The sequence below is a fragment of the Myodes glareolus genome, chromosome 19 (genome assembly GCF_982192425.1).
Source record: "Myodes glareolus chromosome 19, mMyoGla1.1, whole genome shotgun sequence".
NCBI lineage: Eukaryota > Metazoa > Chordata > Mammalia > Rodentia > Cricetidae > Myodes > Myodes glareolus.
The window spans coordinates 3507162-3577586 of record NC_142044.1 but is presented as its reverse complement, the minus strand read 5'-3'; the positions used below and the strand labels follow the sequence as shown (position 1 = coordinate 3577586).

The 70425-nt window shown below is 46.6% G+C and overlaps 2 protein-coding genes and 2 long non-coding RNA genes across 8 annotated transcripts in view; 3 read left to right on the top strand and 1 right to left on the bottom strand.

The window, feature by feature from the left end:
- LOC146891130 (uncharacterized) overlaps positions 1 to 1166 on the top strand; it is a 5272-nt gene extending 4106 nt beyond the window's left edge. Inside the window, exons 2-3 of the long non-coding RNA XR_014998107.2 lie at positions 133 to 290; positions 684 to 1166. This is a non-coding gene — a long non-coding RNA (uncharacterized LOC146891130). The remainder of the gene's footprint in view (positions 1 to 132; positions 291 to 683) is intronic.
- Positions 1167 to 17566: 16400 nt separating this feature from the next.
- LOC125415229 (uncharacterized) lies at positions 17567 to 29617 on the bottom strand. Its single transcript, XM_087898816.1, has 4 exons — positions 29579 to 29617; positions 28949 to 29459; positions 28218 to 28872; positions 17567 to 17807 (listed from the first exon to the last, which is right to left on the bottom strand). Coding segments are annotated over exons 1-4 (1206 nt in total). The 3' UTR covers positions 17567 to 17806.
- On the top strand, positions 28582 to 52540 carry Ywhaz (tyrosine 3-monooxygenase/tryptophan 5-monooxygenase activation protein zeta). The gene is made up of 6 exons (XM_085679096.2): positions 28582 to 28718; positions 31225 to 31529; positions 47207 to 47330; positions 47928 to 48091; positions 48176 to 48271; positions 49976 to 52540. The coding sequence occupies exons 2-6, from the start codon at positions 31236 to 31238 to the stop codon at positions 50033 to 50035; spliced, it is 738 nt and encodes a 245-aa protein (XP_085535222.1). The 5' UTR covers positions 28582 to 28718; positions 31225 to 31235; the 3' UTR covers positions 50036 to 52540.
- A 10668-nt stretch (positions 52541 to 63208) lies between these two features.
- Positions 63209 to 70425, top strand: part of LOC125415253 (uncharacterized) — a 16034-nt gene continuing 8817 nt past the window's right edge. For 3 of the 5 annotated variants that reach the window (XR_014998112.2, XR_014998111.2, XR_014998109.2), the window contains exons 1-3: positions 63209 to 64625; positions 68801 to 68900; positions 68989 to 69756. This is a non-coding gene — a long non-coding RNA (uncharacterized LOC125415253). The remainder of the gene's footprint in view (positions 64626 to 68800; positions 68901 to 68988; positions 69757 to 70425) is intronic. The other 2 variants (XR_014998113.2, XR_007236583.3) reach the window with 2 other exon arrangements.

Genomic DNA, 70425 nt, shown 5'->3' with positions numbered 1-70425 from the left:
TAGTGGCCTGGATGACATCATCGCTGGCTCCCCCTCCATTGCTGCAGAAAAAGCTCTTAGCAGAAACACTTAGACCATTTTACGAGCTGCCCAAGCCATCTACTTAATGTATCTCTTTCTTCTTTGCCACAGGAATATATTTTTAAGTATATGAAATGAACACCTTTTCTCTATGGGAGAGGAAAAGAACAAAAAGACACATAGCCAAACAGAAAGAGACAAGTCGCTGTTCCGCCAAACAGTGGCAGGATCTGCTGAGCAGGAGAGGGCTCCCTGGGGCCCGAGTGAAGGTATATGAGGACAGATGGAGGGAGGGAATGGGTTCCCGAGTCCACGGGTGCATCCTGGTCTTCAATTTTCATGTTAGGCCAACTTGAATCCTAGACAAAGTCTGGAACTCCTGAGACTAATCCTGGGGCTCTAGCAGAGTTTGGGGGACTTTTATTTGCGTCTCTGTGCACTCCTCTAGTGAGGGTGGGACCTGGTTGAGTGACGCTGATAAGTGAGGCAGACCAAAATCTCCTGCAATAGCCAACTTTATTCAGAACATCAGGCAATCTGTACTCAGAGGGTTAAGAGGAGTCACGTGAATAATGTGTACACTCACAAGGGTAAGTCACGTGTAGCAGGCAAGCTACAGGTGACAGGCAAGGTACACATGACAAAAACATGTTTTTCCACAGAGGCATATAAACAAACAGCAACAGCCAGTTATAATGAATACTCTGAAGTAAACTCACTCCTATCTGCTGCGCCTGGGAGAGCCATGAAAACACATTCCAAGAACAAGTTCATGTTCTGAGTGAATGAGATCACAAGACTCTTGTTTGCTTGCAGTTTTCTCACAAACACTCAGAATTCTCATCACGTGGCCTGTGTTCTTACAACTGATGTTACCATGGGCAAGCCTGGAACTGGTGCTGCTGTCCCTGTAAAGAATTACATATGCTGGGCCTGAAAGATGACCTGCAGGTAAAGGAGTCTGCTGCCAAGCCTGGCGCCTGAGTTCAGTGCTCTGAACCTTTGAGAGAAGAGAACGTTGACTCCGGCTGCCTGTCCTCGGACTGCCACATCTGCACCATGGCACATTTGTGCATGCGTGCGTGCGCGCGTGCGCATACACATGCACACAAAATAAATAAATAAACAAATAAATAAAATCCATAGACAGATAGATGATGAACTAATTTTTAAAACTTAATTATGTGTGAAGTTACTACTTGAGATTGGAAAAGTATACCCCTGGATACAGCCATAAGTACCCAGATCAGAATATGGATTTTCCCCCTTATGCAATGTTGCGGATCCTACTCAGGATCTCAACATAGTAGGCAAGGGTCTACCACTGAGCTGTAGCCACAGCCTGAGATACCAAACAGTTTTAATTCCTCAGAAAGTCTCCTTATCAAAACACACCATTAATCCCATTGATTGAGACTAAAACTACTACCACAGTTTAAAGCCAAATTCGAAATAAGCTTTAAACTGGCCAAGTGGATGGGCTCTGGCCAGAACTAGCTTCTAGCTTCCCTGGAAATGACCCCAAATCAAGTACGGCAAGGGTTTAAGAAGCAAATCCTGCCAGAAGGTGGTGGCACAGGCCTTTAATCCCAGCATTCAGGAGGCAGAGGCAGGTGGATCTCTGTATGATCAAGGCGAGCCTGGTCTATAGGGCGAATACCAGGGTCAGGTTCCAAAGCTACACAGAGAAACTGACTAGAAAAACAAAACTGAAAACACCCCCTCCAAAGGAAAACTCACAATTTATTGCATTTACATTTCCCATCAGGGGAAAGCATACATCCTGACCTATTTCCTGCCTCAGAACCTCTGCCCATGTGTGATCAAGCACATCCCACGGTGCAGACGGGTCAAACAGACTTGTTTAGGGACCTAAAAACAAACGGTTTGTTATCTCCCATAAACAACAGCCTCCAGCATTTCAGAAACTGTCTGTCCTTGGACAAGGGCCTTGCAAAGCAGAGGCATTTTTGTTTCCTGGCTCTCTAAGGCATAGTAATTAAAATTTAAAATGTAACTTTGGTTTTCACAACACCCAAGTCTTCTTAAATCCAAACACACACACCCCCACCCCAGAAAACCACTGCTGACTTCTTCACGTCAGTCCGTCTTGTCTACCCTTCACCTTTGACAATGCCGGACCTCACAACAGGTATTCATCTGGATGAGACCCTCTCGCACAGTGTCAAGTTGCTACATATAAAAGAAGTTTGTTCTCTTCTTTGTTGCTACATAGTATCCCACAGGATGAATGGCTTATCTATTCCTAGTTGTTGACATTTGGGTGTTTTCCAGCTTGAAATTGTTAGGAATATTTGTTAAATGTCTCAGGTAGATTTACCCATGTATGTCTTTCCTTACTGGGGGAATTCCTCGCTTGTAAACAAGACCCACATTCAATTTTTACTAGACTCTAATGAACAGATTTTTTTAAAGTGTTTGCATTATTTTGTATTCACAACAGAGCTCTGGGCTACTTCCTGTCTCAAAGCGGCAGGGCTATGCTTTGGTTGTAAAAGGAAACACATTCCTTTGATGGCTGTGCATACTTGGCCCTTGTACGTAAGCCAAGGCTTTCCCAATGACTAATGATGATTGGGACCTGAAGGTCTTTCTGTCTGTCTGGACCAGTCTGTCACTGTTTAGTCCCAAGCAGTTCCTTTCTGTCATCTAAGTTAGAATACCTCTCCACTCTGTCACTTGCTAAGGCTTCGCTTTCTAGAGCTTACCTTGTTCATATGCCAGTTCAGCTATTGCTCAACTGTTCTTCATTAGGAAAGGGCCTAGGAGATCTGAGTCCTTATTTATCACAGGGTTCACTAGGGAATCCTGTCAGTCTCCGAGAACAGTGTCTGGACGCGCTGGGGCAGTGTGGTAGCCAGGTCGCAAGAATTCCCCGTGATTCTTCAGCTTCTTATTCTTTACCTGTCTTACATGCTATGGTGTTCCAGGAAGCCAGTGAAATACTGCAGGGGGCGACATCCAAGACACAGTGATTAAAATATCAGGCTCAGGGGCTGGAGAGGGCTCAGCAATTAAGAGGACTTGTTCTTGCCAAGGACCAGGGTTTGATTCCCACAACCTACAAGGTGGCTCACATCAGTCAGTAACTCCAGCCCCAATGGATCTGATGCCCTCTTCTGACCTCCCCAAGCACCAGGCACCCACATTATACACATCCATCCATCCAAGCATGGTGTGGGAGGTCCTTCTGTCTATGTGTTGCTTTTATTGATTAATGAATAAAGAACTGGATTGGGCTATAGCATGGGAGGAGGAAAGCGGAGTCAGAGAGAAGCCATGGAGCTTCCAGAGATAGATGCTAGGAACTTTACCCAGTAAGCCACAGCCACGTGGCCGTATACAGATTAATAGAAGTGGGTTAAATTAATATGTAAGAACTAGCCAATAAGAAGCTACAGCTAGCCGGGCGGTGGTGGCACACACCTTTAATCCAAGCACTTGGGAGGCAGAGGCAGGTAGATCTCTGTGGGTTCAAGGCCAGCCTGGTCTACAAAAGCTAGTTCTAGGACAGGCACTAAAACTACAGAGAAACCTTGTCTCAAAAAAACCAAAAAAGAAAGAAAGAAAGAGAAGAAGAAGAAGAAGAAGAAGAAGAAGAAGAAGAAGAAGAAGAAGAAGAAGAAGCAGCTAGAGTTAATGGGCCAAGCAGTGATTTAATTAATACAGTTTCTGTGTGATTATTTCAGATCTAAGCTAGCCGGGTGGCCAGGAACCAACAAGTGGCCTCCTCCTACACAAGCAAAACCCTCATACACATATTTTTTTTTTTTAAAAAAAAAAAAGGTCAGGTTTTGCCTTGCTTTCTTGTGGATCAACTGCTGTGAGAAAAGCAGCCTTAGAAGGGAGCCTCATGTAAGATGAGAGGTCATTTACCCAGACACTGCTCCTCTGCTGTGTGAGGCCCTACCTGGGACCCAGAGCCCCACCCCACCCAGAACCAACCGGCTGAACTGCTCCCTAAACCCTGACCCACAGAAACTAGGAAGAAAATTCGTGTTGGCTGTGGTCTTGAGCCAGTGGGTGCTTGACTATTCACACACAGTCACATTTTAAAAATATTAACATCGGGTAAATACTTGGTAAACAGGTAGGCGAGGAAATGAGTCTATTAGCTTAAGATTAACGTAAAATACAGCCTTCACATCCTTGGTGTTAGCTTGCTTGAAGAAATGGGCCACAGACTTCAGTTCTGTCCCTTAGGTTCCGGCTAAGGCTAAGGGTCAAGCAGGGCTCTCAACCACGATGCATTGTCCGTTGGCACAGAATCATTCGTTTAAGGACAGTCTCATTTACTGCCAAAGAATGGTAAGCACCCCATCTCCCACACCCCCACTTGACACCCTCCTCACCCCTCACCCCTCACCTCTACCCCACCCCCATTCCTCGGATGCCAGGAGCAGCTCCTCCCCCTCTAGTAAAGCTGTTATATGGCAAATTGCTTCCAGACAGAGTCACGTGTCTGATAGAGATCAAAATCACCCTGTTTACGACCATGGTTTTGATCTCTTCATTTGAAGAGCAATTAGAGGGGCTCTGGCTGGGTCCAAAGCTGGTACAAAACTTTATAAAGCTTATAAAATATTTTATCAAAAATCCAAGCAGTAAATAGATTTTTTAAAAACATGTACTTGGTTATGCAAAGTACACCTATATATAAGATAATACTTTGATATCTCTCTCTGCTCCCCCTCACCTTTGCTGGGACCTGAACTCATGACTTCCTGTAAGCTGGGTAAGTTCTCTACTGAGCTAACTCTCTCTCCCAGCTGTATTGGGTATCTCTTCTTCCGCTCATTTGCTGTGCATATCTCTTCTTTGAAGAAATATCATTGCAGTTGGGGTTTTTGTTGTTTTTTGTTTTGTTTTGTTTTAAATTTGGGGGGCCTGCCATCCAGCTCCCAAATAAACCAAAGAGACATACTTTACTTCCGAATGCCCAGGCTTAGCTTGGCTTTCTTCTAGCCAGCTTTTCTAACCTAAATTATTCCATTTCTTTTTAACTACATTTTGACTCTGGGCTTTTTACCTTTCTTTATTCTCTATATATTTCTTTCCATCTTACTCTGTGACTGGGTGTGTGACTGGGTGGCTGGATGGCTGGGTGGCTGGGTGTCAGGGTGACTGGGTGTCTGGCTGGGTAACTAGGTGTCAGGGTGACTGGCTGACTGGGTGGCTGGGTGACTGGGTGTCAGGGTGACTGGCTGACTGGGTGGCTGGGTGTCAGGGTGACTGGCTGACTGGGTGGCTGGGTGGCTGGGTGTCAGGGTGACTGGCTGACGACTAGGTGACTGGGTGTCAGGGTGGCTGGGTGGCTGGGTGTCAGGGTGACTGGCTGACGACTAGGTGACTGGGTGTCAGGGTGGCTGGGTGACTGGGTGTCAGGGTGACTGGGTGGCTGGGTGTCAGGGTGGCTGTGTGGCTGGGTTACTAGCCCCAGACATTGTCCTCTCCTCCTTTCCCCATTCCTCCCATTTCCTTCCTTCCAGCCTAGGTTTCTCCTCTTATTTATTCTCTCTGCCTGGCAGCCCCACCCATTTCTCTCTCCTACATAGCTAGTGGCTGTTCAGCTCTTTATTAATCTAATGAGGTATGGTATAGGCAGGCAAAGTACCACAGCTTTACAGTGTTAAACAAATGCAACCTAAAGGAATGCAACACATCTTGGCATCATTAAACAAACGTTCCACCTCATACACAAATATTCCACAACAGTGTGTTATGGGGTCGGGGACAGCACTCAGCTGGTAGAATATTTGCCTAGCCTTCATGAAGCCCCGGGTTTGATTGACGAGTACCTGTAGTTACAGCACTCAGGAGGTGTTGGTGGTTCCAGTCCCTGGAGCAATCAGAAGTTCAAGGTCATCCTCAGCTACAAGGGAGTTCAAGGCCAACTGGCCTCACAAGTCTCCGACTAAAGGGAGAAAACTCTAAGACTTTTAGTGCACATTTAGATCAGTCCATTTTCTTACTCCTGAGTTTGAAGTGTTACATTTTGGAGAATGGTCCTTTATTGAGTATGATTTGTTGTTGTTTCTCAATTATCTTCTAGTCTGTGACTGATCTCCTCATCCTGCTAACAGCGTTGTTCCTTTCATGGAGCACACATGTTCATTTTAGTGACCTTCTGATTTATCAATCCTTCCTTCGTGGATTGTGCCTTTGATCTTGCATCTAAAAAGCCATTGCCGGGCCCCCAAACCTTTAAATTGTGTTCCATGTTCTCTTCTATGAGTTTCATGGTTTTGTATTTTATATGTTGATCTGTAATCTGCTCTGAGCCTACTCTGACAAGACGTGGAAAGCCTGTATGGTCTACGTTCTTTTCTCTTTTTCGCACAAGGGCGCTGAGTTGTTTAAAATGCCCTCTGTTGAAAAGACTGTCTTTCTTCATACGCCTTTCTTTTCTGTCTTTTTATTTTTGTAGTTTATTTAGTGAAGCCATCTTCTCCCACAAGCAAAGAGGTGGAGGATTCATATAACAGCCACCGTGTGACTCAAGAAGAGCTGAACTCAAGGACACCTATGCTTCTCTGGTCTACACATTGGGTGACAGCGCCAAGCAGCGCTGCCCGGGCCAAGGTCCAGGTTCATTTCACTCATCTTCACAGCCGGTCTAAAGAGGTTGGAAGAGGGTGTAGTTACCATCTCCATCTCCCCTGGGAAAGGTCTTGGGCCTGATGTGGAGACCCCCGTAGGTGACAAACTCAGGTCTCTTGTGCTCTCCACATTGTGACTTCAGGAAAACATTGAGCAAGCTCACTCCATGCCAGGCTGTGCCACAAAATAGGTGAGGGCCTTCGACAGGCGAGCTAAGCCCTGCTGGAACAGGCACCACGGGGCATGGGCAGCCCCAGGAGACACCCACAACACACATTTCACCCCCGAAATACCCACCATGCTCACACCACCACCACCGTCTTGAGCCCAAGCCCCTGGGCTTCATAGAGGTTTCACGCCTCGTTTAAGATCAGTTGACATTTTTTATGTGACTCCATTTCTAGGGAGAGAGGTCTTTCACTACATTATATATTCTATTTTATCTTTTAGCTTTGAATTATGTAAAAACAATAACCACTTCAGATAAACAGAAAGGAAAACACAACCAGTTTTGGCAGTAACGCTTGCTTCACCATTGTCTCAGTTAGGGTTTTCATTGCTGTGAAATGGCTACAGCAACTCTTATAAAGAAAACATTTAATTGGGGTGGCTGTCTTACAGTTTCAGAGGTTCAGCCATTATCATCCTGGCAGGGAGCATGGCAGCGTGCAGGCAGACATGGTGCTGGAGCTGAGACTGCTACATCTTGCTGGCAACGGGAAGTTAACTGACTGTCACACTGGGAAGTTTGAGCAAAAGAGACTTCAAAGCCCACCTCCACAGTGACACACTTCCTCCAGCAAGGCCACACCTCCTATTAGTGTGACTCCCTTTGGGGCCCTTTTTCTCTCAAACCACCGCAACCATCTCAGTATTTCTTTTTTTTTAAATATTTATTTATTATGTATACAATATTCTGTCTGTGTGTATGCCTGAAGGCCAGAAGAGGACACCAGATCTCATTACGATGGTTGTGAACCACCCTGTGGTTGCTGGGAATTGAACTCAGGACCTTTGGGAGAGCAGGCAATGCTCTTAACCTCTAAGCCATCTCTCCAGCACCATTCTTTCAGTATTTCTTTCCATAACTAAGATACTCAGAAGCTGTGCTAACTCTTCTCTTTGGTAAAAAGCTTTTTATCATTATCACTTGTGTAGCATAAAATAATAGGTCCTTAGGACGCACGTGCCTTAGTCTCAGGGTCAGTTAAGTTAGACCTCGATGATTTCTCGGTCTTTTTAAGGTATTTCAAGACACACATACTAGCTCTAGTTCACACCGATACACGCTTCACTTTTTATTGTTCCGGTTGTCTGTGGTCAAATGAGAAACTACAGACACGGTCCCACAGCAGGTCCCCACTGCCAGGACAGAGACAAAGCTCGGAGCAGGAAGCAGCTCCCCAAGGAGTACAGGCACAAGAGTGCTTGCTAGTCAGATAGACTCAAAACATCTGGGGATTTAGGATCTCTGTACTATCCAGAAGGGTAAGCCAACACTGGAGGCACGCCTGCGACAACCCCAGATGATCACGCATGCTGGCCTGTGTACAGACTTGCCTACAGTTCTCTAAGAATGGTGTGTGTACTCGAAACAAAATAACGAGGTCCTGCAGTGTGCACCGAATGAACTGCTGAGAAATTTGACTGGAATTGGTGTTTGCAGTTAAGGCGGAGGAATGGAGAAAGGGTGGGGGAGCAAACACACAAGATCGACCTTCAAACAAAGGGTTCGAAAGGCCAGAGAGAGCCACGAGGAAGGTGAGGCAAGGTTTATGCCTGAGAGCAAAGTTAGTTCATTAAAGTCCCTTGCGGGAAGTAGGGATAATGAAGGTGTTGTGCCCAAGAAAATGGATCCAGGTTGACCAACTTTGCCCGGTGAGACTTAGAAAGATTAAGTTTTCTTGTGTTTCTGGCTGAAGAGGTAAAAGATCTTAAGGACAGTCCTGGATAAAGGATCTCTGGAAGAACAATGGAACTATTTAGTATGCCAGGGGACAGTTCATTTGGAGTTCGTTACTTAAAGATGCCTAACTCCCTGCAGGAGGGCAGGACCTCTCTGCCCATTGCAGTAGAAGGACCCCTGCCTATTGAACAATGTTTCTGGCATTCAGGGTAGGCCTTTTCTTTTCAGTTAACCATTTCTGGAAACACTCTCAGAGACACACCAGATGTGCACCATGAGAAACTCCTAGGTGCTTTTCAGTACAGTCAAGTTGACAGCGAGACCAACCAACACATTGAAGATGGCTTTGAGTCTCTTCTGCTGGATCCCACCTATGGATGATGCTCAGAGGGGCAGAAGTGCCTGCTCTTCTCTCATCAGTGAGAAAAATTGTGAATAGCTCTTCCCCAGTGTGTCTGCCTGCACCCCTCTGGAGGAGAGACCCCATTGCCCTGCGTGAATCGCAGGCTCCATTCACTGAACCCACTCCTGAACTCGCTGTCAGGACAAGGGGACCAGATCCCCCTTTAAACCCTCACTACCCAGGTAACTCAGGTCTGGGTCCTCTCACATGGCCTCAGGGGAAGAAATGTCCAGGCTAACATAATTGGTATCTTCACTTGTCACATTTAGTCTGAATTGCTTAAAGGTTCAGTGTTGAGTTCAGAAAAACAGAAGCTTGCTTTGATTATTTATTCTGGCTTTTTTCAGGACTGGGTCTCACGTAGCTCAAGATAGCTGGGGTCAACCCTGGTCTTGCTGTGTAGCAAAGGCTGGCCTTGAACTCCTGATCTTCCTTCCTCGGCCTTCTGAGTGCAGGCCTCATCAGTGTGTGTCACAAAGTCTGGCAGAGTTGTGCTGGTTGCTTCTTTTGTAAAATTCTCTTTCTCCTTGTTTGTTTTTGGTCTCTGTATATTGCCAGGAAAGCTTTGAACTCCTGGACCCAAATAATCCTGTCTCAGTGTCCTGAGTGGCAAGGATGCATGTGCTGTTTCACGTCTTTGTTGTCTTGCTGCATAGGCCAGGCTGGCCCTGTTTCATAGACCAGGCTGGCCTTGCTGTGTAGACCAGGCTGGCCTTGAACTCTCAGTGATCTTCCTGCATCTGCTTCTCGAGCACTGAGGTTGTAAGTATTGCACCACATCCGGTTCTTTTTGTTCTTGAGACAGAGTCTCACTGTGTAGCTGAGAACTCACATTGTAGACCAGGCTGGCCTTGAGCTCACAGAGATCCTCTAGCCTCTGCTTCCTGGTTATTAGGATTAAAGGTGTGTGCCTCCAAAACAGAAAAAGAAAAGAAAAGAAAAGAAAAAGAAAAACTACAGACACAAACAATTTGTCAGTTTTAAATTGTGTTATCATTCTGAGTAGTATGGATATCAGCCCCGGAGTGTGAACTGAATCTTTGTCCAGTATTTCCATGCTGTGATAGTATGGATATCAGCCCTGGAGTGTGAACTGAATCTTTGTCCAGTATTTCCATGCTGTGATAGTATGGATATCAGCCCTGGAGTGTGAACTGAATCTTTGTCCAGTATTTCCATGCTGTACCTGCTGCTTGTCACTTAGTAACCAACTCAGTTATCTGATCCCCTGTCATGGTATTCAGTGTGTGTGCTTGCCTATCGCTCATCTCACTAGAGATCTTCTGTTGACAGGGTGTCATCTCACACCATCACAAGAAGAGAAAAGGGGGACCATGAGAGGGGCCGTGCTCGTACAATCTCCATTACAGCTCGTTGTTAATCGTTATATTTTATTAGTGATTATTGCTAATCTCCTACCATACCTACTTCATTGATTGAGCTTTCTTGTGGGTGTTTACGTGCAGAAAAACACAGCACACAAAGAGTTTGGTGGTACAGGCGCACATGGGGGTGCGGGGTTGGGACTGTACCCTCCCTGGAGAAGGTGAGACTTACCGCGTAAGAAAAAACAGGAAGGCAGAGCCACACTCCATGTGTGATCTACAGTTCTGCAGAACAATGTGTTTTGGAGACGGAGTCTGAGTAGCCCAAGCTGCCCCAGACACTGCTGACTAAGGATGGCCTTGAACACAGAACAAGTATTTTAGGGCCTGTTACGTCTATTTCACTCAGTGGCTACTTTTTGAGGAGGGTCACCTGTAAATCCTCATGGTAAAAAGCCAAGTACTTAAGTGCATCATGGAGAAAATGCTAAATTGAAAACTTGTATTTGAATTTAAAAGAATTCTCAGCAAAGCAAGCAATTCTCCCTTATCCTCTCCTGTTCATCTTGCTCATCTTATTCGCGTTATACACTAGTATAGAATCTCACCTTTTGAACGTCTGGGGTCATTATATACAGCCATGACTAACACCAAGAGCCTCACTCATGGGGTCAAGGCTGGATGAAGAAGCAAAAGAGTGGAGTCAGCCCTTATCAGGGCTGTTCTGTGACGAAGCAAAATTAGGAATCCACTTCCTGCCATCCATCTCTTTGGAACTGCATGGAAGGAAGCTAAATGATGCAGGGAAAAAAATTATTAATTTTAAGGAAAATCTTTCTGTAGGCTACTTTGAGTATCCTAGCTGAATTTTAGAATGCCAAGAAAATGCGACAGACAGATAAACCTTCCATTAAAATTAGAGAGGTGTCCATCGTGGCGGGCAGAGCAGCCAGGGAAATGCAGGGCAAGCTAGATACTTAAGAAGGCTGCCCGGCAGCTGGGTGCGGTGGAAGAGCCTGGATACCTCAGTACTTGGGAGGCTGAGGCAGGAGGATTATGGATTCCAGCTCTGCTTAGGCTACCTAAGGAAAACCCAGACTTGAAAAGAAAACTAAACAAACTGCAAGGATCGGTTTCAGAGGCCAGTGCTTTTGTAGGAAAGAAATGACGTTATTGTTTTCAAACTCACAGGACAGCGTTTCTGAAGGAAGTGATGTCCCAGATCCCCAGTGGAGGATGCTGTCTATTGCAAGAGCTTTCTGGGGAGCAAATAATTCAGCTCTTCTACCCGGGACTTGCTGTGTGCACAGCTCAGGGAAGGAGGGCCGTCTAGTATCTGCCAGAACACAGCCTGAGTACACGTTTAGCCTCTGATTTGTGTGTCTGAGTCTTCCAGAAATGTCGAGTCTCTCCATCCCTGTCAGAAGACATCTCTACATCAATCCACCTCCAGGCTGCATGTGGGGGCCTGTGTCTGTGGGTTCCCTGGCAAGGCCCCTCAGCTGCAGCCGAGGAAGGCAGTTGGTCCATCACCCAAGAGGCTCAAGCCCCTGCCAATTTGCTGAAGCTAATTGGGCTGCTTTCAGGAAAGGCAGCTGCGGGCTTGGTGGGAGCGTCGTGTCTCAGCCAGGCGGCCCTGGCTGACGTCTCTAAAATAGCTCTCCATTCTTCCCTTTCTCCCCCGTGGGGCAGACACAGACATGCCTCGCTCAGAGTCCTCCTCAAGACCTGACTTGCTGTCTAGCTGTAGGAGTGTGGGTGGCAACAGGCTCTAGCCGCTGGCTTTGTTAGGATCCTCCTCAACTTTCCAACTGGTCACTGTCTTGGTCAGTGTTCTGCTGCTATAACCTAACTCTGCAGGCTTGGTAACGTATAAAGAAAAAAGGTTTGCTCAGCTCATGGTTCTGGGGGCTGGGTGGTCCAAGGTAAAAGAACTTCAGCCTATGAAAGTTTCCTTATTGATAAGGTTGGGCAAGGTGACAGAGGTGTATATAACAGGTGGAGCTAAACAGGCTTTGTAGCAGACCCGCTCTGGTGATTAATCCAAGTCCAGACACTCATGATATAATTACCTTTTTTTGTTGTTTTGTTTTATGAGACAGGGTTTCACTGTGTTGCCTCAACTGTCTTAAAGCTCATTCTGTAGACCCTGCTAGCCTAGAATTGACAGAGATTCGCTTGCCTCTGCCTCCCAAGTACTGGGATTAAAGGTATATGACACCATTCCCTGGCCTTCAGTGACTTAGCTCTGCACTCCGATCTTCACGCAAGCTTTATTTGTTAAAATATAAACAAAGTATCAAGACAACAACCACACATCCATGTGGATGATACACAGTGGCACATTACTGTGGGGGAGTATCCTTGGTAAATGCAAAGGGAGAAAGTAGGTGCGCCACTTACTCACATGGTCTCAGGCAGCTCAGACTGGTTTCCCACTCTCTGTGTAACTGAGGTAGACCTTGAACTGTTAATCCTCCTGCCTCCACCTTCTGGGTGTTAAGCTTACAGGTGTGTGCCACCGTCCTGGTTTGATGAAATACTAGTGGTTGAAAGCAGGGCTCTGTGTGCGCTGGGCAAGTGCTCTGCCAGCTGAGTTACACCCCCCAGCTGCCCCACTGATTTTTGACAAGGACGAAAAAGTAATTGAATGCAGAAAGGTTGGCATTTTCAGAACAACGCTGGAACCACTGGACACACAGCTGGGGTTATGAAAGGTTGTGAGGTGCTCTGTGGGTGCAGAGAGCCATATCCAGGTCATCGGCATGAGCAATAAGGACTCTTAGCTGCTGAGGCCTTTCTCCGGGCCCTCAGAAAGGAAATGTTAACAGGCTAGATCTCATCAAAAATTAAACACGTCTGCTCTACAGAAGATGCTGTTTGAGAAGATGAACAGATAAGCTGCAGGAAGAGAGAAGACATTTGTAAACCAATTATGACAAAGATCTAATCATAAAAGGTGACATCAGTCAGCCTTTCATTGGTGTGACCAACAAAGGAGGAAATGCATTGGGACTGGTGGTTTCCAAGGTTTCAGACCAAGGTCACTTGGTTCCTTTGCGTCTGGGCAGACACCTTGTCAGGGAGCATGTGGTAGAGGAATGAGGCTTACCTCACCATAGACAGGAGAGAGAGAGAAAGAGAGAGAGAGAGAGAGAGAGAGAGAGAGAGAGAGGAGAGAAGCCGGGACGCCCGGTGACCTACTTTCTCTATTCTTGTCACCTCCCAAAAGCCCTTCAGCTGTGAAGACCTCGGTGGGTTAGTCAGTATCCAGACAGTTTTCCACAACAGACCCATCTGGGGACCAAATCTTCAACACAGGAGCCTTTAGGGACATTTTCTATTCACACCAAACAAGAATATGCAAAGAATTCTCACATGGCAACAGTTTAAAAGAATTCATTTAAAAGCAGACATCTCTCCAGACACAGGAGAAGAGGACCAATACACATGGAAAGACGGTTAGCGTCACGAACTAACAGAAAACGCCAATTAAAACCACAGGAAGCTATGGCTGCCTATCGGTTGGCTAAAATTAAAGGAAAATAGTGATAGCACCAACCGGATCCTGCACATTGCTGGTTAGAATCACGCCGCGTGTTTTTACCACAGGACCCACCAATCTCAGTCTTGGGCATCATAGTTGCTGTGGCTCACGGTTTTAGGGAAACAGTCCATCACGATCCAGCACTATGTGAGAGCCCACCTTAGCGGCCCCTCACGTGAAGATAGTTTAGGAACAGAGCTTGGGCAGGAACTGGAAGTGGATGTCACTGTCAAGGTCCACTCCTGGTAATCCACTTCTGCTAACGAGGCCAGTGCCAGAGACTTCACAGCCTCCCAAAAGAGCACCTCCAGCTACGGACACAGTACGCGGACACATGAGCCTGTGAAGAACACCCGTGTCTACATTCACATCCCAGCAGAAATTTATCTTAAAGAAACCAGTTCTACAGTCGCACGGAGAAAACAACACACAGGTATTCACAGCAGCTTGTTTGCAGCCACCCTGAGCTGGAAACAAGCCATGATCTTCAAAGTGTGAACGGTTCTGTAAACTGCGATAGAGCCAAGCCGTGAGCTGCAGTTCAGAATCCAAGCTACCCGTGTCTGCAGCAACACAAGTAGACTCTCCAGAGACCTGCACAGGAAACAGCCCCCCAAAGGATTCCATTCTTCAAACAATAAACTAGAAATGAGGAGCAGACTAGTGTCTGGGAGGAGTCGCTGAGAAAGGATGGAGGAGGGAGATGGGTGTAGCCAGAAGGAAAAGCCTGACAGCTGAAGGGGGTACCGTGGACGGCGACCTCTGCATCAGCATGCTAAGTGAAGAAAGTCAGATGGGAGCTCTGCAAGTCAGCACATACCTGTGCTCTTGTGTTTCTGACATTTGGAGAGCAGAGACACGAGGATTGTGGACTTGAAGCTAGTTCACTATACAGTGAAATCCTGTCTCAAGAAAGCAAAAACAAACAAAGCCACCAAAGATAGGGAGACAGAAAGGAAGGGAGGTAGAGAAAGCTGGGCAGTGGCAGCATGATGTGGGATTCCCCTCTGTATGCTGTGAATGCCATTGGTTAATGAAGAAGCTGTCTTGGGCCTGGCAGGGCAGAATAGAGGTAGGTGGGGGAAGGGGACTAAACTGAATACTGGGAGAAAGAAGGTGGAGCTTAGAGATGCCATGTAGCCACTGCCCGGGACAGATGCACCAGAACCTTGCTGGTAAACCACGAGCTTCGTGGTAAAATATAAAATATAGAAATGGGTTAATTTAAGATAGAGTAAGCAGACAAAAAAAAAATAGTAGAAAAAAGCCAGGCGGTGGTGGCGCATGCCTTTAATCCCAACACTCAGGAGGCAGAGGTAGGTGGATCTCTGTGAGTTCGAGGCCAGCCTGGTCCACAAGAGCTAGTTCCTGGACAGGCTCCAAAGCTACAGAGAAATCTTGTCTTGAAAAGCAAAACAAACAAAACAAACAAACAAAAAATGTAAGCAGAAATACGCTTGAGCTATTGGCCAAACAGTATTGCAAATAATATAGTTTCTGTGTGATTATTTCAGGTCTGAGCAGCTAAGAACGAACGAGCAGCCTCCTACTACACTAGCGTTTATCTTTAATGCCAGCACTCAGGAGGCAGAGACAGGTGGATCTCTGTGAGTTCAGTTTAGCCTGGTCTATAAAGCAAATTCCTGGGCAGTCAGGGCTGTTACATACAGAAACCCTCTCACAGGAGGAAGGGTGGGAAATAATCCCAAGTAAGAAAAGCAGCGACTCCATTTTATAAATGCCTACTCATTGACAGTCCAACAATCAGAAACCAGCGGCTCTGGAGCAGCAATGAGTTCTGGTTGAGAGAGTTTGGAAGAACCTGGCTCTGTTACCATGTACCTCCACTTCCTCACACACTGACCTGGGCTAGGGTAGCCTACCAGGCTCTGTGTTATGTCCACATTCTGGCTGGCGGGGAGGGGGGAAGGGGGGGTAAAAGGTGGCACGGTGCAACCCGTCCTGCTGAGGACGACTTCCCAGAGGCTCCCTGACTGTGCTCTGGTATTTCTGGTGATCCCTTACAGGGTGCAGGGAACACAAGGCTGAGAAATGCAGTCTTTATTCTGGAGAGCCAAGTGTCCAGAGACTATCAGAGGGTCTATTAACACAAGAGGGAAGGAAGAGATAGCCAGGAAGAATTTGCCGACTCATCCACAGGTCATGCTTGCATCTGGTTCTTGGTCCCACATTTTTATTTCTTCATAAATGTGAACCAGAAATATGACTTTTTAAAAAAAAATCCCATACTCATTTACTTACTTTTATTCAGTAATTATAAAATATTTTTGCGAGAAACTGGGGTAGGTGCTGAATCATTAAGACAAAGACATAATAGATGAAGCAAAACGCCTTATGAAGAACTTAAACCTTATTATTGATCTGCAGTTTTGAAAATATGCCTTTTAAAAAATGTCTGTGCAGTGAGATTAACTTTTAGCTTTGAAACTACCAGCGTTCTCGTGCTTGGGAGGCAGGGGCTGGGAAGACAGCTGCCAGGCCCAGGGCAGGCAGTCTTTCAGCCTGTGCCACACAGCGGGACCTTCTCCAAAGACAAAACAAATGGAGGCTTTGTTTTTATGGCCAATCCTTCCTCTGATATTTTTCAAAAATATCCTGAAAGATGACATTTGAATTTTAATAGCTACTTATATTTATTGTCTCAGTCTATCCCTTGAGTCAGGTAAATACTTGGGAGAAAAAAAAAAAAGATGATTTACCCTCAGTATTCACACACAATTGGATTATTCAGCTCTGATTTCTTTTTTAACTTCTGATCTCACTTCATGCCTGACAAAATTCAGGCTCTGGTCCTTTCCAAAATAGTAATAATAATAAAAAATTGTATTTAAAAAATGTTTTTAAGGCAGGACCTTTAGCCTAGCCTGGCTGCGTACTCCTCATGTAGCAGAGGACAGACCATTGAACTTGCTATCCTCCTTCAAATTCCAGTATGAGCCACCATGTCCAGTTTCACAGATGTTCTTAATACAAAGTGCTTCTCACTTCTGGGTTTAAGTATTTGGAGTGTGTAAATTTATTTGTCATTATCATATATAATAGCACTAGTCATTGACAAAAGGCTATTTTTTTCTTTTTTAATTCACTTACTTTATTCATTATTATTTCATTCGGCTAACTCTTACCAAGACTTTGCTATTGTATTTGATTTTCCTCCTAAAATATGACTTTGTGTTTATTTGAAAATGTGTTTGGGTGGGGAGTCTGCTGGGGATCAAACCCAGGGCCTTGCACGTTCTAGGCTAAGTGTTCCAGCCCTGAACTTCATCCCCAACCTAGCAGTGTCTCTGTGTTCCTTCCTTCCAACCTCAGCACCTGATGTGTGACACGTATAAACAACTATTCAATAGACATTCAAGAATAAATGAAAGAATGAATCCTTTATCTCAAACACAGTCACAGTAATTCATGGCAGCACTGGGAATTATTCTGACATTCCAAAACCCCCTGGTCCAAGTCCTGTTACTTCCTTTGAGCAGAGCCTACACACAACGAGAGGAAGTGACAGCCGGGGTCTCAGGCAAACCTCTGTCTCTGCAACAGGCTTTGGGGCTTCCATGGATTTGTTCCTCTCTCTCTTCTCAACCTTTTATGCCCATCCTGACTCTCAACTTGCTCTAATAAGATAATCAAGCCCTCTTTGTCAGCAGCTGAGTGCTTCCTTTGTAAGGCTCGACCTTCCTACTGTGTCCCCCCTACCCCACCCCTCCCTGCCCCTGCACTCTTGGCTCTACAGAGGCTGCTTGCCTTTCTTTATTTACGTCTCAAGCACGTGGAAGGCCAGCTGTGATGGGACAGCCGCAAAAGAAAGGTGACCTCTTCTTGTCAAGAGCTTAGGCTGTTGTTCTTTTCGCAGTAGTGGGACGGCTTGTTGTGTCTTGTCTTCCTCTGGCCACTTGTCAATGGCTGCCTTCCTACAGGCTTTTTGACGGTCCAAGGATGAAGCCGACCAGCAGTGTTAGTCTGATTACAAGGAAGAAAGGAATCAACGTTCAGCAAATAAGTAAGGCATGAACTCTGTGAACCTGAACCACAAGAAGGTAAAGCTGCATCTGAGGGGCCCAGAATAACCATCTCGCATCCTGGAAAACAGGTTCTGTTTACATGTCCTATGTGGGTGCTGAAATATTGAAATAGTTCAGGAATTCTGAGGATTTACGGCCGAGAAAGGATGGGAACTCCTCCTCAAAACACCCTTATGCTGAGAGAAACTACTCTGGAGGGGACCGAGGGAAGGAATATGGAGTGTGCTCTCAGGCCTTGGGAAAATTTCCTGTCTGGTTCCAGGAAAACTGCCAGAAAGTCACTGATGCTCAGTTCCTTCCCAGATGCCTATTTTGCTAGAAAGTGCAGAAATAAAACAGTATTTCTTCTGCTATACACATATGTATGTACGCATGCATGCATGCATGTATGAACGTATGCATGTGTGTAAGCATGTATGTATGTGTGTATGTATACCGGTATGGATGTATGCGTGTATGTGTGTATGCATGCGTGTGTGCATGTATATATGTATGCATGTATGTATGCTTTAGACATCTAAACTTTAATGAGTTCCAAACATTCCCTTCACTGACTCTTGGGCACTCCGGGCTAACTCAGTCTGCTGACTTTCCTCTCTAGGACTGTCTTCTGAATGGTGAACTGATGACTTCTGAACTCTAAATAACTGTGCTTTTGAAACCAGAGGCTCCTGCCTACCTCTACCTGCCTCAAGGACTCAACGGTCAGGGTAACACTTGCTTTTCCTCCCCCTTTCCTTCCTTCCTTTCTTTCTCTTTCCTTGCTATTTTTGCATGGATAAGTACCTCTCCATAGAAATGATGCCTGAATTTGGATAAACCTCTGAATATTACAAAATGATACCTTAGTTTTGGACCTAAAGGGAACAGGCAAAACCTGACCCTATAGGCTGTGGATATAGCTTAGCAGGAGAGTGTTTGCCTATTATATACAAGTCACAGGTTCAATTCCCAGCTGAGAATAACAAGGGCAGTGGCCCATGATTGTAATCCCATTACAGAGATGGGAGCATGAGAATTCAGAGTTCTGGGTCATCCTATGCTACATAGTGACTCTGCAGCCACCCTGGGATACATGAGACAGCAATTCTTTCTTCTTTCCTTCTTTCTTTCATGCTTTCTTTCTTTCCTTTCTTTTCTTAATGGGGGGTGTCCTGTGCTGTGGAAAAATTCTTCTATACACATGAACATGTATTACTCTAATTGGTTAATAAAGAGCTGATTGGTCAATGGCTAGGCAGGATTTGGGGGGCAGAGAGAATGCTGGGAGCCTGAGGAGTCTCAGGAGGCACCATGAGATGCAGAGCGGGCAGGATGGGAAGTGCATGCATGAGGTAAGCGAGCCTCGGGCAGCACACAGATTAATAGAAAAGGTTAGGTTAAGTTGTGAGCTAGATTAGAATGAACTTAAGTTATAGACTGAGCATTTGTAGTTAATATTAAGTCTCTGTGTGGCCATTTGGGGAGCGGCTGGAGGGACAGCACTGAGTGTGAACTAGACAAAGTCTGCCTACTGTCCTCACTCTGTAGCTGCAGCTGGCCCCAAACCTGCTATGTAAAACAAGCTGGCTTAGAACCCACAGAGCTCTGCCTGCCTCTGCCTTTGGAGACCTGGGATTAAAGTTGTTTCCTATCATGACTATTGGAAACCTTGCCTCAAAATACTCTCTCTCTCTCTCTCACACACACACACACACACACACACTGTGGGGCCCAGGGCAACCTGGCCACACATCCACACATGGGACCCAGGCCATACAGCTGCCGTGACAGGTAGCACAGGGTTCCAGGAAAAGCCATAAGCTGACACCACCCAGGAAGGGCCAGCATCTAAAGGGAAGTACCTGGCGGTCCAACCATTAGATGAGTTAAGATCACCAGATGTCTCTGAGTCTAGGACTCACCTATTCCCCTTTTGCCAAAACACACTAGACAAATGTCAGTCAGTCAGGGTCCAGAACCCTGGAAATCCCCTCACCCCAACCTCTACTATGATTTAAAAAAGAAAAAACCCTACCCCATCCGGGCTGGGCACTCTCTGCTCTGAACCTCGGCGTCGGACAGACGGAGTCCAAGCTGAAGCCTGGATAAAGACTTTTGGCTTTACATACGAGTGCGGACTCCGTGTTGGCTTTGGAGGGGACCCCGTGATCTGGGCGCAACCACACATACACACACACACACACACACACACACACACACACACACAGAGAGAGAGAGAAAGAGAGAGACAGAGAGAGAGAGACAGAGAGAGAGAGACAGAGAGAGAGAGAGACAGAGAGAGAGAGAGAGAGTTTAAATTCCAACCCATTTACTGAATCAGCATTTACAAATCCTAGGAAAAGTCACACTGAAATACCCAAGGTTGAAAGACAGCTGTTTCTAAGCCGTGATGAATCGAGCCCAGAACACAGAGCTGCAGATGGGGTCGAGTGGACCAAGCAGCTAAAACATCCAAGTTATGCTTTGCCCGTTTATCAGAAATGACTAAAGAACCAGAGAGAGCCTCTGATTCTTGGCAATGGAAGTTCCATGATTGGAGTAGGGGAAGGTGTTGTAATGGAGGCCACTCAGGGTGGACAAACAGAAGCAACTGCTGGATTCTAGGACGAGAAAGGGAACTTGGCTCAGCACCTCCTCTAACTGTAGTAGTGTCTATTTCTAAGCTGATACTCAGACAGGCAGAGGGAATGTCACCCTCTAGAAGGAACTTCCCTCACTGACACATAACAGGGTAAACAGTCACCAGTAATTGTACAAGGAACGGAAGGCTTGTCTGTCTGAAGACTCCAAGGAAGAGCATGTATCAACCACTGTGGGCTAACAACAAACTGTAGAGGCTAGGGATTTAGATCAACAGCAGGCCACTTGCCGAGCAAGGCCAAGGTCCTGGGTTCAGTTCCCACCTTGGGGGATGAGGAGTTTTAGTGTCTGTGTTCTCAATAAAATGCAAGAGACACTCTATTATCAACAGTGACTGCATAAGAACAGGAGAAAATGACAGGCATGGCGTCCCATGCCTGTAGGTAGAAGAGTAAGGAGTTCAAGGCCAACCTAGGCTGTTAAGGATGTTTATTAATTAATTAATTAATGGAACATGGATAATAGTTCACCCTGCAGAGAGGTGGAGCCCCGTGAAAGGAAGGGAGAGCACCCTTAAATAGAAATTGTGACTCTGACCTGTTTTCTCCTCATTTGCCAGCTGAGTGGTAAACAGGCCTTCTCTGCCGGACCCACAGCAACAGGGCCAACTGTGGGGGGACTGATATACCCTTGGAAATGAGTCAGAATCATGAGTCCTCCTTTCCTTCAGGCATTTTGTCACGGCTTTGTAAAATGAAGAGATCCACTGGGCATGCGTGTGTGTGCGCGCGTGTTGCAGCAGACGTGTGTGCATGGGTAGAAGTGCCACAGCCAGATATCAACAGGGGCATCTTCCTCAGTTGTTGGCAATGGTGCCTGAGATACTTCAGCCATGCTGTGATACCCGAAGATAGCATTGCTTGCAGGAGTGCACGAGATAAGGGGAAGAGGAAGGCCAAAACAAACAAACAAACAAAAAACAACAACAAAAAAAACGCTGGATAGACAGCATACTGGAAGACTGGAACCTTGGGTGTAACAGTAACACAAGCATCTAGGGCTACACGGGGTAGGAACTGGAGAACCGCCATAAACGGTTGCCCATGCATGCTTAAGCATTGCTGGGGCATAGATGATGGCGATGATGATGATGATGATGATGATGATGATGATGATGATGATGATGATGATCTTCTTGGGTGACTGACCCTGTCATACAGCAGCTTCCCGCTTGAGCAAGAAATTCAGTCCGGCAGGGAAGCTCCTTCAGGCAGAAGGTAAAGAACTAAGAATTGCTCCAGGAAGTCCCTGAAACTGACCAGATTTTCTAGGCCTCTCCCTCCCCAAGAGTAAACAGTAAAGCTGCAGAGAAGACAGAGCAGCCACGTGGTTCAGAAAGAGGCAGAAACCAGTGGCGCTGCTGTGGAGAGGCTTAGGTCAACTCAGTTACCTGGGCAGGACCCTGCTCAAGCTGCCCAGGGTTCTCCAGACCCCACGCTGGGGTGGACTTGGGAGATACAGCCATCTTTGAATCCTTTCTTTTGCTCTTTGATTCAAGCCGGTTAGCGGTGGCTCATGCCTTTCATCCCAGCACTGGGAGGCAGAGACAGGTCTGAGTTCGAGGCCAGCCTGGTCTACAAAATGATTTCCAGGACAGTCAGAACTGTTACACAGAGAAACCCTGAAACAATAACAAACCCAAACCAAGACTCGTTGATAACCAACTTGGATTTTGGTGGTGTTCGTACTTAGGTCTGTCATGGGCTCTCTATCTTGGGTGAGCATGTGTGTGTTGCATCTCCATAGGAGAAGTCTGTCACATGACACTCTCTGCCTAACTTTTTTAGCAATATTTTACTCTTTGAAGTTTTCATGTTTTATTCCCTCTAGTGCCTCCCCACTTCTTAACCCAACTTCACATGCTCCTGTTTTTGTTACTGTTACTCCCACCACGGGAGAATAAGATCACCACCACAATTTCTGAGCAGGCTTTATTAAATACTGGCCAGGATGACGGACACTGGCCAGGTCCATGCCCGGGACTCCCAGAGAATGGCTTCGAATTATCCTAGTCGGCGCTCTTAAAGGCAAAGCGTCCAAGGCTGTGCACTCGCTGCCTTTGTCCAGTGGGGGTAATCACACACCTTGATGTACTTCCTGCCTACACTCCTCCCGCCTACTTGTGATCAGGTACATCCTGTGCCTTGGGGCAACCAACCTTGTTCACAGAAATGCAAGTTGTCTTCCATGAGCTCCCACCTCTCCAAGACTTTATCTGTCCTGGCAGTTGGGGCTTACAGGTTAGAGGAATTTTTGTTTTACAAATCTCTTAAGCACAGTAATTATAACAAAACATAATTTAGGCTATCACATTATTAATAACCTCCTGAGTCTAATTAAGGCCACATGCTAGGACACGAACAGCCTATCAATGGCCATATCCTCGAAGAAGACCACCGCTTCCCCTCTAAGCAGCCATCCACTCCCAATACCTCCTCTACTAAGGTGAGGTCTTAGGAGCCCCTTCATCAGCCACGCTGGAATTTTTGACTGGCTTGATCTTTCATGAGTCATGTGCAGTGACCACAGCTGCTGAGAACTTTGATGTATTCGACAGCCTGTCTGTCCAGAAGGCAGCATTCCACAGCTCTCCCCATGGTTCACCAGCATGCACAGCCTTTCCAAACCCTCTTCTTCAGTATTCCCTGAGTCTGGGAGGGGAGAGAGACTGACAGGTGATTCGACCACAGTAAACACTCCTTTACTCATCCTTGGCACTCCAAGCAGGTCTGTCTGCATTAACCACCTAACCACTGCAAAGAGAAACTAACCAAAGCTGAGAGCAACGCAAATTAAATTAGCGGCACAGGGAAGCAAGATTCCAGAGGTGCTAAGCAACTCAATTCTGCCTTATGATTTGAGCAGGGTCTCTTACTGAACCTGGATGGCCAGAAAACTCCAGGGATGCTCTCGTCTTAATCTCCCCAGTGTGCTGGCCCAGAGAAAGGGACCTGAACTCAGTGGTACTTGATGAACTGAGTCTACTCTCTAGTCCCTAACAGAACCTTTTAAAAAGCTTTTCTTAAAAATTGCCAACCACTGTCATAATTTCCAGCTAGTCAACACTGAATGGGTACTTCATGAAAATGCAGAGTTAGAGTTGAGCCAATTTGGCTTTCTTGGCTTTTCGCCTTAACATGGAGGTAGGGGATTTAATCTTGGACACTCATGTCCACTAAACAGTAAGTGTTCTCACTCACCGAGCCATCTTTCTGGCCTTTTAAAACTCAATGTACACAAAAACCCAATATTAACCCAAAGTTTCAAATATCACAGGGCTGGAGCCTGGGATGTCGAACAGAATGAATGGTATGTAGAGCAGGATTACTAGGTACAGAATGAACCAGGTATGGTGGTGCAGGCCTTTGTTCCTAGCACTTGGGAAGCAGAGGTGGGCGGATCTCTGTGAGTTTGAGGGCAGCCTGGTCTAGAAAGTGAGTTTCCCAGAATAGCCAGAGCTGTTATAGAGAGAAAACGTGTCTCAACAAACAAAAAACAAACAAAAAAAATAGGTACAGAATGAAACATTCAGCAAAGCAAGACCAAAGCAGCCGACAAAAGAATAAAGATGGCATCAAATAAGAATCAAAGCAAGAAAGCAGTTTGAGCATTAGAACAGTGTGATAAGTGTAGGCATTAGTACAGTGTGAAGTGTGAGCATTAGAACAGTGTGAAGTGTGAGCATTAGAACAGTGTGATAAGTGTAGGCATTAGTACAGTGTGAAGTGTGAGCATTAGAACAGTGTGAAGTGTGAGCATTAGAACAGTGTGATAAGTGTAGGCATTAGTACAGTGTGAAGTGTGAGCATTAGAACAGTGTGAAGTGTGAGCATTAGAACAGTGTGATAAGTGTAGGCATTAGTACAGTGTGATAAGTGTGAGCATTAGAACAGTGTGAAGTGTGAGCATTAGAACAGTGTGATAAGTGTAGGCATTAGTACAGTGTGAAGTGTGAGCATTAGAACAGTGTGAAGTGTAGGCATTAGTACAGTGTGAAGTGTGAGCATTAGAACAGTGTGAAGTGTGAGCATTAGAACAGTGTGATAAGTGTAGGCATTAGTACAGTGTGATAAGTGTGAACATTAGAACAGTGTGAAGTGTGAGCATTAGAACAGTGTGATAAGTGTAGGCATTAGTACAGTGTGAAGTGTGAGCATTAGAACAGTGTGAAGTGTGGGCATTAGAACAGAGTGTGAAGTGTGAGCATTAGAACAGAGTGTGAAGTGTGAGCTTTGGAACAGAGTGTGAAGTGTGAGCATTGGAACAGAGTGTGAAGTGTGAGCATTAGAACAGTGTGCTAGGCATTAGTACAGTGTGAAGTGTGAGCGTTAGAACAGTGTGAAGTGTGGGCATTAGAACAGTGTGAAGTGTGAGCATTAGAACAGAGTGTGAAGTGTGAGCATTAGAACAGAGTGTGAAGTGTGAGCATTAGAACAGAGTGCAGCAGTGTGAGCATGAAAACAGTGTGTATTGAGGAAATAGCCCTGTTCTGAGGTCATTCTGAAGTCAATGGATAGCTGATCTTATCAAAATAAGATTAGTTTCTCACTCTTTTTTGAGACAGCATCTCATTATGTAGTCCTTCTGATTGACCTAGAACTCAATATGTAGACCAAGCTGGCCTCAAACTCACAGAGAACTACCTGCTTGTCTCCTGAGTCCTGGGATAAAAGGCGTGCACCGCCATGTCCAGGAATTTCATTATTTCTTTTCCTCTTTTACTATTTCCCATTTTCTCTCCCTCTCTCTTTTTTTAATATAGAATCTGATCTAGCTGGAGGTGACCTTGGATTTTTGATCCTCTGTTGTGTAATAATCTTTTTGTACATAGTGAAGATGTGTCACTTTGAATACTTTAATAAAAAGCTTACAGCCACTACTAGCAAAGCAGGATTCCCGAACACAGAGGATACTGGGAAGGAGTCCCGCTAAGACAGCAGGAGGCCCAGAGGAAGCAGGATGGGTAGTACAGAGTAACGGTAACCAAGCCATGAGAAGAATGTAGATTAAGATATGACTTAGTTTACGTTATAAGAGCTAGTTAGAAACAAATCTATCGGACAAGCTTTCACAATAATAAATCTCCATGTCTTTATTGCAGAGCTGACAGTCCCGCTACAATCCTCTTTTCTCCACTTCCTGAGTGACGCGCACGAATGTGTCACCACAACCACTGCTGTGTGGCACTGGGAATCCAACCCAGGGCTTCAGGTATGGTGAGCAAAACTCCAGCAACTGAACTAAAATACAGGATGAACCAGCCATCCTCAGATGCCTTGGTCTGCTATTTGGTTGGCAGATTTGGGATCCAACCATAATCCTGGTAGGAAAGATTTATGGTCCAGGTCCACAAGCAGAGGGGCTTCACCTTGTACCCCACTAGTGAGCAGTTCGTCAGTGGGCCACACCTAGCTTCAAGAGCCTAGACGGGGACCCAACTGTGGCAACAGGAGAGGCAACTTCAGTGAGCAACATGTCTCGCTTTTCCTCTCCTTGCTGGGTCTGGACAACGAGAACATACACCTCTGTTTGTAGCCCACTCGTTACTCTCAATCACTGCTCTGATGGGACTGGGAATTGTGTCCAGCTTAGTAACCTAAAGATTGTCCTTCAAGATGACAAGGCGAGATTGGCCCCTTCTGACTTCAAAGCCCTTCACACTATGCCTTGTTCAATGGAAGGGATTCAGAGGTGAGAGTGTAGCCTGCCGGAACTGTTGTGCCACTGAAAAGATCCCCTTTCCCACTGGGAACGATGGATTTATGTGAATTTACTTGGGCTTTCTCACTCTGCTGTGTAACATAACTCCAGAGAGATCATTAGAGTCTTCCGGGCAGGAAGAAATGAATAGTACTATCATGTATATCTTGTTAGTGTTGGGCTAACACATGCTAATCCCTGAGCTTTAGACTTGCCGCTTTTAATAGCATTTCACTTCGTTTTTCACTAGTCTTTGAACACTGAAGACATCTACCACCTCACCGTTCCCAAAATGTAATACAGTAACACAGCCTGGAACAATGCTAAGAACACACACACCTCTGTGCACACACATTCATTCCTCAGCCCAGATAATGTTTTTATTGCTGATATGTTATTACTGCGGCTATCAAGGCACAGAAGAGACAATCGAACAGATGAAGACTGGAGTAGAGAAGAAAAGAGAACATATCAGGCTGCTAGTCAAAGTCTCCAGGAGCTCCCCAGAGTTCAAGTCCATAGGTTCTGCTTGCTTTTGCTACCGGCTATTCCTTACTTTTCAAAATACCTTTCACCAGGACCGTTCATGGCAAATCTTGCCCCCTTGAACAGCCTTGTTATGCCTTTACTGAGTAGACATGTTGGTTTGAATTTGTAAAACCTAAAAGCACTTACTGATTTAGTAAAACAAGCAAAGAAGCCTTGTTTATGCACAAAGTAAAAGCCTAAACTAGCTACTTCCTAAAGCAAGTCTTTCATCTATGCAGAGAAATCTCTTAACTTCCCCTGAGGTGTATATTCCATATAGACATGTATTACAGACATTAACAGCCACTGCCATTTTACAAAAGATTTAACCTAGTACTTTCTGTCAAATTTTGAGCGCCTACTACAGAACTGGAAGCCTGCAAGCTTTTGAAATATTCGTCATTCTAAGTGAGTCACTCCCTGAAAGAATCCACATGACAGCCAAAGTAAGTCGACTTCAGGAGCTTGGAGATAAAAACCTGCGTTACTTTGCTCATCTATTCAGCACTGCTATGAATCTATTGATGTGGAAACTCGGGGGTGGGGGACGACGACACTAAACTGACCTGGTCACAGGCAACTCTTGCTGTCACTTCAGGAGAATTATAATTTGTAGGATAAGCTTGTGGATCAGACAATGTATCCAACATACCGAGTTAGGGAAAGAATAACTTGCCATGGAATCTTCTGGAAGAGTTCTGGGCTGAATTTCTGAGGGTTTCCCCCAGTTGTGCTTAGTGGAGGCCCCCCGGCAGGTGCTCAGTAAAGGTGCTTTAGTGCAGAGGAGCACATTTAAAAGGGCGCAAGGGCAGATACTTCATTTTGAGAAGGCATCCCTTTCAGCTTCCGTCTACTGGGTGGAGATCTTGCGGGTTCAGGCACCTGCAATTTCCGCTCTTTTCCTTCCCCCTCTTCCGGGCCTAGGCGCCCCCGCTCCTCCCCCAGCGAGCGACCCCCTCCCACTGCCAGCTGGGGCCCTAGGAACACTCTTCCGAACGTGGCTTCCAGGACGTTTTCAGGGAACCTGAAAGGGACGGGGGCCAGAGGGTAGCCCGCGGGGAGCAGCTCGCTTGCAGTGTCCTCGCCCCAGGTTAGGCTCGCACCATCACGTCCAACCCGCCTAGCCCAGCCTTTGCCCGCTCCTTCCGGAGACCACCATTGTTCCCCGCGGCTGCCACGGTGCGGGACGCCGAGCTCGCCATTGCGAAGGGCAGGGCGGTCTTTCCAGCCTCGCGCTTTCCCCAGCCTTAAAAGGTCTAAGGCCGCTTCCTGCAGCTCAGCAGGTAAAGCGAGCGGTGGGCGGGCGGGCGAGCCCGGGGAAGGTAGCGGAGGAGCCGCTCGCCTTGCTCCCGGGGACCCTGATCACAATGCCCTGGCCGCAGAGCCGCAGTCATTCCCGCCGCGGAGAGAAGGGCGGCCTGGAGAAGGGAGAGGGTGGGGGAGGGTGGAGAGATGCGAAGGTCCCGGATGTGCCTACCAGGAGCGGTGGTGGGGGCGGGGAGAGGCTTCCTTCCGCGGGCCGCAGGGGCGGGGAGGGAGGGAGGGAGGACGGACAGGCGGGCCGCTCGCTCGCGGGGGCGGCGGGGAGCTAGCCGAGCACGCGGGGTGGTGAAAGGCAGGGTCGGGAGCGCGGCTCGGCTCGGGGACGCGCTCCCCTCCGCTCGCCTCGGGCGCGGGCGGGCAGGAGGGCGAGCGGGGCGGGGCGGGCGCGCGCCGGGGAGCGGCGGTTGCGCTGGGGCCGGGGTGCTGTGGGCACCAATCAACGGTTGCCATAGCAGCGTTTGACGTCATCGTGCGTGTGGTGCCCCTGCTGCCGGGGCTAGTGATTGGAGGAAACCCCGTGTCTGCGGAGCCGCTGTAGCCTGTGAGCAGCCAGATCAGGAACAGAGTCTCAGCCTCGCCGCCGCCACCACCGCCACCGCCGCCGCCCAGAGACTGCCGAGCCGGGTCCGTGTGCCGCCACCCACTCCGGACACAGGTGAGGAGCCTCCCGAGCTGGCCTCCGCTCCGTTCGGCCGCTCGCCCGCCGACCCGACACGGGACTCCTTGGAGGAGAACCCGGGCGGCGGCTCGTCTCCGGGCCCCGGACCCCGGGCAGGCTCCCTCTGCCGCCCCCGGCCGCTTCCTTCTGCCTTACCGGGGGCTGCTCACCGTCGCCCCATCCTGATCCCCGGGGTGGTGGGGAGGGGTGGCGGAGGAGGCGCCCACGCGTGAGATTCCCCCCTCCCCGGAGCGAGAGTGACCGCAGTCCGCCCCCGCCTGGGGCACCCTGCTTCCGCCCGCGACTGGGACTCTGGGCCGTGGCGCAGGTGAGGCCGCCCGCTCGCTCACCCGCCCGCTCGCCCCCACCCGCGGCGGCGCCCCCTCTTCGCCACCCCTTCCCCCACCGCGCGGGCGTGAGCAGCCAGGTAGCGCGCGAGGCTCTCGGGTGGGGCTCGCCCGCCGGGGACCCGGGACCCGGCCACCGTGCCCAGAAAAGGACTCTCCGTCGGGTGGGGGAGGGGCGCGGGGGACCCCGGGGTGGGTGGGTGGGAGGCGAGCATCCTCGGTAGAGCCGCGGCCCCGCGGTGGGGGGCTGCGCCCGTCTGGGTGGGGCAGACCCCGCCCCTCCCCCTCCGGCAGCTGTCGGGGGGCTGCAGCCGGGCTTATCCCGGCGGTGGGGGACACCCCGGGAAGGGAGCGGGGTGTGTCGGCCGCGGTTCCGCTTGTGCGGGCGCCGCTGGCATCAGGGGGCCCCCCGGGGAAGGGCGATCGGCTCTTCTCCCCCCCCCCCCTTCATCCGATGGGGCGGGCGCGCGGACCGCTCCTCCCCTCCCTCTGCTCGGGTGGGGGGTTCGCAATCGGAGGAGGTTGGGCTCCTTGACACAGTTCCGCCATGACAAAGAGAGAGCCGGGGACTAGCGCGGAGGCGCGGGGCTGGGCGGAGCCAAGGAGGGGAGGTGGTGGCGGAGGGCGCGGACGCAGGGACCGGCGCTTTCGGTTCGCCCCACCCGCCGGCCACGGGCAGTCAAGGGTTAAGTGGGTGCGGCGAGAAGTCCCGCAGTCGAGGGGCGAGGCCCGGCAGCACCCGTTTTCCTGTGAGAAACCTAATCCACTTCCCCTTATACGAGGAGCTAGGCTGGGGAACGTTTGTCCTGGGCTTACATCATTTTTTTCTATTGGAAGCCACCTTAGCCAGAGACCATGTCTGATGTTAGATTTCCAGATTCCTGGAGAAGTGTGGGTTCCCAAACTTATAAATAGTTAATGCTCTGAAGGTACCGTGTCTCTAATTTACCTTAGCCCAACGCTTGTTTCAGTTGAGGCTACTTCTCATTGATAACCAAAAAAAGGAGTTGCTTTCTGGAAAGGTGAAGGGAAGGATGTGATAATCGCCACGGTGGGTGGCAGGGACTTCTGCGGATCTTTAGCAGCGCATTCAGCTTGTGACGTTCATTAAAATTTATTTTGTGGGATCTCTGATTTGACATCGTTTAAGAAAAAAAATGAGCAGAGATAAATTGAAATCTAGGTAATTTTTAAACGAGTGAAAGAAAATTAACTGAGAAAACGTAGGAACAGGTAATATAAGTCGTGACTGCTAGAAATGAAGGGATTCTACATCTGAACTGCATTAATGATATCGATCCTCCCATGTCTTGGAGATTTCTTCATGCTCATTCATAGTAGAAATCGCATTATGGGAATTTGCTACATAAGTACATATAACAAATGCCAAATGCCGTATAAATAAATGGATTTGGTCTTGGAAGTGATCCCTAGTGCTTTTATAGTCAAGATGTCTTAAAGCAGCAATTAGTCATTTTCTTGATAATTTTTATTCTATGATAGCTGGCAAATGTTATAAGTGTAGTAGATTGGGGTTGGGGCAAATGCTAAGTAAAATATAATCACTCCTGATAAGAATATATCTGAATTACATCACGGTGACATGACTCATAATTCTAGAAACTAATGGTTTTTATAGGTAGGTATCCTAGGTCCCTGTCTGGTGTGTCCACACATGTGTGTGCGAGCACACGAGAGAGAGAGAGAGAGAGAGAGAGAGAGAGAGAGAGAGAGAGCGCGAGCGCACTCAATCTGCTTAAGTGCTGATCGGTTAGTGGTATTGGGATCAAGTTGAACTTTTAACCAAGGAAAATGGGGGGGTCCTTTTGTTGTTCATGTTAATTTTTAAGAAAACAACTTTATTGACTACATGGCAGGGCCAGCAGGCTGAGCAATGACAGGGCAGCACTGCCCAGGCTAAGGGTGGGTTTTGAGTCGCTCCTGCCCATAGGCTTCGATCTTACCTGAAACAGGGATCTTCTGAACAGCTTTACTACCCACTGTTAATATGCAGAGTATGCTAATTTTGGGGTTGATGGGAGGGAGAATCTTTCAACATAGCTAGATTTTTGAGATAACTTGTATACATTTTTACAACAGGTACAACGAGCATCTCTAATAGTAATTTCTGAATATTCCTTTTCTTCCCTTTGCAGAATATCCAGTTATGGATAAAAATGAGCTGGTGCAGAAGGCCAAGCTGGCCGAGCAGGCTGAGCGATACGATGACATGGCAGCCTGCATGAAGTCCGTGACTGAGCAGGGAGCCGAGTTATCCAACGAGGAGAGGAATCTCCTCTCTGTCGCTTACAAAAATGTTGTAGGAGCCCGCAGGTCATCTTGGAGGGTTGTCTCGAGTATTGAGCAGAAGACGGAAGGTGCTGAGAAAAAGCAGCAGATGGCCCGGGAGTACAGAGAGAAGATCGAGACCGAGCTGAGGGACATCTGCAATGATGTGCTGGTGAGGAGCCTTTGCTTTAACTTCTTGTAACAAACTCAAGAGAGTACACACACACACACACACACACACCTTTAGAAATTGGCTGTTGCAAATTAGAGATTCCCCACGTGTTGTTTGAAAGATAACTGGGATAGTTGTAGATCTTTTCTGTAAGATCACACAAACCATTCCACTGATGGTTTGTGTTCCTGTAGTGCAGGTGCTAATAGTCACACGTGTGTGTGTGGTGAGCACAAGAATTATTACATCCTCGTTGTTTGTAAGGAGTGTGGTAGACTGTGCAGAAAGCCGGTTTCTAGGTGCTCGACTGCCTTTGTGTTACAAGTCATTGACAAACAATGCAAGGCAGTTATGTCTAAGTGTTTGCACCTACTGTGTTGAAAAATTGTGCTTCTGAGCTAAGAGAATTAAACACTGCATTTGTGTATATTTCCTATTTTTTAAAGTGATTTTTTTCTTTTTTTGATTCAGAAAATTGAGATTATCTAATAGGCCAACCAATTAAATTTCTGGGGCAGGACCCATTTTCTGACCCAGGTCAAGGTTCAACCTTCAACCTCAGGTCGGTCCTGCTGCTGTGAGTCTCCTAAATGCTTAACACCTAGCAGCTAGGAGTCCTAAGACCATCTTTAGTGACAGAAAGGCTTGATTCCTAAATTGAACTTTTTTAAAAAAATATTGAATCCATTTTAAGATTCAAAAAAACTATGACACCAGGCAGTGGTGGAGCTTTAACCCCGCACTTGAGATCCAGGCAGGCGGAGCTCAGTGAGTTCCAGGACAGCCAGGACTGTTTCACAGAGAAACCCTGTCTTAAAAAAACAAAAGAAAAAGAAACAAAAGAAAAGGCTCTGAAATCACAGTCTTAAGTGGCTTTTTCTTTGGGTCCAGTTTTATTTGTTTAAGGGATTTCATAACTGCTACTTTACCAAAGTTGTAAAGTGCAATATTGAAGGCAAACAATTTATGTATATTAAAATTAGGAAATTAAGAGCGTTTAAAATTTGGAAAAACATCTATTTCATAATAAAAACTGTTGGGTTTGTTTCTGCTTTCCTTGCTAATTTATATATTACTGGGTTTATTAAGTCCTTGTGGGTTTTTTTCCTCCCAACTACTGGTTTCTACTGCGGTTTTAAAGGGTATATTTAACAGACGTAATTTCTCATAAAGAAAAACATTTTAGGGAGAAAAGGGACATGTTACATTTGTGTTCTGTGAGCTTGTTTGCAACTCAGGTAGGTGTTCCAGTATTCCCTCAGCAGGAAATAGAGAAGTTCTGGAATTGTGGAGGCTTTTCCTAAGGAAAGACTTAGCAGCTTCAACTGTGTCCTGCGGGGCGGGGCGGGGATCTGTAAATAGCTCCTCAAGGCTGTACAGGGTTCTTCTCACATCCTGCCTACACGCGTGCCTCCTTCAGGAGAGAGCAAGCTTTCACAAGGCCTAAATGAAGTTTTACCTTGAGAGCTTAATTTCTTTACCATGTAAGTGGCTCAGAGAATTATAAACAAGCTTTTACTTCTAGTAGATTCTAGCTCTGGTTGTACCACACATGCTCAAATATGGTTTGACAGATTCTGGAGAAGAGGACAGTAGGTCGGTGGTGCTGCTGGTGTTTCAAGGCTGTTTGTGTTTTCAGTTGGAGAAGGCTCAGGAAACACCTCAATTTAAAGTGAACTTCTAGGTGTTACAGAGAGGCGATGCCTTCTTAGAAATAATTTTCATATAATCCCTTCCTCCTTTCTAGTAAATTAGAGTGATATATAGTTGGTACTTCTCTTAGGAAAAGTAAGTACACCATTGTGCTTTATGAGTCATGGGTGTGGTTTCTCTCTGAGAAAGGTGAGCCACTAATCTTGCTGATCCTGCCACTGGCTGGTAGGTAGCCTCGGTGCTCTGCTCATCCCCTGCCTCGTGCAGCCTCGTGCTAGCTGAGAAGAAGCATTTCTAGCTGTCAGCACCCGTTCTGACCATGGGCACTGACGCTTAATGCGAACCGGTGAAAGGTGGACCCACAGGAGGGATGTGTTACCACGTACAGAATTAGGTGTTAGTGTGTCTGTCAAACACGGGCTTTTCTTCACATAGGATGTACTCCAGCCTTTTCTTCCTTGTACTATTAAGTGGAATCTGCATGCAGTATTGAATCTGATATAGTATTCCTTTCTTTTTTAGATACTTAGCCCAAATTCTTCATGAGAGGACCCCAACACTAGAGATAATTAAGCTAAGGCCCCAACTAGGGTAGTTTATGTAAGTCATAATAAAATGAATTACTATATACTAGAAAGTCTCATTCAGTCATTCAGACTTTAGAATACCTATGGTTTTTTTTTTTTTAATTTGAACTACAATTTGCAGTGTGGTACCTTGAGTCCCTCTAAGAAAACTGAATTCAATTCAGTAGGAGTAGTGGGGGCTGTTTTTATCTCCAGCCCTCAGAATTACTATTTATTAATTAGTGGAGGAACAAGATAAGAAAACCAGGCAGCTTTTTTTTTTTTAATGTAGGTATGTGTCTTGAAGTTTAAAATTTGCTATGTAGTCTTGGTTTTTAGTTGAAAATCTCTAGGTGACTCCTGTTGAAATTCAGGATTCAAGAATTTTTACAATGGTTGGAACCCATCTTTACTGCTTTCTAGATAGTATTTATATGACTTTATTTGCGGCTTGGTGTTTTAACATTCAGAAGAGCTAAGGTGATGGTCTAGGTGCTTCCCAGGAAGAAGTAGTGGAGTTGTCGGGAAGCCTTCCTCGGGCATTGACTGTTTTCATCTTAGGGGATAGCATTCAGTGAGGGGTTTTACATAGATCGGAGTCTGAGATAAAGAGAAAATGGGGGTGAAAGAAAGCGTGGGAAGGAAGGTGGTGCTGGTTTGAACCACCCTTGACTAGACCAGAGTCTAGTTACCTACCTGTCCTTTGTGAGCAGCACTAGGAGGTTAGGGTGTCTGTGAGACGGGGGCGTGGACGCTCAGAGGACGCCTGGGAAAGCCCAGCAGTGGGTGGGGGGTGAGTTCAGGTGAGAGTCAGAATGCGGAATACGGCCCTAGAAGTCACAGCCCGAGGAAGAAGGTTGGCTTCCGAAACAGTGAGCTAGCCCTTAGAAGACATTCCCTTTCTTTCTAGCTTATATGTTTGAATTGAGGTTGGAAATAAGCTGTGTTAGGGTTGTATGAACTTACAGAGGCTTTTTGGGTTTTTCCTTAAGCACAGTCGGTTTATCATTGCCGTACATGATCAGCATGTCTTTTGGAAGTGGCACGCAGCTGCTTCCTAACTGGTAACTGATAGTCCAAGTGTGTGGTCATAGTTGGCTTTAACCGTTTGCTTTTAAGTAAAGCAGACAGGTGCCCAGTGCCTGGTTTTTCAAATGGGATCTAAACCCATATGCTTTTCCTGCATAGCTCAGTTCAGAAATAGTTTTCTTACAGATCTTATCTTCTATAAGATAGTTAAAAATGAGAACTTAAATGTTTGATAGCCTGTCGGTTCAGAATGTCGTTTTTTTCTAATTCTTTAGTTGTCCACGAACATCTTACCATACTTGTATTTCATTAGGAACTTAATATTCGGTAATCATGGCAAGTATAATGGCATGACTGATAGGAATTTAGTGGTAAGTACTGGGTTCGTTCTCGGTAAGCTTGTGATTGCTTTTAGAAACCAAGGGGCAGTGGAGTAGTTGGTAAGCCTAGCTCATCTCTGGCACTTTATCCAACTTTTGGGCATTGATGTTTGTTATGAAAAGAATTTAACCAATTAAGTAATGCCAAATTAGTGACAGATGAAGTGAAGAACTTCTCGTTTTGTAAAAACAAAACCCCTTTCAATAATTTCTCTCAGAGACGGTACTAGGAAGAGAAGTGGGCACTGATCAGATCTTGAAAGATCTATTATGATGTTAGGTAGAATTGAGGATGTCCGAGGTCGTGGAAAACCTCTGACACAAAGAAACAAAGAAATGACACAAGCTTTGCCTGTGGGAAGTAGGTAAATATGTGACAAGAGTTGTCTTATAAATAAATTTAGAACTTGGGGAGGCAGAGGCAGACTGAGCAACTCAGGCTCCATAGTGAAATCCTATCTCAAGACCCCCACCCCCCAACAAAGGGAAATGTAAAGGAACTGTATTTGTTGCTTTTCTCATTGTAACTTTGGGGAAGGAAAGGAGGGTTATTGGGGCTCAACCATTTAAGGGTGTGGTCCATTATAGTGGCAGGAAAGGAGGGTTATTGGGGCTCATCCATTTAAGGGTGTGGTCCATTATAGTGGAAGGCGAGCAAAGCAGCCTGTACCGTTGTGTCTGTAGTCAGGTAATCACCCTTCTCATGGGATGGTGATGCTGCCCACATTGAGTGTAGGTCTTCCCTATTCAGTTAAAACCTGAAAACAGTTTCACAGCAGTGTCTAGAGGTGTGTCCTTGCTGTGGTGAAACACCATCACCAAAGCAACTCAGGGAGGAAGGAAGGGTTTATTTTGAAGACTTTCGCTGGAGGCAGAAACTGATGCAGAGACTGTAGAGGGATGCTGATCGCTGACTTGCTCAGCCTGCTTTTTTAGAAAATGGTGTTCTCGACCTTCCACACACTGCAACCCCTCATGGTTCATGTTGTGGTGACCTCCACCCATTTTGTAACTACTTCAGAACTGTAATTTTGCTACCACTACGAATCATAATGTAAATATTTGTGTTTTCCAGTGGTCTAAAGCGACTGCTGTGAAGAGGTCCTTTGCCCAAGGGGTCATGGCCCACAGACTGAGAACCACTGCTTATAGACCCTAGGATCACCAGCCCTGAATCCCACCACCCAGAATGGACTGGGCCCTCCCCTGTCAACCACTAATTAAGAAAATGTGCTCCAGCTGGGTCCTAAAGGGGTATTTAGCTTATGAGAAGTTTACATAAAACTAGTTGGGACAGTTGGTCCCTTGTCAGCTTGAGACACAATCTTTGTTGAGCTGTAGCCTCCCTTTGTGATCACGTGACTAGCAACATTACATCATAAACATTTCAAGTTTTTAAAGTCCCACCGTCTTCAAAAATTCAGTCTTTTAAAATCTAAAATCTTTGTAAAATTCCAAAAAATCTGTAGAAGTTGTCTTTTAACTGTGGGTTTCTGTAAAATCAAAAAATAAAAGTTGAATTTCTTTTAAGAAGGAACGGTCAGGGCACAGTCACAGTTGAACCAAAACCAACCCCGAAGTTGCATAGGATTCACTCACCGTCTCTGGGGCTCCCCCCACCCCACACCAGGTGGCTCCACCCTCTCCTGCACACACAGCTGGCGCCACTCCTGCTGCTGGCCTTGGTGGTTCTTCTGTGGTGCTGGCTCTCCAAAGCACTGGGGTCAGTTGGGCTGCACTCGGACCTCTCCTGGGCTCCTCATGTTCTCTGCCTCAGCTTCTCTACATGACCCCTTCAACTGCTGCTGAAGCTGCCCCTTGGCCAACACTTTCTCATTGTGCCGAGCCTCAGCTGCTCTCCATGGTTCCTTCAAAGTCAGTACCACCTAGGTGACTCTTAAACTGCCAGGTTCGGCGGTCAACTGGTCCTGCCTCGACTGCCTGTGGAGCACAGCTTCCGAGTGCCCCAGTTATTCCACCCCGGTGGTTCTGCCGGCCTCTCCTTAGCCACTGCTGATTTCTCCGCACCGGCGCACCAACATCCGTTGTCCCCGTAAAGCAAAAGGTTTCACTTAGATGTTGCTGGTCTCTTGTTATCACAGCTGACTCTTCATCTCCAGCTGATCTGATACAGAATCTTAATTTACAATAGCAGCGTACAGTGCCTCCAGTATTGATGTAACACTGGAACCTCACAAGCCAGGCCTCCTCCATCTACATCTCTCAACAGTTTTCTTCCCAGCTCTCACCTCACCCAGCTTTGAACACTTGGTAGCTTTTCGCTTTAAGAGTTCCAAAGTCCTTCCGCAATCCTCCCCAAAACAACCTGGTCAGCTCTGTCACAGAAATATCCCTGTCCCGGTATCAGTTTCTGCCCTAGTTAAGGTTACTGTTGCCATGGTGAAACACCATGACCAGAAGAACTTACGGAGGAGGGAAGGGTGCTTGACTTACACTTCCACATTGAAGGAAGTCCGCGCAGGAGCTGATGCAGAGGCCATGGAGGGGAGCTACTTACTGACCTGCTCCCATGGCTTGCTCAGCCGGCTTTCTTACAGAACCCAGTCATCAGCCCAGGGATAGCACCACCCACAATTAACTGGACCCTCCCCCATCAATCACTAATTAGAAAAATGCCCTACAAGCTTGCCTACAGCCCAGCCTTAACGAAGACATTTTCTTAGTTGAGGGTCCCTCGGGTGATCTGCTTGTGTCGAGTTGATAATTTTTATTTTCTCCTTCTGCTCTTTAATAATAATTTATATACTCATGTTACTTGTGCAGAACTGGATTTGGCTTCTGGAGCATCATTAACCTATGAAAGAGACAGGATATTCTAATCTTGTGAGTGGCTAGCACATAGGTAGCATAGTCTAGAATATAGCTAGGCCTTTGTGTTAGTGACAGTACTGAATAGTGTACAGTTTTGGTTCTAGAAAAGATGATTTGGGGCATATTTATGCTGAAATGTCGGGTATTTAGAGTCAAAGTTAAGGATGTTCTAATGTCAAATTATAGTAAGCTTCTTAAGTTTCTCTAGGATGCTGGGGATCCTGCTGTGTCTTCCATCTTAGTCCCTGTAGCCTTTCTGTACTATGACAGTTTCAAGTTAAGGGTAAATAGAGCTTGTGTTTGTGGAGAGGGGTCTTAGGACAGCTGTCTCTGCTCAGAGCCAGGCTCCCAGTCCTGCTGCTGCTGGTCCTCCGCTGCCGGCTTGCTCCTCCCACCTTACACCAGCCGCACTGAATGATGTTTCTAAGTGTAAATTTGCTGAGTTGTCAGAATTTTATTACATTTTCAATCTGTGTGTGTGTGTGTGTGTGTGTGTGTGTGTGTTGCAGTAATACTTTGGGGAGTCAGGACAACTGGAATAGTTGGTTCTCCCTTCTTAGTCACATGGTCAGGCTTGGCCTCTGGCTTACAGCCGTCTTACTGACCCTCATATCATAGATTGTTTTCTCAGCCAAGGCCTGGCTGTCTCTAGTTGGCCTCGGAGTCTGCAGATGCCACTTAAAAGCTTGTGTGCATTGTACCCTATCCTTGTCTGATCTTAATGAACAAAAACAACATAGATCTTTTTTAAAAAAAGATTTTATTATTTTATGTGTGTGGGTGTTTTTCCTGTCTACCTCTGTACCCTATGTGTGTCTGGTCAAAGAGTAAAGAAGAGAGTGTTGGATCTCTTGGGACTGGAGTTATGTACTCCAGTTGTGAGTTGCCATGTGGGTGCTGGGACTGGAAGCCAGGTCCCCTTGGCCACTGAACCCCCCCCCCCCCCCCCCCGGCCACTGAAAAGACCCTTTTACTGCTATGGCTCATCACTGACTTGGACTTGAGACTTTCATTGTCTGTTCTCAATACTGTTAAGTACATTTCTTACCGTGATCTTTATAAAGCTTTTCCTTCTGCACATTTGTTCATCTTTGTCAAAACCCTATAAAGCCGTATTAGCTTCAGTTGGCACTGCCCCTGATGCCAGGATTGCAGTTTCAGCTGCAGGGCCTGAGAGCTTCTGATTCCTTACTCTGATTCCCTACCATCAACACCTACAGACACCCCGAGATAGACTTTGGGAAAATGGTCAGAAACCTTGAGGGGTCCAGGAGGAGGGATAGGTGTTGATTAACTCCTCAGGCTTAACTTCCCAGGCTGTTCTAAGTAACACTGCATTTGTGAGAAAGACCTTCAGCTGGGAGATGGCTCGGTGGTTAAGAGCCATTGGCTGCTCTCACCATGTTCCTTTGGGTTTCTTTACTGTTGCCCTCATGGTGGCTCAGAGCTGTCTGTAATTCCAGTCCTAGGGGTTCTGAAACTTTTTTCTAGCCACTATTGGCATTGGCATCAAGTGTACACATGGGGCACAGACAAACATGCAGTCAGAACATCTATATTCAAAAAAGTAAAGTAAAAATACTAATAAACATGGATGCTCAGTTTACAGTGACATATGTGGGCCACATGTCACCCAGAGACTCGGATTGAGGCTCTCTGGAATTGTTCATGCGACGGTAGAATTGAAAGTTGAGATGAGCAACATGGTTGTGTTTAAGCTTGCTGTATTTATCAGAACCGTGCTCTTTGTAGGAATGGTGTTTCCTCCAGTTGTCCGTAGTTCTCACGTGAAGGGGTCACCACCAGAGCTGGTTCTTTAGCCTAGCGTGAGGATAATGATCTGCGATTCTGTCTTAATTTCTGTGATTCTTTATACATTTCTATGGTAAGGACTGACTAAATTGGCACAGGTTATGCAGATTTAACTGACCTATAGTTAATATTTATTGACCCATTGTGTAAACCCTGCGTCCTGGAAAAAGGCTTGTCTTGTCTGGACAAAGTGGAAGGATGTAAGGCAGGGGAGCTGCTCCAGCGTTCTTTGAAGGAGCTGATAGGGAGCCAGAGTGCTGGGGGAGGGGGGGTGCAGATTACTCACTGGGTGAAGGGAGAGGAGCTTGTAACATACATGGAGCTCTGGATTCATCCTCAGCACAGCCTAATGGGTATGGTGGTGCCGTGTGAGATATTTGTACACTGCGTGAAAATGCATTGCTGTGATTGGTGTAAAAAATGTTAAACAGCCAATAGCTAGGCAGGAGGTAGAGGCTGCCTTGGCAGAGAGAGAACTGGGAACAAGCCATAGGCTGAGCTGTCATAGTCTCTGTGTCATTATGAGCTGGCTGGCGGGACAGAGAAACACTCACCAGTGGTGCATGCCTGTAATCCTAGCGCTCATCTTAGGACTGGAAGTTGAAGAACGCCTTGCACTACAAGGCTAGTTCAAGGCTAGAGAGACTGTCTCAAGGAAAAATAAATTAAAAAACCCTGTGTTAGGTACCATTCCTATAATTCCAGTACCCCAAGCAGGAAGATAGCCAATTTGAGGTCAGTTTGGGCTGTATGTGATTCAGATATTGGCTTTGAAAGTAAAACTGTAGAAGGAAATATCTGAGACAAACACTTGTAGTGTGCAGGAAGGAAGTCTCACTGACCTGCTGTGTCGACTTGGAGATCACGTGGCCTGCGGTCCAGTGCTTGAAGTTAGTGTGGAGCTGCCACAGGGTGGCTAAGACAGTGGTTCCTCCATTGTTTACCAGGGGCAATAGTTCCTGAACCTGATTTAAATGCCCCATTCCCTCAGCACACTCCCCCCATTAAAAATCATATAAAATGTATTCTGTCAAGCCTTAAATGAGATACCTTGGTTTTTAAATTTTTGATAGGAATTAGTTTTATGGTATTTTAGGGTAATCTTTTACCTTTATTCAACCCAGGGGATTACTTTATCAAATCTCCTGTTGGTTTAAATAAGTTTGCTGTGTGCTTATTGTCCGGAAGTGCATTGGAGTTCATGGTCAAAACCTTTGGTCTCTTCATTCCTGCACAGGAGGCTTTTAAAGGCAGGCAACTGCTCGAGACCTCCTCATACGACACTTGGAGTTTACCGTAGGAAGCCGGATACTGCATCGGTGGGTAGCGTGTCATCCGAGCAGCTGTAAGGCCCCATTGAAATCAGCTCCTGGCACCAACTATGCCACAACGTTTTTGTGCTCTTCACTAAATTGTTTAGGTTGAAGCTATTGAGGTTACAATTCAGAGGGGAGTTGAAGCCACTTCGGCCACAAGGGGGAGTAAGAGACTAAATTAAAAAACAGTGACCTGTTACTTTTTATTTCAAATTTTAAGAGAGCTAGAAATAATGGAGGTTCTGTAGGTCTACAGACTAAGACTAGAGATGTGAGCTGTGCTGTACTTGGAAATCAGACTGTCTGTTTGGAGGATATTTTAGTAAAGTTAGTTTAGCTACATTTAAGTTTTAGTTTATTAGCTTTGGGGCTTTTTGTGTGTGTGTGTGTTTTGTTGTTATATATAAGATTAAAGTCTTGTGTAGACCACACTGACCTTGAAATCCTGGTCCTCCTGTCAAGTGTTGGTACTTCGCATCCAGTTTTTTGTTTTTGAAATAAGGTATAATTCATATCAAAATGCAGGCTGGCCTCAAACTTGGGGCAATCTCCTCCCCAGTTCCTAGGGTTATAGGAACGAGCACCAACCCTAGCTTAGGGCTTGTTCTCGTTAATGGCATTTTAGGTGGAGTACCATTGTGGTCATTAAATTTCACATGACCAGTCGCTGAAATACTCTCAGGACAAAGTGAGAGCATTGCTCCCAGATCTCTTATTTACAAACCCACCATTACTGTTCTTCGCCATTTCTGTTGATATTGAAATAATGAGCTCAGTGAGGAAATGTGAAACCCAGAGTAGAGTGTAAAGCAGTATTGGAAAGGAAGCGCAAAGCACACTGTTAAGCCATCTTAAGTCTGTTCAGGGGTTTCTCGTTTAAAGGAAAGCTTGTGGTCACCTTTGTGTGAGGTGCGTACTGATGTAGGGCTTGGAATCACACCGCCAGCCTTGCCACCAAGGTCTGTATTCAGTGAGCCATCTTAACTCTTGTTACTTTTTTTTTAAGTATGAGTGTTCTGCTCAATTGTCTGTCTGTGCACTACATGCATGCCTGGTATCCTTGGAGGCCATCCCCAGAAACTGGAGTTAGAAATGGTTGTGAACCACCTCACTGGGCCACCTCTCCAGCCATATATATATATTTTATGATGATCTTTAACCAGGAATCTAACAGTTGTTCACAAACTATTCTATAGATCTTATTTAAACTTAACAGATTGAGCCATCGTACTTACTAGACGATTCTAGAATTCTATTCAGGATCATATTTTATGTACTTCATTTACTATCCTTAAATTGGACCAATTTTTCAATCTGTCTTTGGTGCTTTGGCACCCCCCCCCCCCCCCCCGTTGTTTTGCAGGTTGTTCCTGGATTTGGTTTGCATTTGTTGCTCGTTGTTTGGGACAGGAGTTGGTATTGCAGTCAGACTTGGAAGGCACGTGCTGATGTCCGGTTGCTGTGCTAATACTTTGATCTGTTTGTAAATTTTAAAAGTGTCCAATGCTTTCGGTTTGGGTTTTGGATTTTTTTAAGGATAAACTTTATGATTACTGTTGTATGTTCTAAGTGTTTTTTGCTTTAAGAAGGGGACGTGTTCTTGAATTTCAAGGAAATGTGAGGGCTAGGAATAGATTGGGAACATTTGGTGTATTAGAGACACGTTCTTGGGATCAAATGAGAAAGACAACATTAATATTGTAGTCAACAAGAAGATTGGAGTGCAGACTTGTCATAATTGTGACTTAGTGATAGTTGAAGCCAAACCTGGTTCACCTGCCCTGACAAGCTTTCCTGCCTCGTACTGTCTACCTCTGGCCTTTGCTGCTGTTCTCAGTCTAGAAAGTAATTTTCCTAGTATCATACAAGTGGAGTAGCTTAGTCTGCTGCATTGCTGCTGCTTGTGAAAATGTTCATTTGTGCTTACTCTGACACCCATCCTCTGTTGTCTTAATTGAGCATGTGGGTTTCCAGAGACATGGAATTTTCTCCTGGGAAAACATCCGTTAATCATCTGGCAGTGTCAGCCTCAGTTTCTGTTAATTTTTTAAAAGTTAAATGGTGAGCTTAGTTTATTTTAATAATTATTTGAGAAATAAGTCTTTACTCTGCCAATGTTGTAAAAATTGCTCCACTCAAGGTTGTTCTAAAGTCTCGTTTTTATTTAAATTAAGCTGCTGAAACTACACACTGTAATTCAGTCAAAATATAATATTGAGTGTCTTAGATGCAGACAGCATGGTAGGGTTGTTGAGTTTAGAGCCCATTGTTGTAACTGAGGTGGAGGCAAGATGGCTTGACTCTATGAGTTCCAGTCCCAGTGTGGACGGTGTCAGGGTTCTAGCTTAGAAAATAGTGAGTATGTGAGAAGTTAAATGATAATTGTACCTGCTCTGAGATGATGTGGAAACCCCAGCCTGCTGTTTTCTGTATTTTCTAGTTTATTTTGGGCTTGAGCCTTGGTGTATGTGTCGTGTTCTATAGTGTAACGTTGTCTGGTCCCTTGTTGCCAAGGAGAGTGTATTTCCGTGTTCTCCTTAAACTAAGACTTCTAGAAGTAGACACTGTAGGTAAAATGTAAGCACATATAAAATGAACTTGAGGAAGAATGTGGTGTTCATATTGAAGTGTCTTAGCACAGGTAACAGTTACCTGCCCTGAGGTGGACGGAAAAGCAGTTGCTGGATTTTTAAGATGAGCAGTGTAGCTCATGTTCTGTGTGTGCAGGCGCCTGTTAGTCATTTTTGCTGATGTAGTCTGTGTTGTCATGGCAGTGTAGGCAGTCACCGTTGCCCGCCTCTGTTTTATGTGGGTGGGTGTTTGGTCTGTATACATGTTTGTGCACCTTGGACACTCGTGGTATCTTTGAAGGGCAGACCAGGAAGGGTGCCAAATCCCTTGAAACTCAAATTACAGATAACTAAGCCACCGTGTGGGTGCTGGGAACTGCTATTTTGACACCAACTTTTGCTGTCTAAGAAAATACCCGCTTACCAGACAGCAGAGCAAGGAGGGAACATCCCAGGGCCATGGTCGTTTTCTGTGAGGAGTGAGAAATGCAGGCATCTGTCCGTGTGTGCAGACTCCAGGCCCCAGTGCCTGCTGCTGTCCGTTGTGAATTGTAGGTGTCTCTCAGATGTTTGGTTATGTCTGAAAAAGACGGGTGCAACTTGTGCATCAGACTAGCTGCTCTTGCCCGTGGGACAGACGGCGAGCTGTGGTTATTCAGATGGGTGTTTGGTAGGCACTGACAGTTAATGCAGTGAGTCAGTCCATCACTTCAAGGAAGACACTGTTGTTATGGTGATAAATGAGAACCAGGGAAACTAATCTTGTGTTTCAACAATTCCTTAATGAGTGCAGAATGGTTTGGAGACATAAACGTGAACTGCAGATACTCAGGCTTCACTATAGCATACGTCCCTGTGCCTTTGCGGTTACGCCACCCACCTTTGAAGTCAGGTCTCATTACTCTGATTGATTGTGCATTGTATGCGAGCAAAGTTTAGATCACATTGTGTTTCATAGAAGTTTCTCTGTGTGTGCGTGCTTTCAAAAACCGAACTGCCTGCTTTGCTGCTTTTAAACATCCCTTTATCCTTGGTTCTTACCCTTACCCACCTACAGTTGTCTTTGTTGTAGCTCCCTTGAGTGGTTGTCATTGTTTTTGTCAGTTTGATAATTGCTTGCCTCTTGTGTTAACCTCATGTTAACAGAGTGTTGGCAATCAGGGTTTAGATTTGAAAACGACTATGTTGGCTTTTAATCTCAAAAACCCCAAGTTATCCTTTTGAATTCTGGAGGAGGACTCACTGTCCACCCAGTCCTTGTTCACTAGTCTGCTTATACGAGATTGTCCTCATAGGGAATTTAGCTGGTCTCTTCGGGTGATGACAGGGAAGGAATGTTTCCTGTAGCCCAGGCTGCCTCCATCAGACCACCTCAGCTCAGGTGCTTTCCATTTAATGAAGCTGCCCTGTTGATGGTGCCCTGTTAACCCTCAGTTCCTCAGCGCCTGTCTTGTTATGGCTGTAGTCTAGATTTGATCATGCCAAGTACAGTGTGATTCTGAACTTTGGCTCCTAGTTGTGTTGGTGTATCTTGGAATTGTGTTCTCCTTTTCAGTGGACAAAGCACACTGTTGAGGCAGAGGAAACACATCATGGTAGTGCTTGGACTTATGGTAACAGTCGTAGTTTGTACCTAATAGATAGCGTGACAAATTAGCATTAGAGTCCCTGTCTCATCGATTGCTCTGTGGACTGTTAGAGCTGGTTTCCTAATCCTTACAACTCTGACTTGTCTGGCCAGTTCATCACGTGGTGTTGGCTGTGGCAGGAATACTCACGGACTCCAAAGCCATGTGTATCCAGGTAGCTGAGTGCCAGTCCACAGTCATAGGTGCCAACTCCTGTTGCTTCAAAGCCATTCAGCAAATCTACTCTGCACTCAAAGAAATAGGAGGGAAATTTTTACCTCACTTTAGGAATGACAGAGGATTGGTGCAGGCCAACTTTGAAGAAAGGATACTACAGTAATTTGCAACATTATGAGCCAAAACTCTTGTAGATTTAATGTATGCCATTATGCTGTTGGGAGGTTTGTACTGAACGTGTTAGGGTCAGCGTTCTGTCCTTTGCTCACGCTTGGTCCTTCAGCCTTGATAGTTCCTCCAGTGTTGACTGGGAAGTAGTGCTTAGCTGTTGCTGTGATTCCCAGGAAGTTGTGAGGGTGCAGAAGTACTAAGGAAGTGGGGCTGCTGACTCCTGCTGACATTGCCAGCACTGTGCTCTGGGTTTTTATATTGCACCCTCCACACGCTAGGGACTGCGTCCATGGCTATGCTAGGCAAGTGCAAGCTGCACTGAGATGTATCTCCAAACCTTTGGGTGGTTTGTTTTTATTTGGGGAATGAGACTTTTTGAGGTCATGTGTGTAACCCTAATCTCTGTTTGAACTCAGAATTCTCCTGTGTTGCCCTTAGGTGTTGGGATCATAGGGTTCCTGTGCTGGCTGCCAAACTTAACGTCATAAAGAATTGAGCCACTCTTAAATTACTGTATCTTTTTGTTTGTTTGTTTGGTTTTCCCTAGTAGACAGGGTTTCTCTGTATACCCTTGGCTATCCTGGAACTCCCTATGTAGACCAGGCTGGCCTCAAATTTACAGAGATCTGCCTGCCTCTACCTCCTGAGTGCTGGGATTAAAGATGTGTGCCACCAGCGCCCAGCTAAATTACTGTTTCTTTTTATTCTTTTATTTTTTTAAGATTTATTTGTTTGTTTGTTTATTTATGCATATAGCATTCTGCCTCCATGTGTGCCTGCACACCAGAAGAGGGTGCCAGATCTCATTACAGATGGTTGTGAGCCACCATGTGGTTGCTGGGAATTGAACTCAGGACCTCTGGAAGAGCAGTCAGTGCTCTTAACCACTGAGCCATCTCCAGCCCCCAATTACTGTTTCTTTATGACCTTTATCTCTGTACACACAGAACGAGCAGCAAGGTTAAAGTTGGCTCACTCACCTGCATTGTTGGAACATCAATGTTCAGATAGTTGAGTCTTTTTCAGAGATTAGAAACCAGAATTTAGGTACCGCTTCTCCCTAGAAGAGTTGGTTTTTTGGGGTTCAGCCAGATGAAAATGGACTTCACTTTGATTTTCAAAGTAATAGTTACTAAAAGGAAGTTGGTGTGGTGAGAATCTGCTTTAAACCAGCCATATACCTGGTGTGTGTCAGTCGCAGTAAGCTTTAAATGGGTAATGATTTTAAGCAAAAGTACAGAATGAAATCTGTGTCCTGGAGGTTTATCATGTGTGGTGATCTGTAGACCAACAATGGCTGTGGTAGAATTAGTCTTTTTACATCTGTAGCCTTTTCACTGCCTTGATTTGGTCACTAATTATACCTGAGACGGTCTCGGTTTGGGGTCCAGGTGCCTCATGGCAATCCTCCTTGTCCCTTGCTGGTGGTGGCAAGGGTTATCTTAGTCTATAGTGTTTGATTAAGAAATATTCTTAACTTTGCTTTGTAAATGTCATCTTCTTATTATTTCTGGTTTTGTTTTGTTTTTTTCTACTTCTGAAGTCTCTTTTGGAAAAGTTCTTGATCCCCAATGCTTCGCAAGCAGAAAGCAAAGTCTTCTATTTGAAGATGAAGGGCGACTACTACCGTTACCTGGCTGAGGTTGCTGCTGGCGATGACAAGAAAGGTAACTGGCTGTGTGGACCCTGCCCTGGGAAGTCCACCTTCTTTCTCCCTGAGATAGTATTGTGTAGAGCTCGTTCCTTCTGCTCTGGCTTCTGCCTACCTTGGTATTTTATACTTGGTGTTTCCAGAGCGGACGTGAGGAATCAGAATTTCTCAGAGCAGTGAGGAAATCCTAGAAGTGCAACATAGTGAGATTTCATCATCCCTCAGTATGAGTACTTAATGGGTGTATGGGTGTTTGCTTAATGTGTGTGCAGTGCTGTTGATGGTCAGAGCAGTGCAATCCCATTCCCTGGGACTGAAGTTACAGACAGTTGGGAGCTGTCATTAGGGTGCTGGGAATTGAACCCAGGTCCACTGGAAGAGCAGTCACTGCTCTTAATCTCGGAGTCATCAAATTGCTTTTCTCTCAACAACAGTAGCCAGTGGCTAGTATGATTTAGGATACCATTTTGATTTGTTGTTTTAAATTAAATATTTGCTTAAGGTTGTTAGATTTCATCTTTCAGGGGGCACGTAGGATATTAAATGAATGGTTTGGCTGAGGTGAAGCTGGAGCCTGGCTGTTGAGAGTGCATTTTACTGTTTGATTTCCCAGGAATTGTGGACCAGTCACAGCAAGCATACCAAGAAGCGTTTGAAATCAGCAAAAAGGAAATGCAGCCAACACACCCTATCAGACTGGGTCTGGCCCTTAACTTCTCTGTCTTCTATTATGAGATCCTGAACTCCCCAGAGAAAGCCTGCTCACTTGCAAAAACAGTACGTAGTTCACCTGTTAGATGGAAGGAGATGGCGCTGTCTTCGTGGCTTGGTTACTGACACACTTTGTTGTTGCAATTGCAGGCTTTTGATGAAGCCATTGCTGAACTTGATACATTAAGTGAAGAGTCCTACAAAGACAGCACGCTAATAATGCAGTTACTGAGAGACAACTTGACAGTGAGTACCTGGTGGCACTCGGAAACACAACCCTTTAAAATTACTAGATACAGTGTCCTTTAGCACCATATTATGAGGAAGACTACCTTACTGAAGACACATTACTGGTATTTTGAGTATGTCCTTTGGACTTGTATTCCATTTCAAGCTTTGAGTATTTTCTTTTTCATGCCAGAGTTGTGTGCTTAATCAACACAAGTAAAACTGGATCCAGGGTTCTTGGGGTGAAGAAATAAGGATTGTAAGTTGCAGGCTAGCCTGGACTACATAATAACCACCTGCTTGGGCTACAAAGCAGGATTTTGTCTCAAAAACAAGTTGGATTTCTTTCCTTCCATTCTCATGTTTTTGTGTGACTGTGGCTGGTTTACACAGCAGGAGCTGGGAAGCTTAGGTTCTTTACCCTAGCTTCCCAAGCTCTTCCTGGGGAAGGCTGGAATGGCTGCATCCTGTGAAGGTCTGAAGATGAGCCCCGGCCACTATCTCACCCAAAACAGAAACTAACAATCTTTAATGCAAATTGAGAATTTATTTCCGTGGTTTTTATTATTTAAATTGGCGTTCAAATAAAGCCTGTGCCTTACATTTGACTTCTTAGGTTTTCCCTTCAGATAGTATTACATTTGAAGTTTCGAGGCTTGGGTGTGTGTCAGAGAAAGGGTAGAAATGGGTGTGTATAGCGTAGTGCTTGTCTAGAGACGTGCCCCGCCTTCTGTTTGGCTCACTTCCTGCTCCAGTCTGCTGCCCGATGGCTAAACTTCGTAAATGCAGTTGGGGTTGTCTACAAAATTAAGAGACATAAATAAAGAAATAAGGGCCAGTGTAGCCTTGAGGACTTGCTCTGTGTGCTGGAGGTAGAATTTAGGACCTTGTGCATCCTGGGAAAATGATTTACCACTGAGCTGTTCCCCCAGCCCAAATGTAAGAAAATATGTGAAATAATGAATCATTTGATTCATTCACTGATTTTTAATAATAAGAATGTTTGGGGGGTGGAGATGGAGCTCCTTGGAGAGTGTGTGGCCCCGAATTTAATCATCAGTACTGTTCAAAGTTTTTCTTCTCCTTGCCAAGCATCAGTGGGAGGCTGAGGCAGGAGAAACACAAATGCTAGGCCAGTCTGAGCAGCATGTAAGATCAAGTGTCAGGTTTTCTTACTTTGAAGTGGGAAGGTGGTATTTAAAGTCGACCTTATGTCTGGTTGTGGGGAGCTCCTGACCTAACACTTTGGTCCATTGAAGCTGCTGTGAGTGCAGCAGCGTGCGCTTCAGGTGATTGGTCAACCGCCGCTGCGAGAAGTGCACTTCATCCTGAGGTTTCTTGCCCGTCTCCTATCACAGCCTTTACGGAAACAATGAAAACCATTGCCTTTAGAGTGTTGGGTTTTTTAAAAACCTTTTAGTAATTGGGGATTTACATTTGTTTTTCTCTTTTTGAGATTGTGGGGCGAGGAGACAACTTCACTCTAGGTTGTTGGGATTGGCATGCACTGTGGTTGAGGAACTAAGATGAGATTTCCTCTTGCTCTTGGTGAATAGCCGCTAGTCAAGACAGGCACTGTGAGTCCGCAGTAAAGCCTGGCCACATGCCAGGACCGTGGCAGGTGTGCGGGAAAGGTTTTGTTTTGTTTTGTTTTGTTGTGTGGTTTTGTTTCTCCTTTTTTGATCTGAAGCATGCTGAAACCTTCTTTCCCTCTCTTACCAGTTGTGGACATCGGACACCCAAGGAGACGAAGCAGAAGCAGGAGAAGGAGGGGAAAATTAACCGGCCTTCCACCCTCTGTCTGCCTCGTTCTGAAATTTACACAGTAGACCGTTTGTCACCCATGCTGTCCCACAGATAGTTTTTTGTTTACGATTTACGACAGGTTTATGTTACTTCTATTTGAATTTCTATATTTCCCATGTGGTTTTTATGTTTTAATATTAGGGGAGTAGAGCCAGTTAGCTTTAGGGAGTTACTCGTTTTCATCCTGAGGTGGCCAATGTGGGGCTGTGGACTTTTTACACGAGTTACACGTGTCTGGCATAGTACTTTTGGTACATTGTGGCTTCAGAAGGGCCAGTGTTAAAACTGCCTCCATGTCTAAGCAAAGAAAACTGCCTACATACTGGTTCGTTCTGGTGGGGAATAGAAGGGGTAATGGGTTCCAGTCCTGAGTGTAGTTGTTGTGGGTACTTTAAGGTTTAGAGCACTTGTGAGGCTGTGGTACAAACAAATATCCCTTGGACACACCTTGGGATCGTGTGTCTCAGCACGCGCACTCTTGACCACAGCTCCGGAAGTGGCTCCCAGACAACGGTGTGACCCAGCGTACTCTGATAAGGGCAGAAACGGTTCACATTCCATTATTTGTAAAGTTACCTGCTGTTTGCTTTCATTATTTTTGCTACACATTTCCTTTGTATTTAAATGTTTAGGCAATCTCAGAACAAATGTAACAGTGAAGCTGCAGTAATGAATTGCTCGTGTTGGCTGCTCCGTGCCCAAGAAGCACAGTGGTAGACAGATCCCATGTATTTAACTTTTTTTTAGTTTTTTGTTTTGTTTTTTGCTTTTGTGATTTTTTTTTCTTTTTTTGATACTTGCCTAACATGCATGTGCTGTAAAAATAGTTAGCAGGGAAGTGACTTGATGACGGCTTTGTTTTCATGTCTTAGGAGATTCTCATGAACAATCCAAGCATAATTGTTAAGAACACATGTATTAAAGTTCATGTAAGTGGAATAAAAGTTTTATGAATGGATTTTTCAACTACTTTTCTCTACAGCTTTTCATGTAAATTAGTCTTGGTTTTGAGACTTCTCTAAAGGAAATTGTCTCCTTGTTCCCTCTTGGCAGCTAATGGGCTTTAACCAATTTTGAGTACAAAATTTAGCAACAACCACAGAAACGCTACTGTAACTACCTTTCTCAACCATGTTCCCGTTCTCTTCCCCCTTCTTACTCCCTTTCAAAATTGAAGTGGACCTTTTATTTTTCTGGGTGCGGGGTGGGGGGGAGATTGATTGGCAAAGGTAATGTGTTCCATTTGAAACTTTGGTCTACGGCGTTTTCTAATTTAAGAAGCCACAATGTTCTTGGCCCATTGTGACACTGGGCAGCATTAACTGTTAAGTTCTGTGCTTCCAAATCGCTGTTGGTTTTAAGAATTTCTTGATGCTCTTGCAGCCTGCCTCTGGTGTCCAGCCCTTCATTTCTACTGTCAGGTGCACAGGATCACTTTTGATGGCCGTCTTGGCACCCACCATTCCGACTTGTTGGCCGTGTATTTGGGGAAAGGCCGCATGATCTCTCTGGCTCCACTCAGTGTCTAAGATACCCCGCTTCCTCTGCTTGCATCCCACAGCCTCCCCTCATCTTCTTCCTACAGCCCAGCTCTCCTTGGTTGAGCTTGTGTTTATCTTCCTGGAAACTCCACCCTGAATGGTCTGTCCCGTCTCCCTTTAAAGCCCTCCCTCTTCCTCTCCTCCAGTAATGATGGGGCTAAGTCACACCCAAAGCTCACACCTACCGAGTATTTTCCTCACTACTTTACAGAAAACACCAAACAAAAATGCCATTTTAAAAGAGGTGTATTTTTTTTTCTTTTAGAATGTAAGCTCCTCAAGAGCAGGGACAATGTTTTCTGTATGTTCTATTGTGCCTAGTACACTGTAAATGCTCAATAAATATTGATGATGGGAGGCAGTGAGTCTCGATGATGAGGGTGAGAAAAATCCCAAGCACTGTTCTATGGCTTATTTCATCTGATCTGGTTACATTTGGAAATACCAACCCTTTTGGACAAATTATCCCAAATACTGCATTTGAATGAAAGTGCAGTGGGGGTGTGGGGGGGGTTCTCAAGAGAAACAAACCACATGCATTGTGGTCCCAGATGCATCTTCAGCCACAACCCATTGACTTTGAGTTTGCCTTTGCTCCCAGCCCAAGGAGAATTAAGCTATGGACAGCAGGATGTCATCTCATTCCAGTAAATTACAAATGACCCCGAAACCTGTCACATTTGCCTATTGGCTCTCGTATGCATTAGACATTGCTAAACTAGTTTGATTCTGAAATTGTGATACTTAACCTGCTACTAGTTATTGATGTTTTTTATGAATAGTGCCCAATAGATGAAGAAAGATTTGCAACCTCAAATTTTCCACCCCTTGGAATTTGAATAATAAATTTGTTTTTAACTTATTTCCCTAATTGTCCCAAATCAAGGCTTCATGTCTGTTTTGTTAATGTAACATAAAGCCAGGAAATTGTTTGAACTGAGCAGTGTTTTAGTGTTTTGTATGTGTGTGGTGCCAGAATTATACCTTTGGAAACATGAGTTGTGCTGTTTGAAGGGGAACAGCAGGTCTGGGCTGCGGCAAAAGGAAGTTTGACCTCTGGCCTTTGCAGTTGGCTGCTCTTTCTTCCTCATGCTGCCAAGAAGGGGAGCTAAGGGGTAAGAAAACGAAGGGGAGACTAGGCCAAGTACTTGTCTCACAAAGTAGTTAAAGCTTGCTGTCTTAGCCCTCCAGCTGGACAGGGAGAGCTCTGAAGGCTGACCCGAGGATTAAGTGGCAGGAACGTCCTATGAGTGTGGAATAGTGTGTGGGTTCAGCAGCTGCCTTAGCCGGGGACCCACACTTGGGTGTGGGAAGTGTGGTTTAGCACAGGTGCAGGCTGGTCTGAAGAACATGACTGCCACCTCCCCTGATCTTTGCGCCGTAGTCTAAGATCTGTCGCCGGGAAGTGACTCAGAATGGCGTAGCCGGAACTGTTGAGGGCTGGAGGAGCCAGCTGTTGGGAAGGCTGATCCTGTCGGTCCCTCACTGCCTGACCCAGCGTACTGGAGCAGCTAATATGGTACAGCTAATTGAGTATATTCATACCTCACCTTCGGTGATACCGGAGACAAATGCTTTACAGTTGAGTCAGTGTCCCCGTCAGGTACTCCAGCAGGCGTTGGCGGGGACCAGCTGTAGCTGGTGGTCAGCAGTGCCAGGCTTGTGTCGGCGTTAATGCTAGTGGAGTGGATGGACAAGAATTGCTGTTGATGGCTCAGGTAATAAAGGTGCTTTAGACTGAGGAATCCATCTTAAATACCCATTCTCTGCACTTGTTTTCAGTGATTTCTGTTTTTCTATGAGAGCCCAGGAATAGGTATTTTTAGCAAAACTTGTGGATAGTAATGTCAGAGTAGCAGAAGTCTGCAGGCAGAGAGGGAGTGCAGCTGATGTTGGGGGAAATGTGGGTTTACTGAGCTAAAGGAAGGCTAATAAGTCCACAGAGAATACAGTCCATAAAGGAGATTGTAAACCTGCTTAGCAGATTGTGTCTCCCCAAAAGGTAATGCTAAAAGTTATCAAGGTATGTTCCTCACATCAGTGTCCCCAGATGACTCCGGGGACATCGCTCGTACTGCGCCAGACTGACAGTGGTTACACAAGGTCTGGGGAACCTGACAGCAGTGCCGTGTCACAAGGGACGGGCAGACGGGGTGCTGGGCACATGGTGATTCCAATCCTAACGCCACAGCCGCTGGGATTACCTGCACAACAGTCCCATGGGCTGCTCGTGGGGTGGGGTTCATACCCCACCGCTGGTGATAGTGGCTGGGGCAGAAGTAGGTTTCCTCAATGGTGCAGTCACTAGTCACTAGAGCCTAACTCTCCTGTCCGTGCTTATTCAGCCAATCCTAACTAAACTCAGTTGCACATAAAGACATGAGCCTGAGAAGTGGGACTAGTTAAAAAGGAGAGGTTCAATGGCAGAGGGAGGGCATAAGAGTTGTTAGTGAATTTAATCAAAATACATTGTCCACATGTATGGAATAAAGTTTAAAGTTGTAGGAGACCAGCTTGCTGACCTGGATGTGTAACAGAAGCTTTGGAAAACAGGTGTTAGCTAGAACTACTTTTTGGCTTAACAGCAACACACCTTCAAGTACATAAAAAGGTTTCTAGAAATGGAAATAAAGATAACAAGATTCACATGAGTATACGTTAGTGTGTGTATACTTTAGGGTTGAGTGTGTAAGATGCGTTCAGTGAAGGAGAGGCCTGGCATCCCAGCACCCTGGAAGCTAAAACAGGAGATTTTGAGTCTGAGAACAGCCTGTCTTATCGTTTGTATAAACAGGGAAAAAAATGTTTTGCTCTTATTTTAAAGAACAAAAAGGCATATACATTTAGAACACTCCAACCCAGGAACCCCTGGTTGGTCTGCCTCCGAGAAACCTGGTGTGTGCGCATGAGAAGCCAGAGGACCAGCCATGTTCACCTTCACAGCTACTGTGACTGACTTTGCAAAAGTCCCTAGACATCCAAATGCCTGTTGAAAGATAGAATTGCTCTGATAATCTTCAGTGGGGAGCAGGAATCAACCGTAACCTCTGAGGCTGGAGAGGTAGCTAGCTCAGCAGCTAATGGCTCATACGGCCTGGACCTCCAGTCCCAGGACAGCAACCTTTGGTATCCCCTGGCACCTGTACTCTCACATACACAAACATGATTAAAAATAAAATTAGCCAAGTGGTGATGGCATACGCCCTTAATTGCAACACTCTGGAGGCAGAGGCAGGTGGATCTCGAGTTTTGAGTTGGAGGCCAATCTGGTCTACAGAGCAAGTTCCTGGACAGCCAGGCTACACAGAAAAACTCAGTCTTGAAAAATCATAATAAATCTATCTCTCTCTCTCTCTCTCTCTCTCTCTCTCTCTCTCTCTCTCTCTCTCTCTCTCTCTCAACGGTGGTTTAAAACACTGGCTGGTTCTTCAGAGAGGACCCAGGTTAGAGTTCCAGGACCCACCGGGAAGCTCACAACTGTAACCTGGGTTTGAGGGTCTAACGCCCTCTTCTGGTGTCTGAGGGCACCAGGTACACTAGCGGTGCAGAGACAAACATGCAGGTAAAACACTCACTGTTTTTAACTAAAAGCTTCAGCTGACTATACATTATGAACCTTAGGAAATTTTAAATAAATAATTTATCCACGTATGTGTGATAAACCTGTTTCTTCCCTCCAGGACATGAAATGCAAGCATAGTGTTAATAGAGAATGCCATAGACAAGAGGCAGGGAACAGGCTAAGGCGAGAGTCACAGGTGGAGCAATCAGTAATGCTCCACAGTTGGGGCTGTGCTGGGAGCTTCCAGTTGCAAACCCAGTGATGATACACGGGTTATGATGAATGCAGGGTCAGGCATTGCCGTTTCCAGGAGGGAGGAAACGGAAGCTTGCGTGAGAGCTTAAAGATAGCATTGGAAGAGATAAAACGGGAGAAATAGTCACTGAGTCTGTTCAGGCAGGGAAATGAACACACAAAACTCAATGGAAGCAGAAAAACTGCCAAGCTGTGTCCCACTGTCCCTCTGGAGTGGAAAGTGTCCATCCATCTACAAGGTGAAGCAGGATGGTCCCTAAGGCCCTCTGGTGGTGTCGAGTGGGTTTCCTATCCCTCTGATCCCCGAGGAATTAGAGCACATTAGGAGGGCACTTGGATGAGTGAGTCCATCGTAAGGGTCTCCTGAACCATTTGAGGAAGTGTTCGTTACAGATCACGGGTTTCTCCTATTGCACCATGGGGGGAGAGTACGACTTTTAACCTTTTCTTCCCCTCAGCAGATTCTTCAAGCCATCTGTACTTAATGGAATTGGGATTTTATTTATTTATTTTTAAGTCTGGCTTGAAAGAGTTGAATACATTGTCTTTAATGGCTCCGAGCAGAGCAAAGAGTGGCAACGTTCTGTTGGCTTTATTTTTGCCCCGATCTGTAAGAGGTGTGCGGACAGTTTGGAAATGTTAGTCCGAAGGTCCGTAAAACGGGAAATGAAATTGATGAGAGGACGCTTTATAGTGGGGGACCCATCTCCCCACTACTGCTGTCTGCCCAGCGGCAAACGAGGAGAGGATGTGCACCTTACAAGGTGGTCTAGGACTAACCTGTGTAGCTCTGGGCCTCAGGCTGCTGGGAAGCTCTGAACACGGACAGACGGTCGTGCCCCTGGTGGAATCGTTACTAAGGCGCAGACCTTCCAGGGATGAGCTGACTAACCACGTGTGCCTGCTGGATAGGCTGAAATCAGGACAACTGACCCCTGTCTCAAAGGGGCTTAATGTGAGCCGGCTGCTTGGATGGGGCCTCAGGGTCTGAGAGTTAGCAGGAGCCAGAGGTGGCTTCCGAATCAGTAAAAATCAGCGAACCTGTTGGGGAAAAAAGCTAAGAAGATGAGTTTAAAAACATCAGCCAGGGGCCCAGGGAGAATGCTCGGTGTGTGCGAGGCGCTTTCAGGAAGACGAGGATCTGAGTTCAGACCCTAGCGCTCCTGTAAAACAGTCCTAGACCTGGGAGACAGACACAGGAGGGTCCCTGGGGCCCATTGGCTGCCACTTCAGTGAAACGCCTTGTCTCCCATCTCAGTACTCACCAGGCCCAACCTAGCTGATTTCCAGGGCGACAGAGGAAGGACCCTCGGCAACCTCTGTGCTCCACATGCACACACACACACCTGTAACTCTCCAGTTCTTTTCGGATCCACGCAGATAAGTCTTGTTCTCACAGCAGCCGGAGGGTGACAGGTGAGGGAGGACCAGGATTGCTCAGGACCTAGACATGAAGCTTCTCACTGGAGAGGAGAGAGCTAGCTGTAACCCAAAAAGAGACTGGGGGCTAAAGGCATGACTGTTCGGAGTCCATGGCTTTGGCCCCACTTCTGTTGAAGTCTCTTGGCTGAGCAGGCAGAGAACTTGAACTGTCTACAAGATTACAGGTGGTCAAGATGGAAGAAGGCAGAGAAAACCAGAAAGCAACGATCTCTGGAAATACTGCCTTCCTGGCAATGGCTGCCTTAGGTAGGGACACTGGGCTGTGTGTCTAACTTAGTGATGCCACGCCACTAAGAAAACACATCCCCATTCCCTGCTCAATTGTTTCCCTGTTTTCTTTCAGAGGACCTTAAAGCAAAAAAACTAACCTCAAAGAACCTTGCTTTTCTTAGGAAGGAAAGTATTTAGTAACTTGGCTTTTTCCAAAGATTAATTCTCTTTTAAAAAAATTACTTTGTGTATGTGGGGGGGGGGGGTTGTAAGCATGTGTAAGCATGTGCAAGCATGTGCAAGCATGGGCTTCCGGTGAGTGTGCTAGAGAAGCACTCTGCAAGCGAGCTGCATCTCCGTGAACTCTCTCTCTCTGAAGAGCTTACTGCATGGTATGAATGTGTGTCGTGGCCATCAGAGAGAAGACTGTGCCTTGGTCTCCCCTCCTGCTGGCTGGCACCTGGAGCTGGCACAGGTGACAATTTCTTGCTCCTAAGATCTGCTCCAGCTGTTGGGAGGATCCTGATGACAGCTTGGGAACCAGACACCCTCCTTCCCTGCTGCTCTCATCTGTAGGAGCTGAGACAGAGCTAGATCTGGGGCGGGGAGGCCAGGCAGGTGCTGCCTTTGCTATTCTCTCAGCCTCTGTTCCACGGCATCCGACTCAAATAAAAAGTCTGGCTACCAAAAAAAAAAATTCCCCTCTTTCTAAAGCCTCAGAATCCAATGTCTTTTGTTTAGTGACTCTTAGCCTGGCAGAACACAGTCCACCAGAGATATACCCACTAGTGTCCAGAGGACTACAATTGGCTCTTTTTAATAAAAACGGAATGAGAAATAGCAAAGAATGCCCACCCCCTCACAGCTGCCACAAGAGAAGGTGTGGCACCTGCCACCCACATCCCATGACTCAAACTCCTAAAAGCTGGCCATGACAGGCTTTAAAAATCCCGGCTGACAGAACAGAATGCCTGCAGCTTCTGATGCCTTCAGATCGGGGCCAGGGAGTGGAATGGAAAAGGCACATCTAGGCAAACCACAGGTGTGCGTGTGTGTGAGTGTGTGCGAGTGTGCGTGCGTGTGTGTATGTGTGTGTGCATGTGTGCGTGCGTGCATGTGTATGTGAGTGTGTGTGAGTGTGCGTGTGTGTGTATGTGAGTGTGCGCATGTGTATGTGTGGAATCTGAAGGCAATGGACATGAAGAGACCGCTGGGGTTAGATCTGGGGAGATGCTGAGGCACTGGGTGTTCCAAAAGGAATGTGTCTGATGCCACATTGCTCACTGCCCTGGTGTGTCCAGAGAGGAAGACGGCAGAGTGCACCTCCAGCCTATCCTACAGTGGTCCCTGCCACCCAGCCAGTCTTAGCTGATGAGTACCAAGACGATAATGATGCTCTTCTCCCAGATCAACGTGTCGTGAGATCTCCATCCCCACCGTAAAGGCTCAGAGAAGCCACAAAGCGGCCCCCGAGGCTGGGACCTCAGGAGGCAGAGGAGAATGAGCTCTTGTGTACAAGTCTCTCTTGATATTTGATGTGGCCAACGGGAACAGGATTGACGGAAAGGCTCTGATGAGACAGATGGTATGATTGCCACTTCTGCCGCATCATCTCTGTCAACAGAAAGTTCCAGGGAGCCACCACCTGGAAGGAGGGGTTCCCTGTTTCAAAAACCCCTGGCCAGAGTACTCAGAAGAAATGTCAGGGAAAGCCGCCATTACCTGCCAGACTTCAGGGTTTGTGAAGGGGCTCACCTGCGCTTATCAGTAAACTGCTCTGCCTCCCAGAAATAACCAGGTGCAACTACCTATCCGACATAATCACGTACCCGTTCATTCATCCATTCATTCATTCATTCACTTGTTCACGAACTGTCCAGTCCACTCATTCATCTCTTTGGTGTGTCATTAATTCGCTTCCCTCTGGGGGAGTGTTCTATCACACTATCCAGCCCTCTTTCAGCCCTGACGAACAGCAGCTCAGAGTCACATTGGATTGGCTTATGGGTAGCCCAACAATGGCTGACTCCACACTGGAGAGGTGACAGCCCTGTAGCCGCTCAGCGTATGAGGCTGGATACCCCAGTGGCCTGTTCTGGTGTGGAGTCCTAGCAGACTTCCGGAGCACCGCTGGTCTCCAGTTTATGCTCGAAGGGCAAACAGTTCATTCTGATGGCAGCACACAGCAGCAGCTGGGGTAGACACACGTGGGCAAGTAGTCCCATTTTCCTGTGGGCCACAGCAGAAAGGCACAGCCCAGTCAGGAGAGGCTTGGCCTCTCAGTTAATCTTTCTGCAAATGCCCTCGCAGACCTGCCTGAGACCCCGCTCTTCATGGATTCCAGATCCAATCAAGTTGACAAACTCAGGTGAGCCATCACATCAGTGTGTTAAAAATAGTATTTTAAGATACACTCAGTATTAAAACGTTAGACTTTTGCTACAGCAAAGCTGTAAGCACAGCACTCACCTCACGGATCTGAGACCCTATCGGGAGCTCAGAGACCACACAGCTACTGCCTCTGGGGCCAGATGCTAATTCTGCACACCCCTACAACTGCCTGGAACCTGCTGGAAGGATGCAGTATCTACCCTGAATGCTTTATTTCCCTTCTTTGATTGTTCGTTTCTGACAGAGCTTCCCGTGGACTGAGTGGGAAGGGATGCTCACTGAATGGTTCCAAATGTGGACCAGGGAACCAGAGCGTCTGGGCCCAGCCCTGGCGAAGCTTCTGACATAGTGAAATAGGACACTGGGAGCAGTGGCAGGACACCGGAGCCACTTGCTAAGCGTTCTTCCCCATCTGCACACCACCCCACACCCACACATGCTTACAATACATACTTACCTTTTAGTTTTTAGAAATGACGTCTACTGACTCTGAGGGGACAGCACATGCTGCACGTGTGGGGGTCAGAGGAAAAGTTCAGGAGTCCGTTCTCTTTCCGCTAGGTGGGTCCGCTCAGGACCAGTTCTGATGCTTGGCGGGGGCCTTGCCAGCTGAACCATCTTGCTGGCCCAATGTATTTGTTTTTCTGCTTCATAAAATCCACTGACATTTTTTTAACTGACATGAAATTCACATAAATTTGCATAATATGAAATTAGCCATTTTAAGGTGAAGGCACTTAATGTGTTTGAAATTTATGCAGATGCCACCCCCATGAAGCTCCAAAGCACAGCTCACTGCTTGGAAAGGAATCCCTCCGAACAGCTCCATACCCCCCCCCCCAAGCCTGGCAACGCCAGCTTTCATTCTCAACAGACTCATCTATCAGGAAACGGCAAACACGTTAAGGTGGCTGGAGAGATGGCTCAGCTGTTACAACTGCCCACTGTTCCCCCATGAGACCTGGGTCCAGTCCCCCAGAAACCACATGGGGGCTTACCACCACCTATAAACTCCAGTTTCAGGGATCTGGTGCCCTCTTCTAATCTCTGAGGGCACCATGCACGAATATAGTGCTCACATATACATGCAGGCAAGACACTTATACACATAAAATATTAAGAAATAAGCGTTTGCCGGGCGGTGGTGGCAAATGCCTTTTGTCCCAGCACTGGGGAGGCAGAGGCAGACAGATCTCTCTGAGTTCAAGGCCAGCCTGGTCTACAGAGGAGAGTTCCAAGACAGGCTCCAAAGCTACACTGAGAAACCCTGTCTTGAAAAACAGAAAGAAAAACGAAAAAGAAAAACCAAAAAAGAAATAAATGTTTACACACACACACACACACATATACAAGACATATATAACATATATCACGTTAACAAACATTGCAAGACTTACTGTCAAGGTCATTTGAAATGTATTGGTCAGTGGTGTTTTTGCACAGTTGTGAAGTAGGGCTCAAGAGCATCTTGAATTTTATAGTGATTTTATATCACTAAATAGCACATGTCTCACTCCATAGCCCTGACAACACCTCACTCCTTTTTATTGACAAACAATATTCTATCGTACGACTGTCCCCCTTCTATCCCACCGGTGGCTTGTGGTTGGATTCCTTCTTTCTGACTATTATAAATAATGTTATAGGTTTATATCTCAGCTTTCTATGTAGATACAGGTTTTCACTTCTCTATCTAAAAGTAGAATTTGCCACGTCACACGTTAGCCCTGTGTCTAGCTTCTTGATAAGGATGATGTTTTTGGCGGTTGTTTTGATTTTTAATAAAAAGTGTTCCTGTGTAGGCCAGGTTGACTTTCAACTCAAGATCCTTTTGCTTCAACCTGCTAACTGCTGGGACCATGGGCCACCTTACCAGGCTGTGTGTAGCTCGGGAGGGTCTCTGGTGACTCCTCTTGTCTTCGTAAACTAAGAGTTCAGGCCCACAGCTCAGGAACAAGGGTCACCAGGCTGTTTCATAGAGTTCTTGGGAAGGACTGGAGCCTGCCCTGGTGAGGGACGCAAAGATGTGTGGACGTTGGGTCATCCCAGGGGCTGGTGTAAGCGTGGGAAGGCAGTGTTAGCATTCAAGGGTCAGAGGCCAGAGATGCTGAATTGCCTTTGAAGTGCATTTTTAAGGCTGACCCTGCTTCATGAAGCAATGCCTCCACCAAACTAGCAGGGCGTCCTGGGATGGCTGGCCATTTTCTCCGTAAGAACCAAGGTGGCGTCAGGACTAGAGCAGATGCGGTGTCTGGAGGCTTCCTCCTCACCCTAGCCCAGGTGAAGAGAACCTTGCCATTTAGGCCTCATTACAATGGTATTTAGTCACCTCAGTTGCTATGACAAAATGTCCTAGGTGTGGCTTAAAGAACAAGCAGTTCTCAGTGGGCCGAGCTGCCCGATCCACAGCACGGTGACTTTCCCTGGCCTACAGATGGCTCAGTTCCCTGTGTCCTCACACAGGGTTGGGGCGGTTTTGATTTTCTTTCCTTATAAGGTCATTAATCCTACAGTGAGCCCCACCCTCATGACTTCATTTAGTCCTAATGACAAACGTTCCATCTCTAAGTGTCATGGCATCAGATGTGAGGGCTTCAGAGGATGGGGGCAGCGCACAAAGTGCGTGAAAATGTCGGCATTTGAGGTTCCTGTTCCGTAGCTAGAGCACAGGACTGGCGAGGACTGGCCAGGCTGGAACTGGCTCTGAACTCCATCATCCTGTGCTTACGGTCTCCTTTAACCAGCACGGGGGCTTCTGGCTGGCGTATAATGGTTTCCTTTCCCCAGACAGAGAAACTGGGAACTGAGAGCCAAAAGTAATTTCCAAGCTCACCCAGGTCTGAACCAAGAAAAGCTGAGGTCCAGAGTCACCGCCTGCCAGGGCAGAGCTGGGAGGAAAAGCCCTGATCTGGATCCTTGCTTCGGGACACTTGCCCCACCCCAGGCCCGGCTGGCTCTAGCCATGATGAGCCTCCGCCCCGCCCGACTTAGTGACTCACGCTCTTGCTCAGCTGTCTGTGTCACTGCCCACAGCCAACTCACACCCCCGCTCTCCCCACTTGGAGACACTGGAATGACAAGCCAGATGATTTTTAAGACTGTGTTTTGACCTCATTTTAATATTAGGAACGAATCTGCTTAACTGTTGAAATGGGTAAATTCAGAGCCAGAGCCACAGCATCTTTGAATTGCCCTGGGACTTCAGGCAACCCCATAAGCCAGAAACGTTCTGGGAGGGGGCGGAGTTGGGGTGGGGGAGTCCCTGCCTGGTGTCTGCTACCCTCCCAATATGGAGTCAGATGACCTTGGTGTGAGTCCAAAGCAAAACTAATCCTTGACAACTTATTTTTCTTTCCTAAGCCCTGGATTGCTTTCTTATGCATCAGGAATGATTTATTTACCTCACAGCTGAGCTGTGGTGAAAACTATAAGCAGTCAATGAAGTGAAGTGAAGCTGTGGCCAGGCAGCCAGGCCTGTGTTGACTTGCAGGTTAACCAGTTCATTTCCGGGGCACTGCTGACTGCTGCCAAAGTTACGGTGGTGAAAGCGGTGAAGGTGCTTTGACTGGAAATGGTGTTGGATTTGACACACCCTGGACAGGCGCTGAGGCAAATGGGCGTGGCAGAGACTCCACCTATTGGCCAGGAGGCTGACACAGGGGTGGAGTCCTGCCTTGTACCTCCCCTGCCACGGAGGGTCTCCCCTTGCCCTTTTTGTTTCCTCATTTCCTTTAGGAAGCCCAGGCCTTGGTGTGGCAGGAAACCCAAAGAAACAGAAACTCACCCTGGAGCCTCCTGTTGGAGCTGCATCCTGGCTACCCCACTTGAGCAGCCTGAGGCTAAGGGAATTGACTGTGGTCAGCGTTCCTTTCGTGGCCTCATTTGTAAAAGGCAGAGAAGGTCATGGCTTCTGTCTTGCCAAGAGCAGGATAGAATCTGCCTGTTTTAATGTGGCCAGTCGCCCCTGAGACGTATTGGCTGAGAATACACCGCTCACTGTGTCTCGGGATTGTGCGCCTGAGAATGTTTAGGAGAGATTATCGTACATTAATTGATGTGGGAAGATCCACCAGTCACTGCAAACCACTTCCAAGGCCTAGGATCCTGGCTGAATGAACAGGAGAAGTCTGGCTGAGCAAGGACATGACTGCTGGTTTGTTCTCTGCCTGTTTGGATACCACCTGATCATCTATTCCAAGCTCCTGCCGTGATCTACTGTACATTCCCCTCCCCTACATTGCTTCTGCTGGGGTGTTTTATCACATTTTATTCCCGGTGTGTTGGCAGATGTTCTCTCTAGCATGGTGGATGCAGGCCCCCTGAACTGTTACCCTGGGTTTCTACCCAAGAGGCAGGAGCTGAGAGATCCTTAGTGCCTGGTCCTGCCCATGGAGAAATGCCAGTTCTAGTAAATTCTGTTAGTTACCGTCATCCCCGAGACTAAAGTTCAAGGAGACAAGGCACAGACCCGTAGTAAGTAGCAGAGAAACTTGTTTTTCTCTTGCATTTGTATGTGAGGACTCCTGAACGTCTTTGGGTCAGTTTGATAATCCCGGCGTAAGGACGGTCTTCACGGCTCTGCTGCACCCACTGCCCCTGTACGCCAGAAGCCCCGGAAGCTGGGCTGTGGGTGTCTGCATCTTACTGCATTGTTTCCTAATCGCCCCCGATGCAGATTCTCTAGCATGCCCACACTTGTTTGATAGGGCTGTGAAACCCCGAGACTGTATTAATAAAATCAACCTTGAATCAGGGGTGGAGCCAGTGACCCGTTGACAGGACTTAGCCAGAGAGTATGGAGAAGCCAGGAACTCGGATTGAGAGATGCACAGGAAGGAGCAGGGAGGGAATTATCCACAATTTCGTTTTGGTTTGAGACGAGTGAAAGGAAGGACAGCTGGTTGCTTCTCGGCTTCTCTGATCTAACAGGCTTCACCCCAACATCTGACTCCCAAGTCTGTGTTGGTAAATAGAACAACTTAGTTAAAAGCAACAGTTGGCATCTAATGCGCGGCACGAGATCAGACGAGCTGGCTGAAGCCTCTCTATTGCCACTTCTCCTGCCGTGGCCCGCCCACTCGGGCTCCTGCCACTGCGGCCACCGCCATGCCTCTCAACCCTGGATGCCTCACAGGCCCGCCACCGCAGCTGTACTGCAGATCTGGTAAGAAATCTGGGAAGTCTTTGAGGAGAGAGTTAAGCAATATTGAAGAAAACAAAAAAGAAGAAAGAAAAATCTTTCCCTTGTTAAGAATGGGAAGGACGACAACCCTGTGTGAGGGAACTGAGCCATCTGTAGGCCAGGGAAAGTCACCGTGCTGTGGACGGGGCAGCTCAGCCCACTCTGCGTCCCTGTCTCTTCACTGTGGCTCTCTTACTCCCTTGACAGAATGAGGACTGGCGTAGCCCTCCTGCGGGGTCCCAGAGCCCCCCACCCTCCCTTGACACTATCCCATGGGACCTGCGGCTTTGGTGCGGTGGTTCTCAGTCTTCCTCATGTGACCCCAGCCGTAAAGTTATTTTATTGCCATTTCATTGCTGCTGTTATGAATCATAATGTCAATATCTGACATGCGACCCCTTTGGGGTCATGACCCACAGGCTGAGAACGGATTCTATCTTGTATAAGTTGGGGAGGAGGCATACTTAGGCCAAAACACCTTCAACTACAGGCCCCAAACGAAGTATTAACTATCCATAAAGCACTGTGGTTTAATATAGAAAATCATGACCACTTATCAAGAGCATCTCTTGTTCCAGTGTGACTGCTGGCTGTCAGCCTGGCTTCAGCTGTCCCAAGGAAGGATATCTCTGGGTGAGACACATACTCACCATGCTTAGCTCTTAGCTCTGGATTAAATTGTACATTTTCTGCTCAAACCCTCTTTGGTGACATTTAAAGTCACGCACATTTTCTGGGCCTTTGGGGTCTGTTGGGAGATAGCTGGTACGCACCAAAATGTTCTCAGGGCTTCTGGGAAAGGCTACAGAATAACTATCCTGACTGGTGTTCTCTTTCATGTCTGTAATTCTGTGTCTGTGACAGAGACAGGAAGAGAACTGGTGGCCAAACAGCCTAAGGGCTATTAGGGAGAGAAGGAAAAGAAGTTGTCTGGGCACGCCTGAGTGAGCAAGGAAATGCAGTGCCAGCCCCAGCCACTGAACAGCAGCAGGTCCCAAAGCCCGCAGAGGCAGTCAGTCGGGCACAAGGATGCTCATGGGAGCTGGCTCTGACTCTTCTAGAGAAAACATCTCCAGAAACTCTCCAGGTTCCTGCTGAAATGTGGACCAAGTGGTAGAATCACAGGTGGTTAGTTCCCTAGGACGCCAGCATCAGCCTGCAACCACGCTCTCCCTCAGGAGCTGCTTGGGATGATGGTTCTCTCCTCCACCCCAGGGACGTGCCAGGACAAGGCCCGGGTCAAACTTTAACACCTGGTGACCCCAGCACGAGTCAGTCTTGTCTGTCTGACCCAAGAGACATTCTTATTACAGACAGAAGCATCTGGCAAGGCCTAAGGTTCTTTTTGTTTGATTGGTTTTTGGTTTTTGAGACAGGGTTTCTCTGTAGCTTTGGAGCCTGTCCTAGGTCTTGTAGACCAGGCTGGCCTTGAACCAGAGACCAGAGATCTGCCTGCCTCTGCCTCCTGAGTAAGGCCCAAGGTTCTTATTCCCAGCATCTGTGTTTACCGTCCTGTCTCTGGTGTAGAAGACATGGGAGGCAGTAGCCCACTCCTGGGACCTTCTGCATTGCTCTCAGGTTGAAAGCATGGCTTTGGTCTGGGCGTGGTGGTGACAACACTTTAATGTCAACACTTGGGAGGTAGAAGGAGGCGGATCTCTGTGAGTTTGAAGCCAGCCTGGTCTACATAGTGATTTCTGGATTAGCCAGGGCTACATGAGACCCTGTGAGATCCCGTCTCAAAAACAAACAAGACAACAATAACAAAAAGACCAACACACGGCTTTGTGCCTTATCTGGACTTCTAACCTCTCAGGCCCCATCACCTATTAAATGGAAGTGATGGTGATTGTGATGGTGATGGTGGTGATGGTGATGGTGGTGGTGATGATGATGGTGGTAACTGTGATGGTAATGGTGGTGATGGTGATGGTGGTGATGGTGATGATGGTGATGGTGGTGATGGTGATGATGATGGTGGTGATGGTGATGGTAGTGATGATGATGGTGATGATGATGATGGTGATGATGATGATGGTGATGGTAATGATGATGATGCTGATGGTGATGATGATGCTGATGGTGGTGATGATGATGGTGATGATGATGGTGATGCCTGACTTATAAGATTGTAACAAGAATGAAACGAATTGACATTTTGGGACCATGCCTTGGAAGGGTTGTAAGGAGGATCGAAATGTTGGCTGTTGTCGTCAATAAAACTAAGAAACTATTCTGGGTAAATTCTGGACTTGAATCTGAAATCCCTTTGTCTTTTTCACGACTTTAGCTTAAGTTTTAAGCTTCAGTCACATCTCTTATTAATGGGCACGCGATGGGGGCCACCAATACCACAGCAGCAGAGTTCAGCAGGCTCCATATTTAATTATGACCCTCTACATGTGAGATCACTGCACCGTGGAGGCTTTGTATTTAGTATGAACCTCTGCATGTGAGGTCTTTTCTGGATCTGAGAAACATGCTCACAGGCTCTAGCCAATTTGCAGGCCTTCAATTATAATCTTTTTATAATTATTGTGGTTTATATGGTGTCACCTCTGCCAGGCAAGAATTGGGTTCTTCTGTGTCTTCTCCTCTGCATGTCAGCAGATAGAAGCTTGCGCAGCACTTAGAAGACAGAAGGGGAAAAGCTGCTCACTGGTCTCTGAAAGCCACTGTGGCTTGAGCAGAAAGGTAGCATGGAAGTGCTGGAAGATTCCAGCCTGGTCTCGCTCTTCCTGACTGTGACCGCCTCTTCCCCGTGAGTTTCTCAAGGTCCCACTTCAGCATGGGACAAACCTGGCTTCCCAGCACCCCTGCAAGCCCTGACCCTTCTCCCCCTGCCAAGGCTTTGGCTGAACTTCCAGGCCCCTCTTCCTCAGTTTCTTGTTTTCTAACAAACAGCATTTCTGTACTAGACCAAGGACTGTTACACAGAGAAACCCTGTCTCCAACCAAACAAACAAAAAACTCCTTGAACTTTTGAAATCTTTGTGTAACAATAGCATAAAAAGAGAAAGAAATCTGAAACGTTCCTCATTTTTCACACACCGTAAGTAACTTACTTATTCCTTTTCTACTTGCATTTAAATCATTTTCTGAGAACCTCAGAATTTACCAAGCTTTTATATCCTTAGATCTTTACATATCTAAGGACATTTAAAGCCTCAGGATAGGGTCATATAGCCTCAGACCTTTATATACCTTAGAACATTTTCTTAGATCCACAAAACTTGCATAGATTTTAACCCCTTTCTTTCCATCTAAGCATTTACCAGAGTCACAGGTGGCTGTTACTGAGGGCAGTCACTGCAAAGCCTGCTCCTTTAGTGGGAAGTTACATCTGAAACCTGTTTATCTTTTAAGATGAAGCCTGTTAGCAAGATACACCTGTCTACCTTTTCTCAACAGGAGACCTAATAGCTCTAGAAAAAGCAAGGCTTGATTTTTATGCATAAAATGAGCTAACAAGGTGGCTACAGCCTTGGGAAAGAACCTGGCTGCCTACTGCTGCCAAAGTGCCAAAGCTACAGCTAGCCTAGCTGTCAAAGCCATCTGTAGTGGCATTTCATTTGTATTTTAATAAATAAAGCTTGCCCGAGGATCAGAAAAGTCAAACAGCCACACTGGCCAGCCTTATAGATGACACACACCTTTAATCCAAGTAGCCACAATGACACACATCTTTAATCTCAGTAGCCACACTAGCTTGCCATTGAACCAGGTGGTAGTGGTGCGTGTCTTTAATCTCAGCACTAGAGAGGCATATTAGACTGGAGGACACAGCCAAGCGGTGGGGGCGCACACCTGTAACCCCAGACTCGCCTCAGCATGAAAGAACACTTGTTGCTCTTGCAGGGGATCAGGCTCCAGTCCCTAACGCCCACGTGGTGGCTCACGATCATCTGTAACCACAGTTTCAGAGGTTCTGACCTCCTCCTCTGAACTCTGTGGGGACAGGGGACACACATGGCGCACATACAAACATGAAGGCAAAATACTCACGCACGCTGAATGAATACATCCAAAAAGAAAACTGTTAAATAAAAGTATCATTAGTTCATACTCTGAGTTCACCTATTCAAATAGCAAAAAATCCTGGATCTATTTTATGTTTATGTTACAGTGCCTTATTTTCTTACTCCTGGAATCTGTAGGTAGCGGTTACAGAAGTGTTGGCCCATACCCCTGAAGAAGAAAACCGTGAACTGACTTGAATTCAGTGTTCACTGGCAGACTTTTGTCCTTGGGGTCAAGGTAAGTAATCCAAGTACGTGATTCAGAAGTTGCTTCTCATAGCTGCTGCTGTTTTAAGCTTCTCATCTGGGACGGCTTGTTTTGCCAGAGCCTGTGGAATGACTGTGCGAATCAGCATTCACCCCAGGCCCCCTGTCAGAAAGAAGGCAGGCATCACAGAACAACATCCAGCTGCGGGGAGAGAGCAGTGTGCCCTGACTCCTGCAGGATAGACAGTCATTGCCTTCAGCTCGTGCTGCGTGAGTGTGGATGAGCCGTGTGGCCTGGAACGCAGGGATGAGTGGAGAGATTTGGCCTTGGACGTCTCGCCCGTCATTTCTTCATCACCTCCCTGCCTTGTGTGATACTCAGTGTTCTAGCCATTGGCACATCCTGTTCTGGTTTCCTGGCTCTGGCTGTGCCTTCCTCCCAGTCCTGTATCTTGCTCCACAGCACCAGGACTCTGCAGCTTCTTCGTTGTTGGGAGTGACCTGGATCTCTCCAGAGAAGGAAGAGGGCCATCCAGTCAGACAAATTCGCAACAACTAGCAGATTAGGTAGACACCCTGCCCAGGGTATTTGTTAGACCTGGGTCCTGGGTAAGGGTGAGATCTAGGTGTCTTTGGAACAAATCTTCTCCATCCTGCCTCTTCACCCTACCTAAGCACACTCTTAGCCACACAGCTCTGCTGTGAGACAGGGAAGGCACACGGTGTACACCGGCTTGAAGTCTGTGATGGACTCCTCCAGCCATTCATTAATGCGTTAGACAAAGTCTCACTGTGCAACCCAAACTAACCCTAACCTCCCAGGCTCAAGTAAGAGACCTGCCGCAGCAGGGATTGCATGTCTGGATCATGGGACCCGTCAAGTGCAGGTATTGATTGCCCAAACACCTAACACAAAGTAAATGCATTGAACTTTGATGCTTGTGCTGCTGACCTAGTGCGTTGATGGGTGGTTACTATCCTGTACCTCCTAATACAAGTGAGGACCTTGATATCCACCACTCAGGCAACTCACAAGGAGGTGATGTGTTAGCTGGAAAGGAAAATACCCTGTGGGGGTTATAAAAAGTGGCTCCCGAAGAGAGTGGCAGTATTAGGAGCTGTGGCCTTGTTGGAAGAGGTGTGTCACCGTGGGGTGGGCTTTGAAATCTCTTTTGCTCAAGCTTCCCTCAGAGTGACAGTCAACTTCCTGTTGCCTGCAAGATGTCACACTCTCAGCTCCAGCCCCATGTCTGCCTGCATACTGCCATGCAGTATGATGATACTATCATGCCCTGTCCTGATGATAACGGATTGAACCTCTGAAACTGTAACCGAGCCACCCCAATTAAGTGTTTTTCTTTATAAGAGTTTCTGCGGCCGTGGTGTCTCTTCATAGCAGTAGAAAGCCCTAAGACACCCCCCACAGAATTATACATTTGAACGTTTGATTCCCAGTTAATGGACCTGTTTGGAAAGGATTAAAGGGCGTGGCCTTGTTGGAGAAGGTGTGTCCCTGGGGTGGGCTTTGAGGTGTCAGATGCTCACATCAGGCCCAG

Excerpts from the sequence above, each read along its gene's own strand:
- Ywhaz (XM_085679096.2), top strand. The coding sequence starts at position 31,236 with ATGGATAAAAATGAGCTGGTGCAGAAGGCCAAGCTGGCCGAGCAGGCT. Across the intron at positions 47,331-47,927 it reads TGCTGGCGATGACAAGAAAG|GAATTGTGGACCAGTCACAG; the intron begins GTAACTGGCTGT and ends TTGATTTCCCAG. Across the intron at positions 48,092-48,175 it reads CCTGCTCACTTGCAAAAACA|GCTTTTGATGAAGCCATTGC; the intron begins GTACGTAGTTCA and ends TTGCAATTGCAG.
- LOC125415229 (XM_087898816.1), bottom strand. The coding sequence starts at position 29,617 with ATGGCGGAACTGTGTCAAGGAGCCCAACCTCCTCCGATT. Across the intron at positions 29,460-29,578 it reads GAGCCCAACCTCCTCCGATT|CGGCGCCCGCACAAGCGGAA; the intron begins GCGAACCCCCCA and ends CCCTGATGCCAG. Across the intron at positions 28,873-28,948 it reads GGGAGGGGGGAATCTCACGC|GCAGAAGGAAGCGGCCGGGG; the intron begins GTGGGCGCCTCC and ends GCCCCCGGTAAG.